General features: G+C 40.0%; 6 protein-coding genes across 13 annotated transcripts; 3 read left to right on the top strand and 3 right to left on the bottom strand.

Annotated features, from left to right (window-relative positions):
* Nucleotides 1-3129: 3129 nt before the first annotated feature.
* On the bottom strand, nt 3130-13646 carry LOC133712568 (probable LRR receptor-like serine/threonine-protein kinase At1g56130). 2 transcript variants are annotated; one of them, XR_009847481.1, is made up of 10 exons: nt 13293-13646; nt 12949-13207; nt 12784-12848; nt 12615-12679; nt 10731-10817; nt 10504-10634; nt 9763-9868; nt 8414-8644; nt 7880-8091; nt 7214-7586 (listed from the first exon to the last, which is right to left on the bottom strand). XR_009847481.1 is itself a non-coding variant. In XM_062138672.1 (9 exons), the coding sequence occupies exons 3-9, from the start codon at nt 6344-6346 to the stop codon at nt 3382-3384; spliced, it is 1239 nt and encodes a 412-aa protein (XP_061994656.1). In that variant the 5' UTR covers nt 6347-6517; nt 7495-7586; nt 7880-8388; the 3' UTR covers nt 3130-3381. The 2 variants fall into 2 exon arrangements, 1 of the variants encoding a protein (XP_061994656.1); XM_062138672.1 differs by lacking the exons at nt 8414-8644; nt 9763-9868; nt 10504-10634; ... (3 more) ...; nt 12949-13207; nt 13293-13646 and adding exons at nt 3130-3699; nt 3778-3928; nt 4591-4822; ... (2 more) ...; nt 5589-5759; nt 6325-6517 and having other exon boundaries at nt 7495-7586; nt 7880-8388.
* A 10784-nt stretch (nt 13647-24430) lies between these two features.
* LOC133710950 (RING-H2 finger protein ATL43-like) lies at nt 24431-27022 on the bottom strand. Its single transcript, XM_062137104.1, has one exon. The coding sequence runs from the start codon at nt 26282-26284 to the stop codon at nt 24869-24871; it is 1416 nt and encodes a 471-aa protein (XP_061993088.1). The 5' UTR covers nt 26285-27022; the 3' UTR covers nt 24431-24868.
* Nucleotides 27023-28500: 1478 nt separating this feature from the next.
* LOC133708642 (pre-mRNA splicing factor SR-like 1) lies at nt 28501-33559 on the top strand. 5 transcript variants are annotated; one of them, XR_009845933.1, is made up of 6 exons: nt 28504-28642; nt 28753-29109; nt 29207-29287; nt 30828-30899; nt 32007-32112; nt 32392-32530. XR_009845933.1 is itself a non-coding variant. In XM_062134115.1 (5 exons), the coding sequence occupies exons 2-5, from the start codon at nt 28822-28824 to the stop codon at nt 33205-33207; spliced, it is 1257 nt and encodes a 418-aa protein (XP_061990099.1). In that variant the 5' UTR covers nt 28501-28642; nt 28795-28821; the 3' UTR covers nt 33208-33559. The 5 variants fall into 5 exon arrangements, 4 of the variants coding, with proteins under 4 accessions (XP_061990099.1, XP_061990101.1, XP_061990097.1 ...); XM_062134115.1 differs by lacking the exon at nt 32007-32112 and having other exon boundaries at nt 28501-28642; nt 28795-29109; nt 32392-33559; XM_062134113.1 differs by lacking the exon at nt 32007-32112 and having other exon boundaries at nt 28505-28642; nt 32392-33559.
* A 724-nt stretch (nt 33560-34283) lies between these two features.
* LOC133712815 (ABC transporter I family member 17) lies at nt 34284-37052 on the top strand. Of its 2 annotated transcripts, none has more exons than XM_062138922.1 (4): nt 34284-34463; nt 34702-35040; nt 36082-36269; nt 36603-37052. In XM_062138922.1, exons 1-4 carry the CDS (start codon nt 34349-34351, stop codon nt 36855-36857), a joined length of 897 nt encoding a protein of 298 aa, XP_061994906.1. In that variant the 5' UTR covers nt 34284-34348; the 3' UTR covers nt 36858-37052. The 2 variants fall into 2 exon arrangements, with proteins under 2 accessions (XP_061994906.1, XP_061994905.1); XM_062138921.1 differs by having other exon boundaries at nt 34286-34463; nt 34699-35040.
* Nucleotides 37053-37093: 41 nt separating this feature from the next.
* LOC133712816 (uncharacterized) lies at nt 37094-37915 on the bottom strand. Its single transcript, XM_062138923.1, has 2 exons — nt 37514-37915; nt 37094-37384 (listed from the first exon to the last, which is right to left on the bottom strand). The coding sequence occupies exons 1-2, from the start codon at nt 37584-37586 to the stop codon at nt 37098-37100; spliced, it is 360 nt and encodes a 119-aa protein (XP_061994907.1). The 5' UTR covers nt 37587-37915; the 3' UTR covers nt 37094-37097.
* An 8117-nt stretch (nt 37916-46032) lies between these two features.
* On the top strand, nt 46033-49493 carry LOC133709800 (uncharacterized). 2 transcript variants are annotated; one of them, XM_062135685.1, is made up of 2 exons: nt 46033-47777; nt 48991-49493. In XM_062135685.1, exon 1 carries the CDS (start codon nt 46119-46121, stop codon nt 47772-47774), a length of 1656 nt encoding a protein of 551 aa, XP_061991669.1. In that variant the 5' UTR covers nt 46033-46118; the 3' UTR covers nt 47775-47777; nt 48991-49493. The 2 variants fall into 2 exon arrangements, with proteins under 2 accessions (XP_061991669.1, XP_061991668.1); XM_062135684.1 differs by having other exon boundaries at nt 48985-49493.
* The last annotated feature ends 20951 nt before the right edge of the window (nt 49494-70444 follow it).

The following is a 70444-nucleotide window of genomic DNA, read 5'->3' as shown; positions in this document are numbered from 1 at the left end:
GTGATGTAGAATGGGGCGTATTTATACTGACCATGCCTGGTGAAAACCCTAGGAGGCGCGTAATCCTAATGGGCTTGCCGTGTAGTCCAAGTTTGAAAATTCTGGAGTGAGATAAGATCTTAAAAAAATCGGATCCTTTTGGAGATTTAGCCACAATAGAGGTTTAGGCGAGATTCCCTTGCTTGCTTGGTTGAGCAGACTTAGTGTGTAAGTCACCACATACTCAGGCTCATTGTGGAGTTTACTAGTCCGGATTGGACTGACTCGAATAAGATTGACTTATTCTGCATTGAGTTTTGGGCCTTAGCACTGGGCTTAGGTTATTCAGAATGTGGCGTGGTTCGTATGTTGGACCTGGACCATATCCATTGCGGATTGGGCGCGCTTGAGCCAGAGCTCATGTCTCGTGGAGATTGTTTTGGGGTGCTTCCCTGATTATCCGGACCTAACTTGGTTCCTGGTTTGGTGTGAGTTTGGCTCGTTCCCTTTTAAGGGTAGTTTGATCTTTTTGGAGCCTAGAGTCGATCGTTCCGGAGCCGTGTTATTTTTAGCCTCCACAGATCAATGTTTGTTTACTGGATGAACTCGGAGTCGAGCGACGTGGTTGATCACTTGCAAAATGATATTAGTGGTTGTTTCTAGGCTAGTTTTGACCAAGTGATGGATTCAGGCACTAGTGGTTATTTGTGGGCTATTGTCGAGTCAAGCTTTACGACTCTTAACTCGGGCTTGACCCTAGCTTGGACCTTTTTTTTTATCATGGGTTCTATAATTGAGTGTATTGGCAATTGGAGTTTCAAATAATTGGATGTGGATTTGGTAGTTGTTCTTAAGATATGTATTGTAACCACTACAGGTGGTCAAGTTGGTAAGATGATCCAAGTGTGGAACCTCCACAACCAGGTTCTAATCTCGCCAACGCTAATCGAAGTTTAAATCTCAATATATTCTTAGAGGAAGGCAAGAGGGGATGAAGCGTTTACATGACCCCCACACCCCCCCCCCCTTCCCGGGACACATATTAATCTATGGGCCTAGAAAACCTTTGAGGATACTGTGTGATCTTGATCAAAAGAAGAAAAAAAAAATTGTAAGCTTATTGAATATAAACGAGCCAATTGGTCCCTAATGAGTAATACTTGTTAATGTAAATTTACATGAATGCTTGACCATCAAAATTCAAGTTCACAGTGACTTAGCGCTCTGCTAGGGTTTATCGTCGACCTTCCACCTTCGACAAATCTCTCAAAATTTTCCAAATCTTAATGGTCATGGCCATTGTTAGTCTGGTGGCTAATCGTTTCTTTCTTCTTGTTGATTTTGTTCTGTCGCTTGGAGTGTCGCCCTGGATTGGGATCCTTGTGGTACATGGATGTCTGGGACGACAGTTCTGATGTTTTGGTGGCTGATCTGAGGCCGAGCTCTGACGGCGTGGATCTGGTTTGGTCTACATTGGATTGGCGTGACTGGACTTTGGATCGAGGTCGTCCGACTATTGACTATGGTGGGGGCTGCATAAACGCCGTTGATGGTGTTTGGGAGCAAAAGGATATATGCGCCTGCTTTGATTTTGGTGGCTTGATCGGTGGCTCTAGTTTTGACTGTATTGGATGTGATGGTGACTATGCAATCACTGGTTTTGTTCCCGCGCCTCCGCTCTGGGGTTGGCTTGAGAGTGGTGGAGGTCGACTTGATTTGGGGCGGCTGGAGATGAGGACTGATCTGATTTCCTTGGGCCCGAACCCTCCGATGTTAGGCGGCGGTTTACGGATTTGGGATTTGGACTTGGGAATATCTTGGTCTTGTTGCAAAGGGTCATTCTCCCGGGTGGACACCGGCGGAGGTGAGGTTGTTGTTGGTGGTGGAGTCTGCTGGAGCGGCGGTGTGTGGATCGGTGATGTTGGTGGACTGGAACAGGGCAGGGTGCCCTTAACTATCCCCGCTTGGGCCATCTGGGCTTCGCTCTGGCCTGTGGGCTGGGATCTGAGTTTTGGGTCCTGAGCCTCCTTCACCAGGGGAGTGGAGGATGGTTTGTCATCCTCTAATCCAAAAAATTAAACAATTTTATTTGGATCGCAAAACCTAGTGCTCGGTTGACATTTTATTTAAACTGCTTCTGAGTACTTAGGTTTTGTTAGAATAAGGGTGCGTGGACTTCCTAAAAGGTGGGTGTACTCAGGGTATGCAGGATTCTATTTTTTTAGAATATGATGTTTGTATGTCCTAAAGGACGGCTCTTTCTGTCGACTCCACTGGGGTGTATCGTCTTTTGTACTGCTTGCTGAATTATAAAATCTGGTTGACCTCTTTGATTCAAAAAAAATCAAAATTCAAGTTCAAAAATATGATAAGCAATGAAATTATTTTATTCTCAAAAAAAAAAAAAGTTTGCCGTTGCTTCAAGAAAATAAACAAAGCAGATCATAATCAAGTCTAAAAATTCATGCCATTCAACATCATTATGCTGCAAATTATAAAACCTAATTTTGACACGATAAATACATTTATCTAAATTATTGTTCCATCCTATCGATTTGAACTGAAGTCTAAGTTGAGATGCTTAATTTACATGAAATTTAGAATATAACAAGTTCGATAAGTGGGTGCTGATCGAGTTATTCAGCACAATTAATTAAATGTTTCGACCTAGGGTTTGTTATGGTTTAAGCGTCAGTGTGTCACCATAAAAACACTAACTGTTCTCTCTAACTTCTAACAAAATTTAGAGAAGTAGAATGTGCAGGAGGTTCCCTTTGTTTGAAACTTTGAATTCACCGTCATGAATTCTCCGTAGCTAGCTAGAGTTTCTATTTGGCTACCATGTGTGGTCTGTAGAGAGAAAAGAGACGCCTGGTCAGATTGTTGGGTCTTTCTGCTGAATGTCAGACTACTGTTGCTTACACGAAGCTTTGTAATGCTTTCTTTTCAGTCCAGAAATGTCTGACCCTCAATTACTAATCTTGGTGCGACGTACAAGAAAAGCTGCTATTGGCTTCAATTTTAACTTTTACTTTCAATCTTTCTTAGGTAGAATCATTCAATAACAGATTTATTGTTACGAATTTCAATTAAAGACAAACTTGAGGAAACTCCATGAGAAAGGAAGCTGAAACACCTGTGAGATCGATATAACAATACAAATCATACCCAGTTCTATGCTCCTCAACAGTAAGCCTTGACTAGTATCATATCATGTGCAAGTAACAAAATTCTACCACCAAGTAAGTACCTCTACCAAAAATGAAGAAATAAACAATTATATATGTGACATATATGTGAAGCTACATTTGAAAATATTCTCAAGACATTCCTGGAAGACCCTCGTACCATTTCATTTTCCTTTGAAAGACAGGATCATGAAGTTGCAATCAAGTTTGTTGTTTAATTAGGTAATGAGGGAGATTCACTCTGAATGGGAGAAGGGAAAACATCGGACATTGTATCCCACGAAAGGTTTTCATTCTTGGTGCGTCTTCTGTCCAAAAAGGCCGGTTTTATAGGTAGTGTTCCGGTCATCTGAACTTTGCATGTTAACATTGCTACAATGTCTGACATGGGGGGTCTCAGATTTGCATGAGGCTGAAGGCATAAGAATGCCACATTGATTGCTTGCATAACATCCTTTTCCTCAAATCCTTCTTGTTGCAGTTTTGGATCAAGCAGATCCATCACCTTTGATCTCTCGTATAACTTCCACGCCTGAAATTTTAAGTGAAAATCAGTGCCAAGATTTCAAACATTTCTAAGGGAATAATTGCTGAAAGGGTAAAAGCTTACGTATTCAGGCAGGTACTGCATTTCTGATGCTAGACTAAGATCTGTGTTTTTCCTGCCACTAATTATTTCAAGCACAAGAACTCCAAAACTATATATATCCGCCTTTTCGGACAATTCTCCTCTAATAGCATATTCAGGTGCTGTATATCCTCTGAGGAAACAGATAAAAACAGTTACTTAAAAGAGAAAAAACAAAATTTCTGTAAAGAATTAATACTCTCAAGGCCACTTTTTAGTGCTATGTCCTTTACTAATTCTTTTTATTTCATGCTTCCAACAGTTGATGGGTTACAACCAAATTCTGCAATTCGTCACCTAATCTGATACGTCAGATGACTTGCTGAGGATGCTAAATTAGGTTTGCATGACCAAATCTAGACTTATCAGATAAACCCTTTATTTTCTAGTGAAGACTAGAAATAATTTGAATTCATATATAACAGAAGTTCAACCGGTTTACTTAAATCTATGGTATTAATAGTAACAGATATTAAGTTCAAACAAATATAGGGAAGAAATATAGTTGATATTGCAGTCTTTGGTTGGTAAAGAAACTAAGTCTGCAGCAGAAACTTCAGAGCTGTAGAGACAGAAGTGGAAGCATTCTTGATCCTTGATCATTGTGATGCTTGTAGCACAATTTTGTACTGTTCTTTTCTAAATGACTATTCTATTTTCATCTCTCTTTTCTTCCCTTCCTGGTTTTTTCTTTCCGACAAATGGGCTATATACACTACCAAATCTTTAACAATTGCATAACATATGTCATCTAATCATTGACTTAAGAAAGTTTAAGTTAGCTGAAGGACTTACAGAGTTCCCGCAAATGTTGTACTGAGATAGGCTTGATCTTCAGGGAAGAACCTAGCCAGCCCAAAATCTCCAATCCTTGGTTGAAATTTTTCATCGAGAAGAATGTTGCTCGCCTTGATATCTCTGTGTATAATTCTTAGGGGGGAATCCTCATGTAGATATTGTAACCCTCTAGCGATTCCAACAATTATCTGGAACCTAGTGCCCCAGTTCAGGAACTGATCACTTTTTCCTGTTTTTCAATAAAAAGAAGAATCGTAAGCAATAGTCAAACAGAAATGATAGATTTGTACTTTGGTTAAGTGTTAAGTGGACACAACTAAGATATTAAGATGGATAGAAGGAAAGGTAGCCAAGAAATAATACCATATATTATATGGTCCAAGCTCTTGTTTTTCATGTATTCATATACAAGGAGTCGCTGAGGCCCGTGTGAGCAACATCCAACAAGTTGAACCAAGTTCCTGTGTTGGACGCTAGTGATCAACCTTACTTCTGCAAGAAACTCTGTTTCTCCTTGTTGGGATTTATCAAGAGATAACCTCTTAACAGCAATCAACCTCCCATCTCTTAATTTTCCCTAAGAAAAAGATAAACTGCATGTTAGAGAAAAAGGGCACTCGAATATGTGTCTCAAGACCCCTACAATATCAGTTGACCAAAGTTGCCTCTGGAAACTTGTGATCTACATATGTCTTACTCTGAACCCTTGGAGGTTCATGGAAAGTATATATATGTAAAAAACTACTACCAAAATAGGTTCCATAGGTTCAGAAATAGTACCCTATAGACAGGGCCGAATCCACCTTTTCCAAGTAGATTTCCCTGATGAAAGTTTTTGGTTGCCTTCTTCAATGTTGCGAAGTCAAAATAGCTTATTGTTCTAAGGATTCCACTAAAAGCGTCTGTCGATGCTGCATTGAAACAGAAAAGTATTAACAATGAGGTTATGATCAAGATTTTGGTTGTTATTTTTTGGAATCAATCAATAGTACAACCTGGCCGCTTTCTGACTCTTGCTACCAACTTCTTGATCTCTTCTGGTTTGATCTTTTTCCGAAAGATATATACAATTATAAGCAGAATGATGAGCATAACTATCCCTCCAAGAAAAAAGAATAAGGCTGTAGACCGTGACTTAGATATGGAATGTTCTGCTGGAGACATCACTACAACCAAAGAAATTGTATGCCTGTATTAATAGTTTGGATTGAATTGAAATTAATAAGATATACTCGAAAGAAAGGAGAGCAGGGCAATGAGATTATTGAATAGTTCTAATGCATGGATTTGTGAATATGATGTGAACACAAGCCATTAGATGCACCATCCTTCATAACTCTTTATCAGTATCCAATAAGACCCTTACAGGACAATGACATAAAGCATTCAGATTAAGGACCCTAGCTATAACCCTTCTAGTTTCGGCCAGCTAAACTTATCCCGAAACCCTTGATATTGTTTTTGTGTAAAATCTGCTTGATCGATCACAAATATTTAGCAAATTTGATGATTGATCCTCTACTCTACAATACTATCAACTATAGTGTGTTTTATGAATGATTGAGGATGTAAAAACCAAACCCTAAAAAATCTCTAATAGATAACAAAACTGAAAATAAGGCTCTTCAAACTTGGTGCCGAAGTATGATCACTATGACAATTTTACCAACATGATGATATGCAAGGCTGAAGAGCAATGTTTTTGCAGTGAACTAGTGAAGCAATCGTTACCTTCCAGTAAGCGGCGAGTCATGGTAAGGCAATAGTTCTGTGCTGCAGCAGAAAATATGTATCTAAATGCGGAGATTGGTGTTACTGCTATTGCACTACTAGAGCTTAACAACAGCAGCAGCAGCAGAAACTGCCAGATTCATCCATTGTTGTTGGGTTTTTCTTGCATTGGTAAAGACTTGGGGGGGAGAGACTGAGAGAGACATAGAGGATTAGCATAGAAGTAATCGAGGGAAAGGAATATCGGGCATTACAATATGTGGGTTTTGGCCACTAATGGGAATGAAGTTGTTTCCATTACTCAAAGACAAGCTTAATGATTTGAATGACGTAGGTGAGTATCAGTAATAGTACATGACATATATATATTTCTGGAAACTCCGAGATGCATATAATTGCATTCAACTATGGATTGCCTTACTATTTGTTATGTATCAAACATCAAAATTACACCTCTTGGTGGAGTTAGTATAATTAGTAATTAATTTTCAATTCTTCTAGCTACCAGTAAATTTCGTTTAATCTGTCATCGGCTCTTTCCCTATTCGACCGAATACCATGCATAGAAATTTACAGTGGTACCTTCTACGGGAAAAATGAAGTTACCTACAATCTACTTCACTAGGCTATCTAATGGGTTACTCTGATACTAACAATGTTTTCACTTCATTTTTTTTTAATTTCATTTTTTTTGTAAGACTTGACGTTCATTTCATTGAAATTTCAAGAAAAGTGATTAAGAGTATTTATTCTTCGACATGAATTCGAGCTCCTTCCAATTAAAAAAAAAAATAGAGAGACCTATGGATAAAGTTTTGACTCACTAATCACAATAACAGTTGTCACATTGTAACTTCATCAATAATTTAATCGAATTAATTATTTACAGAGATAGGAGATTTGTGATGGCAACAGGTTAGAAAAATAGGAGATTATTAAAACTATCCAATGTATTTCTCTAAGCCTTTGGTACCTTGTTTGCTGTTGTGCCAGCAAACTAAACTAGTTCATCTACATAAAAAAAAAACTAAACTAGTTCATAGTTACAATTGCTGCGATTCATATAGAATTTACATGCCAAGCTAGTTTCACAGAATCACACTTTATATGAATTACATAATAAGAACTAAATTCTTAACTTATAGGGAAGTGCTTATTGGCACAACTCACCAATTCATAATCCTCTTTGAATAGGGGCAAGCCTATATATATGATTCACCAATTCGTACTCCATGTGCTACAGGTTTGCATAGCCAGTCCATCTAATGCAAAAGAAACAAGTGTAATGACAAATTGACAATGATAAAACAACATTACAAATAATAATGGCATTTTAAATATTGTTGATTTTGTCCTTGTCCACAAATATATTTGGGAATATTATGTAATGTTTAGATTTTAGAAGAGAATTTCTATGTATCCTAGGAGACATTGGACAACAGTTGATGGTTATCCCAAAGCTTATATAAAATGAGACTTGGAGAAGGAAAATACACATTATTTTTTCCGATTTCCCTCTCTCACTCTTATTTTATAACAAATAAGGGTGCATTACCTCAGTTTGCCTCCAGTGATATGATAGGTTGATAGGTATGTGAACAAACCACATGCATTACCACAACCTTCCTCGACCACCATCCCCAGAATCAAGGCTTACAAACCAAGTGACCATTACCGTTTCCAGCCAGCCCTTCATAACAATTGTCCATGTGCTTGGTTCCTTGAAGCTTGAATCCTGCTACCTGATGACTTGCTTGCTAAAGTTTCCTGGAGCGCCACCCAAATAATAACCATAGTAGTAAACACTTCATATAATTTAAGGCGTAATGGCACAAGGAAACTATTTTTCTTTCTAACAGAAAAGAGAATCAAATTGGACTATGGAATGCAGTTTCTGGACACATGGTATTGCATCATTCATACAGTTTAAGAAGAAAATTGTACACCTTGACACAAGGGTTCCTTCACAGTATCCTTTAACAAACTTCAAATGTGTATGCCGTGCTTTGCAGGTATGTTATTTATATGTATGCTCTGCAACTTTCATTCTTCTCGTATTAAAAAGTACATGCATTTAAAGAATTAATACCTTGTTTGTTGTTTTGAATTTGATGACTTCTAGGAAGAGGATGGAAAGCATGATGGCTCAAGATATGTTCTTTCCATATGAGAGTGGCATATTCTGGATGATCAATGAAAGGATTTCTGTTGTGTTGATAACACTTGCATACTCTGTCATTTCTCAATTTCTCTTCTCTTGAAGGGGGATCAATCTCATTCCACTTTAACAACGTAGAAAGCAGTCCCATCTCACTCTTTGCTACACCAATGCACTCACAAGTTAAAACAATCAAGGTCTAGGCCAATAAAAGAAATGCATTCTTAATTCCCCATCAATAAGAACAGCATATACTTTCAAGATAAAGCAAAATAAAAATAAATAGAATTCATTCCTACACTAACATTGCGCTTCAAGCTTAGTCTCTTAATAATCATTTATGCTTAACTAAACCTCACTGTTGTACATGTCCAGTATTAAAGCAAACCACACAGCTGGTTTAGGTCTTATCACAAGTCCACCTCTTCAAAGGTCGTAGATATGCGCATAAAATTTGGAATGATGTAGGTACAATGACTATTGGTGCTCACTCATGCTCTTTGAGTTTCTGAAGTATGATTTGATGAACAATCCGAAGTCTCCTAGTTCCCTCGTTTGTTTCCAACTTATGGTCAGTTTGATGGAAGTGGAGATGCAGCTCTATCTTTGACACAAAACTCCACCCTCCTGCTTGGCCAATTGTTGTTATTGGTAACTTTTCAGAGAATGGTTAAATGAAAACAAAGTCCATGACTCTAAACAACCTTGACAAAGTGGACACCCCCACCAGCTGATTGGTGTAAGCTTGATGTAGATGGAAGTTGCAGGCCGAATAGTGGTCATATTGGTAATGGTGGTTTACTGAGAAATTCTTATGGTTATTGGATCAAGGGGTTTGCAATGAATCTTGGAGAAGGTATATATATGGAGGCAGAGCTATTTGCCAGAAGAAAATGAGGTAAGAGGCCTTGTATTCACATAAGATTCTAACAAATGATTCAAATCTATTGCGACATGAAAAGACGTATATGGAAAATGTCTTCAGGATGGAGTGAAAGCTACCACCCCCCAGCAAGTCCACAGTGGTTATAACATAGAGGCTGATTTTCTTTTCTTCATTCATAGATGTTGGTTTAGAGAACAAGGAAACACCCAGAAACTTTTCTGATGGATGTGGAATTCTGTCAACATCAGCATGTTTGATGCATTAAACTAAGAATCTTTTATAAAAATTATTAAAGCATGTCCATGTTCACAAGTGGTACTCAAGTCCCCAGGAGGAGCAAGGAGACAATCAGAACTCAAGCTACTCAAAGTTTTTATTAATTATTTTAACTTACAAATTTTTGGAGAATCTGAAAGGTGAAGAACTGGGCCTCCATCTGGTTGACGATATCCATAACATACCGCCATGTACATCAGTGCCCTAGCAATATCTCCTCTATGCTTAAATGGCATGACAAAGAAATCACATAAGAAAATAATAATATATATATATGAAACTGACTGTAAAGAGATTAACATTTAAACTCTGATTTTGGTGGCCAGATAGAACGACAACAACCTCATTAGTGATTCTGGTAGAACTTTTTTTAAGAGGGTTATGATACCATAATAAATTCAACCCTGTTAGCATGAATACGCATTCTATTATAGCCTAAACTGGCAGGGAGCGCATGGGGAATACATGGTTGCCATGTTGTTAGAGATCAACTACCCTGTTTGGCAAAAACTGAATCTGGTTTTGCTTCTGAAATAACCCACAGAACATTTGGTAAAATTTAATTTTAGTTTTTGCTTTCGCTCCTGTTAAGCTTCTTATAAGAAGCTGTACATGATTGCTTCCAACATAGATGTTGGTTAGGGACTTGTTTGTACAGAAGCATGCAGATCTTTAAATTCTGCCACATCATCAATCTCCTCTTCTCGTTAGTTTCTCTAATCTATACCTCTCAGATTTCCAGTATTTAGTAATAAGCAATATATTGTAACATTTTCCATAACATTTCTAACATATTACTCATTAACGAGAAAACCATGCTATTCACATTAAATTAATTAAGATATGCACAGTGAAAAACCTGTTTAGGTGGTGCCCATCTATCCTTGTCAGTTTCTGTGTCCAAAGCAGCTTCTTTATTTGCTGGCTTCAAACATTTAGCCGAATTAACACTGCATTCTCCGTAGTATTTGTTCCCCCTGGAGGAATTGACTGCAAGAAAGTCCAAAATTTTCTTCTGTCCCTCAGAAATTTCAAAATATTGAGAGATCCACTTCTTACTTGCAAAAAGGGGAATACTCATCTTACCATTCACATCTGCAGGGCGAATGTTGTGTATATCAGTCAGGGATGGACCATTTTTCAAACCATAAGAACGAGGCCATAAGTGCTCTCCTAAAAAAGCAGCAGATAATGAAGATCTCAGAGATTGTTGTATATTTCTGAGTAAAAGAAAGCAGCAAGGATAAAAAATAAAGAAAAAAAAATAATAATAATAATAAAATAGGAACTGCACAACCAACTAAACTCAAAATTTTTCTTTTGGTTACAGGGATGCCAAAGGGATACAGGGGATTCGAATTCTAAATTTGGCTTTGGAAGTATATGCTAATCCACTGGAGCTACAAGCCCCCCTCGATCTCTTCTTTGTCTTCTCAAGCTGCATCACATTAAATTAACATTGCACAAATAGCAACTCAGGTGCCTTAATTATCCCTTTCACAAGCCAGAAAGTACCCTATCACCCTGTCCACTATAAAACTCCCTAGTTTTAAGCCTTCAGGTATTCATTAGCTTTCAGAAAACCTCTAAATAAAGCCTGCACATCCTGCATCAAACACTTCCAACAAACATACAACTACCTTTTCGCAGAACTCAGTAGCCAGCTAAGTCAATACGGAAACCTAAATGTTGGCTCCGCTCTTCCACCATGCAACTTTTAGATGATCCTCAGTTCGCTTATTTGGCCAGCAATCTAGCACAGCACATGGCAGAAACTCATAGTTTCCAACCTCATGTTGCATTGTAACTTAGCTTAGTGTCAAACCAACATTTAGTTTGAGAGTAAGATATGAGTCAATATCCAACAGTTATAGCTGCTTTTTCTATTTCATAGCCAAAGTGAATATTTAGACAACTTTTACTTTCTTTTATACAGTTGCTCTCCTTGTTCTTGCAGTAGAATGAGTTCCTTTGATCATATGTTATGAGAGTTATAGGTAGCTTCCACATCAAAACTGCTAGTCCTAGGACAAGGAAAGATCTCAAGAGTCTATCTCTATCTTCCACTATACAGACCAAAAGATATCATATTATGGCTAACAAAATATAAGAATTTTCTCATAACAAATCATCTCTCTGTGTCTAGTAAAGTTTAATATCTGTCCTTCTCTCTGTTTTTCTGTGTTCACACTGTGAACCTGTGAGCAGCTCTCAGTTTGCTTATTTAAGCAGAACCAGCTTTTCAAAAGCTCCTACAGGGCATCAACTTCAAGAGAACATTAAGTCACTTAACTACATTTCTCAGAGCCCCCTAAAATTGGGAATATTTTAGCTATTATGTGCACTTATCCTTAGCAGTAAAGCAATTTACAGACTTTGGAGACAAACTTCTGGTAAATATCAACTTCTGCTCTACCCAAAGATGTGGTATTAATTCAAGCCTCACAACATGACTATCCCACTTTTGACTCATGTAGATAATAAAATAGATGTAATTCAAAGAGTTGTTCTTCATTATGATTTTACTATTCTGAACTGGAACAGATGCCATAGTACTGTATCATCTAATGTGAAATGTGAACTGTGAAATTATCATGTACTGTGACTGTAAGAAACACATGAATCTAAACTGAGATTGAAGCTACAATTATGTCACTTGATAGTTGATACTTCATTTAGTTCAACCAATCAGTCAGGGTTATTTCCTTTCTTATCAACAAAATTCCTACACTCTTCTTGGACTCAGATACTAATGCTCTTTAATTCAAGTTTCAACATTCCAAAACAATAATATTTAGGTTTTAAAGTATATTCACTTTGGATATGCAAAATCAATCATGAACTAATAAACGTATAAGCGAAAAAGTTATATCATGAACTTTTTCTTTGGCCTGAAATCAAAGTACAACATAATAAGAAACCTACATCAAAATCAGAGAAACTGCAGAAAAATTTTAGTAATTGACTCACTATTCCATCCTTCAGGCTTTCCAGCTAATGACTTTGGTACAACCTTCACGGAGTAAATTTCAACTCTGCATACGAAAAATGTAGGTAAGTTGGTAACAAGCACAGGGTAAATGTAACAATTACCAATACAAACTGCAGCAAGCTGTTTTGAGGTTTGATTAGCCCTTACATCCCTGATGAAGCTTCTGGGTTGTCAACATCCGAAGCATCTAGAATCTTGAGAGCATTCCACACCTATTTCCATAAACCATTGATGTCATACTTCTTGAAACAAAGCACCAAAACAGACTGAAACTGCACTAAACATAGGAGCAGCAGTAAAAATATTAACTACCTCTCTGTAAGATAAAGATTGATGCTTGCCAATGATGGAATTCAGTTTCTTCTTGAGTGATTTACCCTCTAAATGCTCCACATTGGCATAGTAATTGTTAACATCTTCACAAGCATAAACAGAAGAAGAAGAAGAAGGAGATGGGTAATCATAGGCCTGAGCATCAGCAACAATATTGAGAAAAAGCAAGTAAACAGAGAGAATCTGCGAAACCCATCTCCATGAGATATTGATGCACTTTGTGAAATCCCATATGCCCCTATAAACAATGCAACAATTAGTCCAGTACAATTTTGAGTGCACGTGGAAGAAGGTGAAGGTCTTAAATACAGTGACTGACAGACCTTGTAGAAATGGTGGAGGTGATTGGACTGACCAAAATATGATCCGGGTTTCGATTAAAAGGCTTGAGTTTGAAGTTCTCGGGGCCCCGGAAAAAGTTGGGTCTCTGCTTACAGACAACGACGGGTTTTGTGCAATGGAATTTGGTGGCCATTACTGGAGAAGACTGCATTCTCTTGGACACCCCAAGTTCTCTGGGATTAAGGTAGGGCCAACTGAAGGGGAAAGGAGAGCCGCACGATTTAACTACCGGTTCGGATGGCGACCGGTTTATTTACACGTAACAAAAATTGCACCATTCTTCGATTAATCATCAGTTTGAAGGTCAAAATGCGTACAAGTGATCCTTGTCCATCCTCACAGTAAACGAAAAGGAAGGGTTTTTCAGTTCACGTGCCAGAGAAAATGATCTCTGCTTCGCTGCATATCCTTTCGCCATGCATAAGGAGCATTTCTGCTGGTTCATAACTCCACGAGTAACCAATTGGTTTAGATAAGGGAATCCCAATCCGTTTAGGACTTCACTCGTAATATTGATTGGAAGCCGAGTGTGCATCTTTTTTGCTCGTGACCTTGTAGTCCTGTATCATTCTTGTGATCGAGAGTCTTCCCTATGTTAGTCCTTCACATGCATTTAACATGACAATCAGGGAGAATGAGAAACATTTGAGTCATTGCTATTAATATATGGGATGGTTAAATGATTACCAACTGCTGCATTGTTTTACCCTTCACTCGTTGGTTGACCTTTTTTCTGCAAGGAACATGAATTATTGGATGGATTTATCTTTTATATGTATATATTTTGATAGGAAACATTAAAGGTTCTTTCTTTTTCTTTTTTTCCTTCACTCTAGACGACGGTGTAACTCTCCACCCCACCCCTGATGTCAGTGAGATTTTAGCTCATGACCTCCACGGTGTTAGTTACACTAGCTAACCAACAGACCACGACTCACCGACATAAGAAATATTAAAGGAAATATTGGAGGAAACTTAAAAATTCTTTGGTAAATTATAAGTCTTTAAAATATACACTAGTTATTATGCGTAATATTATGAAAGTACTCTCGAAATACAAATTCAGACTGCATAGTTTTTTTTTTTATCAAATTCAGACTGCATAGTTGATGAGCTAGATAAGTCATGTTTCTTGTTTCTGCTCTATTAATTTATTTAAAGGTTGGAATGGATATTCACTACGTTTTGAACCTTAAATAAGATATGATTTTTGGATTGTTTAATATTACATGAATTATATTACTCTTGCCCTTAAAAGCTGCCAAAAGCTAATTAATGGTAGCAACATTATTTGCTAGTGACTAGTCGTTTCATGTGATAGGTTTGACTATTCGCCATCTATGTTTTTCGAACTAGTATTTATCATCAAATCATTTAGCATACATTTGAAGTTTTGAACAAAAAATAGTATTTGCAGTTTGGAGGGATACACAAAATTAACCTCATGGTTTAAAAATATTTAATTTTACTTCTGTGATTTGCAAAATTAATCAAATTCGATAACAAATTTGTCTCTCGATATGTATAATTGAACGAGATGATGAAATTGAGATCAAAATTGAATATTTTGAACATTAGTTTTTAACTCGTAGAACTTGATATTCATGTAGTACATCTTGATTAGCAAATTTGAATCTCCTTCAACCTAAAACAACTTAAGATTAAGCCTAGCAACAACTCAAACCCGAGCAATTAAACTTTAGCCACGAGAATTTCTATTTACAAACTCTGCAACATTTTAGACCCAAATTTATTCTTAAATTTTTTATTTTATTTTATTTTTCTCAATTCTATTTTCAAATGATTTAGCACAAACATACAAAGAGCATATATAGTAGATGAATAGTGGGTGAAGGTTGAATAGTGTCCAAACTCGAGAGGATGGAGCACTTTGATTGATGGTAGAATCCAGCAACATCCTCATGGTCTCATAGCACTCTTGTGATAAAGAAGTACGAACATAGGCTGTGCATGATTGTTTGTGCACATACGGTTAAACCTGTCAATCAGCATGAGAAACTCTTGATTTGAAGCCATTTAAGGCGATGGGTCAGGGGTATATGATTGTCACAATTTCCTTTCTACTGTTCTTTTGGCCAGAGTGCCAGACTAAATATCGGTTAGCAAAAATAAATTGATAGTATAATTTTTCATCAGTTTACTATGAGTTAAAGTGTAATTCATATGAGACATTGGAAGAGATTAAATACTTTATACAAAATCTGGAGTCACACATTTTTCCCTCAAATCATCCAAATGATAACCTAAAAATCAGTAAGAAACTCATAAATCACTAGGCACCATTGACAATGCTCTTCCTGATTTGTTATTTCTTAGAAGAAGCATTTGGCCAAAGCAATCTCAAACCTGCTAAACTTTCATTAGATTTACTAGGTTGATCATCTGCGCCGTTAACGTCGACTTGAATAAAATTGTATTAATTTAAAGTCAAATTGGCATTAGTGACCCTATTCATCCTACCATGTATTTTATGTTAAAAAAAAAATTATATATATATATATATATATATATATATATATATATATATATATATATATATAAAGTCAAATTGGCAATTAAATAAATAAAAAATTTTGAAAGAATAATAATTTCATTACTTATCCGTTACCAGAAGGCATGTACATTAATTGTTGTCTTGTACTAGAATCTGTTAAGGCACAAGCTGCCAAACAAATTTCTCAATTTTGAGTTAATTAAAATTACCAAACTGCAGTAAGAGAATTACAGACATCTATTAATTTCTATGACCTAGATTTAGTATATTTCAAAATTAATTGTGAAGAGGATAGCATATAATCAATATTAGGGCTGGCTCGGTACCGGTAACCGAGATTTTTGGGCCAACACAGTTACCGAATTGAGATTCATCGGTTTGCCAATTTTACAACAGCCGCCGATACCGATAAATCGGTTACCGATGAATCGGTACACCGATGTTGCGGCTCGGTTTCGGTTTGTCGACCGTCGACTATTTCAACAGCGGCGACAGCTAGCAAGAACGGTGGCTAAAACGGTGGCACGGCGGCCCTCCTCATTCAAGATCAAGAAATTTAGTTGTAGATTTGATTTTTGATTCAAATCTAAGGAAGAAATGGAAGAATGAATAAGGAAAACGATGAGAAAATGGAGGAAGAAGCAATAGAATGGAAGAAGAATAGAAGTTAGAAATGAAGAACAGAGAGTCGTTTCTAGAAGATATAGAATGTGATAACCTTTTTCAATTAAGTATACATGTATGTTTTTGCATAACTTATCACAATTGAGCTTGTGGCCTAGTGGTAAGTGGCTTGAGTTCGCATTGAAGTTCGTAAGGGTTTGATGCTTGGCAGACCTAAAAGGGTAGGAGTTTTTGGAATTAAACTAAAAACTTTTATCTAGGACGATTCGGTAATACTGAACCTATACAAAATGTTGTACCACTCCCGAGTCGAGTACCTTACTTCGGTACGGTACTACCGGTACCAATCCATTGGTTACCGTGTTTGTCGACGCCGACACCACCGGTTCGGCCGGTTTCCAGTCGGTTGCGGTAGGTTCGGCAATTAGAGCCAGCCCTAATCAATATCCACAGCGAAAATAAAGAACTCAAACTCATGCGATTTGTTGACGCAGTAAAATCCTTAAATTGAGGTAAACAACTGCGGGGCTTAACTCCTGAAGGCCAAATGAAAAGCGATGCACTAAGTGAATATGAACAAGCACATATAGACTTACAACCAATGCGAATAGCTCTGACCTCGGCTATCTGACTAGACTCATCTAAACGGTTGCACAAACACCACCTTGTTGTTCTCCACCTTCAAAGCTACTTCCACTCGTGTCTCTAACTTGGACACACGAACTATGCACGCCACTTCCTCCCAATTGACCTCGTGGGGTTCTCGGACATGCAAATGATATGAATGACATGAAGGTGTTTGTGATACCTCGAAAATTCGTATTTATTTTTCGAGGATTTTTCGGAATCTAATTTATGGTTATTGGACGGTTTCGTGGCTCGTGGACGGAGCGGATGTGTTTCGGACGAATTTTTATTCGAAAAGTGTGGATTTAGGGGGGGTTCAAGGTTGACTTTTGATACGTTGAGATTCTCCGAAAACTTCTTTCACAAAAGTTGTAGAGCGCGTCGATACGAGTTCGTGGACATGCGGAACGCATCAATCGGAGTTCGTATGAGGAAGTTATGGCTTTCGGAAAAAGTTTCAGTTTTAGTATAAATAGAGAAATTCCGAAAATATTTTCATAAATCCCATTTGCCATTTCCGGAAACTCTCTTCCTCTCTCTTCTCTCTCGACTGATACCTTCAGTATCGAAGATATCCGGCCGACCCGACCCGACTTTTCCGGCAATCTCCGGCAGTGAAACTCTCCAAATTAGTTCGTCTCCTTGCTTCGGTCGTCCCTGTGGTGGCCTCTAACGGCGATTCTCCTCCACAGCGGCGCTGCAAGGCGGCACAGATTGAGGTATTCGGACCCGGTCGGAAAACGCAGTTCCGGCGACGTCGTGGCTTCATGCTTCTTGTTGTGAGTTCGTAGGAGCCTCATGGATCGATCTGTGGTGGTTGTTTGGATCGATTCACGTGAAACTTGGTTCAACTCGGATTGAACAGTAATCCACGACTTGCGAGGTAGTTTTCGACCCTTTATGCTTCAATTTTGACTTCGTGCTAGTTATGAAAATGGATAAGCATGCTGAGATAAACATTTTTGATGTTGGAAGTTTTGGGAAATATTGAGTTTTGGCCGGCGGCGTTCCGGCCATGTAAAGGACTATTTTCTGGTATTATATATCTTCTACTCGTCGAGACGAGAGTTTCGATATATAATACGCAATTTTTGGAGTTCGTATGAAATTGTTATGATTTTTACGGTTTCGGACCGTTTGATTTATTCGATCCGTGAAGATTCGAGCGTCCGATCGACTTGTGGTTTGGACATATCGATCGTGGAAGTATTCCGGAGACTTTGGGAGGTCTCGGAGGTGGTTTTGCCTCGATTGGCGCCACCTTGGGGATTTTAGTTCAAAACAGGGGTTTCGAACTTAAATCGTTTGTGAATCGTTACTAAGTTGAAACCGTATGTGATTAGGTACTTGACGAAGTATTCTTGGACGTTGTTTTGTGGTTTGGCTGCTTTGTTCTATATTGAAGACGCAGCGGAAATTTGGAGGTGAGTAATCTCACAAGGTTCATTTACGAACGGAGTTACCATTATTGTTTTGGCGTTATTGATTTAACTACAAACTATAGTTGGTATTAGTAGGCATTCCTGAGCGAATGACTACGTATATATATATTTACGTGAAATATATATATATATATATATATATATATATTCTTGTGGGTGATGTGTGATGAATAATATGCATGATTGTGTTCATATTATTGTTGAATGCGACTTTTCAGGAAACAATATTGTGGAAAAAGATGTTTTCTATTGTTTGAAAAGTAGTGCGTTGGATGTCACATTTTTTAGTCAAGCGTGACTTATTTTAAATGTATTGGTCCTTAAACCAAGAGTCACATATGGTGACAGGTCGTAGATGGCATGGTTACCAATGGTTGATCTGAGATCAGATGAGGTCTGAAGATCATATGTCACAGATGGTGACAGGTCGCAGATGGTGACCAATGGTTGATCTGGTCTGTCGCAGATGGTGACCAATGGTTGATCTGAGACCAGATGGGGTCTGAAGATCATATGTCACAAAAGGTGACAGGTCGCAGATGGTGACCAATGGTTGATCTGAGACCATATGGGGTTTGAAAATCATATGTCACAGATGGTGACAGGTCGCAGATGGTGACCAACTGTTGATTCCAAGACTAGACGGGGTCTGAAGATCATATGTCACAGATGGTGACGGGTCGCAGATAGTGACCAAGGCGAGTGGTTACGATCAGCTAGAGCGCTAGTCTGTCTGCCATTATAGCTTATGGGGGTAACGGTCGAGGTTGCTGGAGACTCATAAGTATGTAGTTTAAAGGAGAGTTCCGAGAGTATTCTTCTTTTATTGTCTAAATGAGACTTGAATTGCTTCTTGATGGTTAAGTTAGCAAATAGAACATTGTCACAGTGGTGACTTAAGTTGTCCCTTCGGGGGAAAGGACATAGAATGTTTGAAGGAATCATGGTTGCATTGTTTCCTTAAGTTGATTTGTGTGAGTTGTTGATTGATGTTCATGAGTTACTCATACGAGCTTTCACAAGCTTACCGAGTTTGTTGTGTGGCAAACCGGTGCACTATTCAATGGTGTAGGAGTTAGTCCTGCAGGTCAGGGTAATCGTGGCTGAAGCTGAGGTAGCTTGTTGGCAGCAGAACGGGTAGGAAGCAGATTTTGTTGGCTTTGCCATGTTTATGACTTCCTCTATGTAGTGAGCTCTGAGGAGCATTTACATTTTATTTTGTTGTTGACAATTTAATTCGTAAGCTTGTGTAATATATAACTCTTTGGAGCGAGTGTATATTGACATAGTGAGTTCAGTGCATCAGTATATACTTGGTTGATAGGGAAAAAGATTTCCAGGTATTTTGTATTGATGACTGAACGATCACGCATGTATAATTATGAGATTATATATCGATTTTTATTTGTGATAAAAAAAAAATCAGGGGCGTGACAGTGTTCGATTGAATTATCAATTCACTTCAACATGGAACAAGTGAACTAATAATTCTCAATGAAGCTCATGAGTTTTTCTATGAATGAAAAAATACTCTCTCAACTAACAATGGACGCACAATGTATTCTCTAGAAGCGTAGTAGAAAGAAAATATTTGGGTCCTTGCCCAAAAGCACCAAAATGAGCCAAACTTTTCCCACTTACCCCAACAAAAGATTTTTGTTCCCACATACACAATTTTTGAATTTCACACTAAATGACCATTTTGCCCTCAATTCAATTAAACAATTACTTCAACTGCCACTCTCTCTCTCTCTCTCTCTCTCTCTCTCTCTCTCTCTCCAGACGCCGGCGACAACTTAAACCCGACACCTCCGAGCCCGGGTTGCTCCACGACTGAGTCTCCGATGCCGGAGGGTACCAGAATGGCCGGAAAATTACTGCATAACCTGGAGGCGATTCTCGAGTCGCTCTCGGCCTCTGCTCTGATCGTTTTACAGAACCACCAGTCGTCATTGCTGCTCCGATAGGCCTCGTCGGCGATGCAGAATCACCAGCATCCATCGTTTTGCAGAACCCGATTCGGCGAGGACCCGATCCGGCAGAGTATTAACACACCTCGATCTCTGTCCTCTCTCTCTGTCACCACCGTGGTCGCCGACATTCAAGGTCGGTTTTCCGACGGCAAGGTGTTCACTGAGCACTAGGCTGTAGAATCAACGGCACAGACATCATCCACGACCCCAGCCTCGCCGAAAGTAGTCGGGTCTGCAACCGGAAAGAAGGGAGAAGAGGACTTGGGTGCCCAAATAAGATTTTTTTTTTTTTTTTTTTTTTTAAGTAATGGGGTAGAAGGAAAGGAAAAAAAAATTTGAATGTCTATTGGGGGGTAATAGATGTCTATTGGAGGGCAATAGACGTTTTGAATTGATATAATATCTTCATTTTTTTTCTTTAATCAAAGTTTTATTTGTCTAATTTTAAAAATATTAGTTCTAATTCCGGCGACCGAAAGTTATATTGGGGGCAATAAATGTCTATTAGGGGCAATACATGACTGATAGTCGTCTATTGGGGGGCAATAGATGTCTATTAGGGGCCAATAGACGTGTATTAGGGGGCAATAGACGTCTATTGGAGGGCAATAGACGTCTATTGCCCCTCTATTGGGGGGCAATAACCCTTTCCGGTGAGATTTTCAGAAAATTCCGGTGGGAGGCAGCCTGTGACCGGATTCCGGCAGTCGGCGACCGGTGACCGGGCTCCGGTGAAGTCTCTTATGGTTTCTCTCTCTTCCATTTTCTCTTTCTCTCTCTCTCTCTCTCTAAGTAATAAAGGGTTGAGGGTAAAATGGTATTAAATATATATATATATATATAAAAAAAATTTAATGGGGTATTAGGGAAGACCTCCTTAGAGTGTTTTGGGTAAGAGAGAATTAAAAAAACTTAATGGGATAAGTGGGAAAAAAATCTCTAGAAATGGGGTAAATGGACAAAAACCCAAAATATTTTTCTCCTATATGTATGCACAGTCAACACCCTAAAACATCTAGGGAATTTAAAACTCTAGATCTAATTGACTTCTATTAGGAAAGTAATATTCCTAAAAATATTTAGGTAATAAAAACTGATTTTTATCCCTAAATAAAATGATATGCATAATTAACCAAATCAATCAAATCAAATGCAATCCTATAAATCAGATATACGAATGAATTCAATTGAAACTCGTCTATATTGGCAAACTAAAATTAAAATCAGATATATGAATGGATTCAATTGAAACTCATCTATATTGGCAAACTAACATTAATCACGCACAGATCTTTTCAGACCACTTCGGGATTGAAACACAGTCTTCAATCCCTTCATGCAATCACACAAGAAACAAATATGCTATGAGACGCAGTGAATTCAGAGCTTCACTAAGTTCAACTGGGGGTCTTCATCATCTGTTCCAATAGCTTTCCTCTTCACCTCAAACACTGACATGGTTCTAAGCTAGGCTTAACACTTATTGTTTTGTATACGGAATGCCAACACATAAAATTCTTATACTAACAACTACTCTCCCTGTGGCGGAGACACTAGGTGTAGCAAAGATTCAAATTGTTAATACCTGGGTCCCAAACCCAGATCTTCCACAGGTCTCATGAATTCACCACTTTAAGCCCATCAATTGGGCTCAAAACCAGGCCAAACACATCACTTACCACACTGATCTGGACACCCAAGATCAGGGCACCCAAACACAGCGCTTGGCCACTATCGTCACCAACATCCACTGTGACCCCTACCATTGTAAACATCGAGGCTTTGGGACCTTCCCGGCAATATCGTCGCCACCGACAGAAGATGACAATCGATCTGCCGCCAGACCTCGCCATCAGCATCAGCTAGAGAAGCAACACTGCCATCAAAGGTCAGCCAAGCCCGACGATTAAGCAATGCCTTCCACACAGCAAACCTCTAAGAAAAGGAAATCGAAAATATCAAAAGAACAGCAAGCGTCCTAAAGATTAACGTCAAGTATCGAATAAATCACGAATGATGTCCACTATAGATCGGTGAGAAACACCATTAGGGGGAGGGCGGCCAGAGCCGCATAGGGTTTGGTATTGCTATCGTTTTATTGGCCATTAAATAGTTGATCATGACTCTTCTGGTTTATATTGTACCCAATATTTTATTTGTGACATTTGTATCACACTGATATTAAATATAATTATAAATCAAAATGCCAACAAGTAGATTAAGAACATATTTTTCTTCAAAAAATAAATAAATTAAGAACATATTAAACATTGAAAATGAACGATCATATGCGGAAAACTAGGGAAAAAACCCTAAGGCGCCGCTCTGACGCCCAAAACCCTAAACTCTATCCTTCTCCTCGTTTCACCTCTCTATGGCAACGATTGATGAGGTTGCAGCAAGCTTTGCATCGTCGCTGGCTCTGCTAGGTGACGATGTCGTGGATCTCTCCAAGATGCCGGGTGCGGATACCAGGCGTGAATCTCAGGCCTATCTCCTTGCAAGGCCTCTCACATCGAAGCCGTTTACGGCACCAGATCTGCAGCGCTACTTCAAGCGCGTATGGGTTCTCAATGCTGCTTTCACTGTCCAAGAAAGGGCTCAGAAACTCTTTGTGATAGCGTTCGATCTGCGCAAGGATAGGAACAAGGTACTGAAGGGAGATCCTTGGTATTTCCAGCGTGCTCCAGTTGTCATCCATGATTATGATGGCTTGAAATCCCCCACTGCAATCCAGATGGATGAGCTGTTCCTGTGGGTGAAGATTCGTAACATACCACCGGCCTTGGAGGTAAAGCATACCATCATGAATATTGCTTCGGTTGCTGGCAGGTTTCTGGAATGGGATGACAAGCTATTCAAGGCGTCTGGGGCTGTTAGGGTTCACGTGGCGCATCAGATCGCTAAACCTTTCTTCCTGACAAAAACTCTCAAACTAGCACCGGGAGTGATTGAGGAAATATCATTTTTCTTTGAAAACCTTATGGGCCGCTGTCATGATTGTGGTCTTATTGTTCATGAGCATGGGACTTGCCAACTTGCAGGAAAGAACGTGCACCAGAACTCTGATCCAAGGCCGGCAGTGAATCGAGTGGAACTGCCGAGTTCCTTCGCCGGTTTTGCGCAATGCAATTTCACTGGAGGTGCATTCCGCTTTCAGGGTGTCCAAACACCTATTCTCCCTCCTGTGGCTCGCAGTTTGTTTGGCTCTGGTCCCTCCACCAAACTGCGTAAACCTATGGTGCTTCGCCATACAAACCTGCAGACATCTGAGGCAGCGAAGAAGCAACTCGCTTTAATACCTCCTACTGAACAATCTCCTCTGAAGCGAGGCAGACCTCGTTCTCCCTTTGCCTCTCCGAAGAAGATCAAGCTCATGCTTGACGAGCTTATTGTTGGCAGTAAGGACGCACCGGCACCTGCAAAGAAGGTTAAACGTCTGGCCACAACAATTCAATTTTCTGTTAAGTCACTGGGACTTGTGGAGAAGCCGGGAGGGATGCTAGTCCCTGCAGAAGGAATGATGCCTAAGGAACATGTCTCCACGGGCCCAACCACTCAGAAGAAAAGAGGAAGGCCTCTAGGGTCCAGAAACAAGAATCCTCTGAAGCCAAAGAAATCAGTCTCTGCTGAAGATGTGCTTTCCTACCTCCACTCGGGAAAGACTGCTAGCCCTAGCTTGAAGGGCAAGGAAAAGATGTAGCCGTTTAGGATATGTTGCCTATTACTATGCTTGGTTCATAGTAAATAGGCTCACTAGAATAAGTGAGCATGACTTGTTTAATGAATGATCTAGCCTATGTATCACCGTGGTGTTTACATCACAACTTCTTGACTATCTGTACATGGTAGCGGAAGGATATGTAATGGTCATTCTGGCCTTACCGTATTAATGAAATCTATATGATTATTTGTCAAAAAAATATGCGGAAAACTAGGATGATAACGTACTCAAATTTTCAATAACCAAAATCAAAACCCTCTGATGTAAATATCTAATCAAATAAGATTAGCTAATTAAATCTAAATTATTCTAGAAGAATAAGAATATGTACACAAACGCTACAGCAGAACAAAGTACAAATCTGATTTCCGTATCAGAAAATCCACGTGCCATTTCGGCATCCGTGGTTGTGTCTGGAATATCTATCCCCCTCTGTCTGTGTATCTATTCTAACTCTAGCGCACCTCCCTTCCGTCTATTTCAAACAAACACTGCCGCTACGAAAATTGTGCCCAACTTGTTTTTCCCAGAACAAAAAGAAAACCAAAAATCGTTTGGAACGTACTGGGTTTTGGTCCTTCTGTCTAAGCCTTCCGTCGTCTTGTGTATAACTAAATAAAGGGCAAAGGAAAAAAGAGAGAGAGAGAGAGAATCAAGCAGTGGCCACAGTGGGTAAAGGCGGTGGTGGTGGTGTAGTCTGTGGAGTGGTGGGGGAAGAAGCACCAGTGGTACGATCAGGCCGTACAGCTGGGCGTGACTGGGACGAAATCCAAGCGACCCACCTGGATACGAGCCTGAGCTGTCGCTGTTGGTAACGCTGCTGATGGTTTTGGTGGTGCTGATTGCTCCTCTCATTACTGCTCCCTCTGTTCGAAAACCTGCTCAACCCCGTGATTTCCGACACGCTTCGCTCGTTTATTACGCCTCTGCCACTGCCACTCCCTCCATTACTCTCCCCAGCTGGAACGGCCCCATTGCCACAGCGCAACGGTACCTCCTCCTGGTCCTGCCCCTGACGTGTCAGTCCGTTATCGCTTATGATCATCTCCGAGCGAAGGTAGAGAAGATCGGACGGCTGTACGTCGCTCCATCGTTGGTGGAACCCACCGCCGCCGGTGTTGCTTGATCTGGGGGAGGAGACGATGATTCGGTGCTCCAGCCTCGTTTTGTCGTGGCTTAAAAGGAGGCCGTCTTTTCTCGGACGTTCTTGGCTTCCGGCGGCGGCCGCGGGTTCGGTTTTTTTCCGGAACCAGGTCCAGCTGTCGAGGGACCTCCGGAACGACGACGTATTGTCGTGAGAGGAGGAGCCGGGTCGCTGCTCCAAGGCGGAGGAGTGGCGCCCCGACACGCGGCGGATTCCCGGGTCGGTTTCGATGTTGATGACGACGTCGTTTTGGTGGGGAGTCTGGGGCTGGCTGTTCTGGTGGTGCAGGATTCTGGCGTCTTCGATTAGGAGGATGTCTTCCGGGTCGACCCGGTAGCGGCAGAGCGGGCAGGTGGAGTGGGCGTCGAGCCACGTGTCGACGCACTCGACGTGGAAGGCGTGCTTGCATTTCGGGAGGAGGCGGAGGACCTCGGTGGGCTCGAACCGGGTGAGGCAGACGGCGCATTCGAGGCCGTCCTTGTGTCCCCGGAGCGACCTGAACCGGAAAACCGGGAGGGACTCGACGACGGCCCGGTCGATTCCGGAGTTTTTACGGAGACCCGCCCCGGCGGGAGGTCCGGAGTCGGCGGCGGTTCCTCCGATGACGACGAAGCTGCCGCGCTTGCAGTGCTTGGCGTAGAGGAGGAGAAGAAACGTGAAGGAGAACAGAGTCGTCAGAACTCCGACCATGATGGCCATGCTGGGCCGGAACGACTTGGGTTTCTCGGCGGTGTCCACATTATTAAGTACAGGTGGCGGCGGTGAAGCAGACGTTGTGGCAATGTCGCCGATTTTCGGGTCGGGGTCGGGGTCGGCATTGGAGGGTGTAGAGAGAGAAGAGAGGAGGGTGATTAGAAGAACGAAGAAGGCGGCGGCGGCGGTGGTGGTGGTGGGCTTGAGAGAGAGAAAGAGAAGGCAGCCCATGTTGTTTGTGATGGAGAAATGAACAAGTAGGAAGTTGTTAGCGGGTGTGAGGGTTTGTAGAGTTTGATGGCGGAAAATGAGGGGCCTTAGATTCTTGTCCAAACATACAAACAAAACCAGACAAAGGCATTAATACCCTATCCCCCCCCCATCTTATAATAATTTCTTTTGGTAGAATTAAAATTATCACTTGCATTATTGGAGAAGCCCTACTGTGGCCTAACACAGACAGTAACAGAACCAGAAAGGCTCATTTTAATGAAGGAGATCAACTGAACACGCGATCGATGGGACGTCGACCGGTGATCTGAGCGTTATGGTAGCAGAACACGTGACGCATGTTTGTGCTTGAAGCACAACAACGAACACTGCCACAAGGATGGTCCCTATACTGGTTTACCTTTTTGGTTGAGGCTGGGGATTTCTTCTTGTCTGGGATGGGATTGGGTACGCCGGTACGGTTTCATCTGCAGCTCTATGTTGCCTAGTATCAGCTTCAGTTATATATAGGGTTACCTATGGAAGCTAAGTAAGTAGATCTAACGTGATGGCTTTCAATGACTTCTACGAACTTGACCCAAACTTTCAATTTCAGTTTGACTGAATCTTTGAATTCAGAAAATGCAAACTTGAATTTGATAACGGTTATGTAGAGATTCTACAACTTAGGGTGGATTAAAAAAAAAAAAATACTATGTATCCAACTATATGCCTAAACCCACAAAAAATACTATAGTTTTATACATGTTCAGTTAAATTTTTTAAAGTGTTGAAACAATAGTGATAAAAGTCAATCTAATAGTTGGGTCTACATTTGTTTGTATTTATTCGTAAGCTATTAACGTCATTCATGTACGATGCTTGAATATGAAATAAACACTGATATGTAATAGTTGAATACTGTTAGATAATCTTACTTCTTATGTATATCTTGGGTAAAAGTACTACAGAAATAGTATAGAGCAAAGAGTGGTACCACTAGATGTTTGTATTGATTCGTAAACTATCAACGTCATTTATGTACAATGCCTAACTGATAATTGAATACCGTTGGATAATCTTACTTTTTATGTATATCCAGAGTAAAAATACTATAAAAATAGTATAGAGCAAGAGTGGTACCACACTACCACCAGATGTTGAGGATGTGACTCATATTACACTTCCAAGTAATTATGTTTGTGAGGTTAGATGCCACATGAATCATCAAGGAGACTCTTATGACCACTATACAATTACTAGTAACATATGACCAACAAATGCCAACTCCCATTTCTGACTTGATATAGTACCGATTGTTATCAATGAGCACACGATGTCATTTGTCCACCTCGTTAAGTTGATCCAAGTAGTCTCAGTTGAGCTTTCAGAAAGAAAAAAAAACTTTGGTTGCATGATGACTACTTTTTGGTTATGAGTTTGGTCCCCACAAATGGTGTCAAATATTTTCATGGAATTTTGAAACATAAAAGTGTGTGAAGTTGTGAACTACTAATTAGATCTTGATAACATTTGCGTCCACCCCATTTTGAACTATTAATTGGTATGATCAAAATACTTATTTTTCACCTTTACACTATTATTTTTTTTTATCACAAAGACCGACAATGCCCAGGATATTAATAAACTTTCAAAGGAATATCACTATGAATAAGGCCTAACATTCAAATGCTCAAAAAGATAATTGTTACGTTAGAAGATCACTAATAAAAAATGAAATTTTAGCTCGGGGATAAACTTCCGGTCATCGTGTCATCGGCAAGGTGCTCCATTGAAACTATTGAGTTTGGTCACCACGCAAAAGCCTACAAACCAACAAATCTAAATTCCCCTAAGGCCCCGTTTGTTAACCAGGAAATCAAATCTAGAATGTGAAATAGTTTCCCATTCCATTAAATTGTCGTGTTTGGTTAAGTCATAAGTCTGGAAAGGAAAGTAAAATAAATGATTTGACTGGAGTTCAATTCCATAAAAGAGGCGGAATAGAAGATGGTATGTGGTATTTCAATTCCATTGAGTCCCCGAGTCACGATAAGAATTCTTTTCTTTTTTTGACCCCCTCCTTCATCACTTCATGTATAGCAGCCCATTCTCAAATCTGAGCCCAATGGAAACAAAACCCATCCGATATTTGTGAGTTTGAACCAACCCAAAGAAAGAATGGTCCAAAATACATGGGTTGCCTTTTAATTATTATCAAATGGGTTGCCTTTTAATGTAAATTATTATCAAATAGGAACGGAAGGGATAAATATAAGAAGAAAATCCGAACCCTCGGTCAGGAAGAAGAAAGAAAGCAAAAGAGGCGAAGAGGGTTTCAACTTCGAATCGCAGCTGATCCGCATTCCGTTCCATTAGGTACTCAATTTCCCCTTTTCCCTCTCCAAATCTCTACTTGCATGTTCTGCTCTTCAAAACCCTAACCCTAGAAATTTCCAATAACCCTAGATTTTCTGCTCTCAAATTAGGGCTTCTTCTAATCTTTCGCATCCGCTAATCATCGATTGAAGGTTTGAATTGCGGAAGAGTGGGTGGGAATGGAGATACAGACGAGCGGGAAACCAATTGACTCGTTATTGGAGAAGGTGCTATGTATGAACATTCTGTCTTCCGATTACTTCAAGGAGCTTTACCGGTTGAAGACGTATCACGAAGTTGTGGATGAGATTTACAATCAAGTAGACCACGTCGAGCCGTGGATGACTGGGAATTGCCGAGGTCCTTCTACTGCATTTTGCTTACTCTACAAGTTCTTCACCATGAAACTCACCGTCAAGCAAATGCACGGCCTCTTGAAGCACAAGGACTCTCCCTACATTCGAGCGGTACGCACGCCGTTATATATACATATATAGATATCATTTCAATTTAGTTCAGTTTCGCCGACTTCGTCGTGTTAATTTTTCTAATTTTGTTGTGCAGGTTGGGTTCCTCTACTTGAGATATGCTGCGGACCCGAAGACCATTTGGAATTGGGTTGAGCCCTATATTACAGATGACGAGGTAAAATACATTATGTTTGATACTTTAGTTGCATAGAGAGTGAAATACATTATGCAGTCTGCTGCTAATTTGTGTTTAACTTCCTTATGGAAAGTTTGTTGGCGGTCATCTGAATCGTTAGTGTGATTGGTGAGTGGTTAATCTGGTGCATTTCGTTAGTATTTATCAATATTTTATGAACTTACCTGAAATCCTCATCAAAGTCCTTCGATTTAAAAAACTATCCCAGTCATTCATCCAGATATTTGTGTGTTTGATCTCTCTAGAATTTAACGGTTGTTGTAGACCCAATCATTGTGTTTCTATAAAACATGCTAACCATTTATCTGTCTCAATTTGCATCATTTGAAGTCGTTGTAGTGGCAGAGTTGCTTAACCTTGATAGAAGATAACAATTAATGGATTAATCCTCGTAAAAGTTCGCCATAGGATGAGCTGTTGGGTGCATCTTGGAGTCGGAATCTCAAAACTACAACTAGTGAGTTTTGGTTGACTTAATTCGACTTGATTGAGTCACAAGATTGTTTTCCTAAAGTTGTGTTCATCTTTTATTATTATTTTCTTATCGTGGCTGATTATAGGTTTTTTTCTTCTCCTTTTTTGTCTCCCATGTTTTTGGAGATAATTGAAAAGTCACCTCCTATTAGACAGCATTTGACAGTTGAAGTTCTCCATTTCTCCCCTATTCTCTTGTAATGTTAAAAGATTCTCAAAGAGGGGAAGAAAAAAGAATGTCAAAATGTTGAAAAGCTTTTAAGATTTTTTTAAAAAATATCAGTAACAAGTGACTGGCTTTCCTCCTTAACTTCTCCAATTGATTGCCCTCTGTCTTTTCTCAAAGAAGCAGGACCCTTTAACTTATTGAATAGATTCCAGCCTTATGGATGTCTATACTCGATGAACTTAGAAACTGCTCAATCCTTTAATTTAAGTTTAACCCATAAAATCTTGTTTCTTATCTTTTAGAGTGAAAGTATATATATTATTTTCATAGTTTTAAGTCCATTTGGACTCAGCTTGGAACTGCGAGGAGAACTTTTCTTAAGTAAGAATATAATCTGAACCATTGAGTTTTGATACAAATTTAATTAAGTAGGTTGTTTCATGTTCAGTGCAGTCAATGAGCTGTTCATGGTTGCCTGCGCTGAATCAATTATGTTCCTGAAGGGGTGTGTTTTTGTTGGTAGTGAGCTTCTCTTTTCTAGACTGGAGGTGCCACCCTCTTTGGAAACTGCCCTCCAGTTACTCCAGTTCTGTGTTTATATTTCTAACATACTTAACATCAAAGATCATCTTGACTACGTGGATGTGATTGAAAATTTGAAATTTGGTTTCTTTAGCTTTTTATGATTCTCTTATGTCGTTTATGGCTTCCAATGGCTGAACACTATTTGCCTAGTAAATATCATCGCTTTCCACTTTATCTGCATGTTTCTATAGTTCTATAGTTCTCTCTGTGTGTGTTAACCTTACATTTGTGGTCATATTAGCATATTGTTTTATTCTTCCGGAGCTTAATATTTGTGGGTTTCATTTTCAGAAATTCTCTCCAGGTTCCAATGGACGAATGACCACTATGGGTGTATATGTGCGTGATTTGCTACTTGGGCAGGTTAGTTTCCTTCCATAATGCTTAACATGTGAAATGAAATGATGTCGAAATAATTATACCGTGTATCTCTCCCCTCTCTTTATTGCTCTCTCTCTCTCTCTCTCTCTCTCTTCCGTGAGTCAAGTTACAAAGCCTTTGTAAGTGTGTATAAATTTACAATTGTAATATATCTTGACAATTAGAAGATATCTTACTACATAAATTTCTAAATTATATACTTTAGGACTAGAGTATAGTCCTTCTGCTGGCCGACTTGGAGATCTTTGTTCTCAAAGATTTTTGGCCTATTAGGAAAAGCTTTTTTCGGCCTATTATTTCTCATTTCTCATGATAAGCTGGATATGATCTATGGACTTTTAAAGTTTTAAGTGATGGAACTATCTTAAGAATTATTATTAAAGTCAGGAAATTGCATGAAAATAAGAATAAAACAACCTACCTCCAACTGAGACTAACCTGTTTCCAAATTTTAGGTTGGATATATATTAGTAGATTGTGTTCAGACCAAAAAAGAGAATTACAACATTATGAACTCAATAATTTATGATGGATATGGTACCCATTTCTTTGTTTTTTTGGAGAAACAGTTCTGTGACATTTTATAATGTGGTTTATGTAACGAGGCCTTCAAGCCAACCATAAAAATTGTATGGTAGATATCCTGCTGTTGATGCTCTATATTTTACATGTAAAGCAAGCTTTGTAGCATATACCTGAGGCAAGCTTCTGTTCTATACCCATTATCAAATTACTTGCTTTTTTTTTTTCATTTGCAAATGTTGTTGACAAACTGCCATTATTCACAAATCTTGTTGACAAACTTGTGTAGCATGAGGCTCTCTCTATGCCCACATTTTCTTTCAAGAGTTTTGCTTGTTGAGAATATCTAGTACTAATGAGGATCTGAGACAATTACCTACCAGCTGAAGTTGTATGGAGTACTAGAAAATATTGGTTGGTTTTCAGCTGATTAGCAAGAAGAAAGCACTCTCCCTGTGTTAATACACTTACAACCTCACACACACACATCGAACATTGTGTATAGTTCTTGTTAATGCTTCTGGGCTAGTACCTTGAAATCTTCTACCTAATGTTCCACCGGTGCAGTCCCTTGCAATCACAGATGCTGCGTTTGAGATTACAGTGGATTGAGATCTGAATACATGTTCTCCTTGGAGCTGTCAAGCATTGTCTCAGCATGCTACTGTTTAAGGTCCAAATTCAACACGTGAAAAAGCAATAGGATTTCAACAGTGTTATTGATTTGTAAATTTGTTGTGTTCAAAGCCGCAATTAGATCATGATAACATATATGATAATTTTTGTAACTGATCATGGCCGATAATTTTTTGTGTCTGCTGCATGGGGTGCACTTTATTTAGGAAACATCAAGCTTTAACATTCTGCGCTTTATAAAACTGTTGTGTTACCCGCATAAATTATTAATACTTTTAATATACTGACATTGTATATGTATATTGTGCTATTGCAGTACTACTTTGATACACTTTTCCCTCGCATACCTGTTCCTGTGTTGCGGCAGATTACAGCTAATCTTGAGAAGATGAAACTCCCAACAAAACTCTCTGGTGTTACTGGGGAGGCTACCCGTCATGGATCTGATGACACTGCCCGTCGCCCACCTTCTGTGAAAGCGGCACTTTCAGTCTCCTTTGGTCAACGTGCCCCACACCGTGCTTCGACGAGGGACTCATCACCTGTTCGTCGAACTTTACCGCCACCGCCACCTTATGAAAAAGCTAGCACTGATGATTTACGGAGCCGTCGTAGCCAGAGCCGTGAGTATTCTGACAGAGACTATTCGGACAGGGACAGGGACAGGGGAAGGGACCGGGATCGGAATCGGGAAAGAGACAGGGATAGTGATCGTGATCGTGAACGAGAAAGGTACAAGGAACGGGAGAGGGGTCGAGATAGAGACAGATCAAGGGATAGAGAACGAAGTTCTGATTATGATAGGAGGTCAAGATATGCAGAGAGAGAAAGCCGGAGGGACTATTATGAGAGTAGCCGTGATGGTGGTAGACATTCCCGTAGGAGTAGGAGTCGAAGCCGCAGTAGAAGCAGGAGTAGGAGTCGGAGCTTGCAAGCTGGCACTGGTCCTCATGTAAGCCCGCCGAGAGATGTAAACAAGGATAGAACATCTGTATCTAGCAATCTGGCAAAACTTAGGGATCTTTATGGTGATGTGAGTGTCCAAAAAGGGGATACTAGTATGGATAGGATTCCGAGGAGCGATAACGGTGCTGAAGAGGTGATTAGGCTTGGTGGTCACCGATGGAAATAGTACGAGGAGGTTTGTTTATCTGTTATCAGATGTCTCATTTGAGTCTTCTGGCCATATACTCCTGTGACCGGGGAAAGAATGGAGCAAATCTTCTCTCATGTTTTATGTCTGTCTGCAAAAGACATTGAAATGTATTGATGGATGATATCCATTGCATCACCTTCATGTCGCAGTGCTGCTGCCTGTATACTAGACCTTATTCAGAATTTCAGTTTTGAAATCTATTCATGCCTCATTATGGGGCATATGTCAAAGTTTGTAACATTAAGATAAATGATTGCTTAATTTTCAGCTCTCTATCATCTGAATTTTTCAAATTGTTTCTGCTAAATATCAAATGTTTCATGGACTAGCGAGTGGTATTTGCGACTGCTACTTTGGATTGCAGATATATTATTGACTTACTGTTCTAATCATTAACTGATGCAACTTGAGGTGTATTGAAAGCTAGGACAAGTTCTCGTTGATCTCTGTGTTTCCAAATTTGAATTGTTCATTTTCTACATAAAGATTGGATTTTGTTTATTTATCTAATTGTATCAAATAATTGGATGATAAACACTAAATGTGTTTATGAATCGTCAATTTATCCTATGCAAATTGAATAATTGGGCTTTGCGGATAAGATCTTGAGGTTCTCACAGCCTTAATTTTGTCGGCTGGAACCGGTGTGCTTGACAGGGTTATGTGTAGAAATCCACCTAAAAATGTTGTGAAAGCAACCTGAATATAAAAAAAAAAACAGATAATTCATCAATCACCTTAGCAAGGTTTGGGTTAGATATATACACGTCTGCGTCACAAAAAATTAAAATACCGAAAATAAAAACAAAAGGTTTTGACATTACACGGAATTGTATTCTTAATTGGGTTTATAGTATAGTCATTTATGCTGTGGAACTTGCCTGATGTTGAAGATCGAGACAGGCACTATCTAGGTATAGATATGTGATATCCTCCCTCCACGGTCCGTACCATCTCGTGAAGTTGACAATTGCCAAAATGGCTGAGTTGGAGCAAATTACTTTAATCATTTAGAAGATACCTTACAAATGAGGTTGCATTCAGGAATAAATGGATACTTGTCCACACACTATAACAGGTGCTGCTGGAGTATTGGTTTCTAGGGAAGGCTTTATCTATGTACTCTGTACAATTGTACTCTCCAAACCTCTTCCATAATACAATACCCTTTCTCCTTCCCGTCTCTTCAAAACTTTCCACCATGACTTCTCAGGCACACATCACTCTTTCAGGTTAGTGTTCGTAATGTTAGATATTTGACGTGTTATGTTGCGAGTTTATATTGCCAGTGAATGTACACCATGCATTTTAACAGAAGTAGAATAAAACAGTGGTCTAGATTCTGGATTGATAGTCTGTTGGTTATAGAGCATAACACATGCATGCGGCGGTGACAGACATCATAGAAATTTGCCACTAAATATCAGCTGAAATTTTCTGGTTACAATATATATTTTTTTTTTGCAGCAGAGGAGAATGAAGAAGAAGAAGCAGTACTGGTAATCAATGATGGAGAAGCTGATGGCAACGTGAAGTTTCGGATACGAAATCTGACCAGAAGATCAGAAAGTACAGGAGGAGGAGCTATCATACTGAATAAGCTGAGCGTGGACATCCCAAAAGGAGTGATCGTCGGAATCATAGGCCCAAGTGGCAGCGGCAAATCCACGCTTCTCCGAGCACTCAACCGCCTCTGGGAGCCGCCGGCCGGCACTGTCTTCTTGGACGGCCATGATATTAAAGAACTCGATGTTCTCAGTCTCCGGAGGAAGGTCGGAATGCTCTTCCAGCTTCCTGTTCTTTTTGAAGGTACCCGTTTTCATAGATCAATCATTTACCAACTAACAGTCACCAATGTCTCTTTAAAGCTTCAAAAGCCACACCCAACTTCTCTGTTCTCACATGTTCACCATCACAATCTGTTAATGGCAAATTATTTTATTTGATAACTTGTGAGTTGTGAGTTCTGAGTTTATGTCATTGCTTAATTTATACACATATCAGATTTAGTTTTTAGTTTTTTTGTTGCTTTTGTTTTTGCTGACATAGAAATGGCTTTATAGATTATTGGGATGGTTAGCTATGGTTACACACAAGCTCTGATTACAACCATTCCACCTTGCGTCTGTTTCTGTTTTTTGGGCACTCAGAGTTTTAGGTGATCGATCATTATGACAGTGATAGGAGAGCTATAAAACCATTTAATGAACCTTTGTTCAGAGTGGTGTTAGCAATCCAATTTAGTTTTCTATTTAGCATATTGAGATTTTTCTTCTTTGTGGGTTGGGGGTGGGGCTTGGGATCTATAGAACTGCTTGATTTGGTGCATATAATACCCTATGAGTACTTCTTTTAAGTATTTCCAGCCAGGACCGAAGTTTATTTTAACATGAACTCCATCATAAAGGGGATCCCCACAACCAGCTGTTATATTTCAATAATAGTAGTGGTTAAACCTAATTGTCCTACTACTTGGATGGTATTGAGATTTCATATACAAAAGCCTGAACTATGAAAATGGGTTCAAGATGACTGTTAATGGATTGAATTATGCAGTCTGATGTATTCTGATGTATTATGCATTGCGATGACTGCACATAGCAAATGCTGTTCGATAGTTGTATTGCATTTTCTGGTGTAGATGCTCCAAAAAGTCACTCTAAACTGGACATAAGTTGAGTATCTTATATACCATGATCCAAAGTGTATTGGGTCTAAATTCTCTTAACTTACTCTTGTACTTAGTTGAAGATCTGGAAGGAGAACATATCTATATGAATGTATATGTGCTTTAACAACACTACAGATCTGTCTTCATTGTCTAACTAACCATTGGAGTCAACTTCTCAGGTACTGTTGCAGACAACGTTCGTTATGGTCCTCAGTTGAGTGGGAAGAAGCTGACTGATCAAGATGTTCATAAGCTACTGACCCTTGCAGGCCTTGATTCATCTTTTTTCAGTAAAACAGGTTCTGAAATATCTGTAGGCCAAGCCCAAAGAGTTGCACTTGCTAGGACCCTAGCCAATTCACCTGAGGTGAACACCTGACTAAAACACGAAAGTTCATGACCTTAAGTTTAGTACTAATTTTCTGACATCCATTGTGCTTACATATGTTGAGTCATCTTTTCTCGTTGTGTATCTAAGTGTCATATTGAGTTATCTGAATGTTATATATGTTGTCGAACTATCAAACTGTCTAGCAAGAAAATGTTGTTGTTTTTGATGATGCATGTGTTTGTTTTACGTGGTAGGGTCTGCTGTTAGACATGTCATATTGAGTTATCTGAATGTTATGTTGTCAAACTATCAAACTGTCTAGCAAGAGAATGTTGTTGTTTTTGATGATGTGTTTGTTTTACGTGGCAGGTTTTGCTGTTAGACGAGCCTACTAGCGCCTTGGATCCAATATCAACAGAGCACATAGAAGGTGTTTTAGAAAAGCTGAAGAAGAAACGGGGCATGACAATCATAATGGTCTCACACAGCATCAAACAAATCCAGAGAATTGCTGATGTAGTGTGTCTCCTTGTGAATGGTGAGGTTGTTGAAGTTTTAAAACCAGATAAACTCTCAGAAGCCAAGCACCCTATGGCCTTGAGGTTTCTTGAACTCAGCTCTTAGCTCTTAATCATCTCCCAATGTATCTCTCTTTCTGTCCGAAATCGGGTTTGCATAATTGTTCTGTAGCCAACATTTAAAGCATTTCCTGATATTTGTACTATGTACTGGTTAAGTGGTGATCATACTTTTGGCCAGTTTTGGGAAGCTAACAACTTCTTACAAGAACTGTATATTACTCGATCTTTTACTCCCTCATACCTTTTATATCCCTGTATATACATTTGACTACTTTTGCATTCCTCAACTCAAGATTGAAGAAGCATTGGATTCTAGTCTAACCAAGACGCAGCTCTGTGTGGCTGGTCCAAAGAAAGTCCTGAAAGAACATGATGATCGTTGTCGTCTTCGTTGCTTCTGATTCGGCTTGGTAGGTGACTGAGTTTTTGCCATGATCTGAATCTCCTCCTGTTGAGCTTTGCTCAACATGTTCCACATAATGTGTACATCTTGGTACCCACACATTTGCACATCATCTTGAAGCTTTAGCAGACCACCTACTCCACCACACAGATCACCACCAGCACCACCTACATGGGTTCCACAGTGCTTAGAAAAATTGCCCCAAAAAAGTCTTACACTGAATTTTTTCATAAAATCCAAATGCCATATACGCTAAAGAATAACAAGTTATAGATGAAGCAAGAACCAAATATTACCTACAGATTTTCGATGCTTGAGTCTGGCAGAGAAGGCAAGCAAAGCTCTCCTTAACTTAAGCAACCAATCCATAATCTAGAAGAGCCAGGAACAGCAGCCTGAGGCTACTGAACCAGAGCTAAACTAGGGAAAACAATGTAGATTGTAGAAGATGGACAGTTGGGTTTTGGAATTTATAATTTTATATACCAAAATGGAGGAGGAGAAGAAGAGAGAGAGAAAATGGCAGGCACTTGGCAAGAGGGGCACTGAATCCCCATAACACGTTTCTTGATGGGTGTGCCAGGCGTCCATCATCGAAACCCTTCCACCAGCCACGAGGGCATCTTCTTTCATTGTCTTCTTCTTCTTCTTCTTCTTCTCTCACTGGTTTATCTCTAAACCAATTTTCAAGTTCTCGACCTTCGGTTACTTTGTCTTGAACTTGGCTTTGGATAGAAGTCCCTCTCTTGTATGCTTTTCTGTTGCTGTATAGTAATGCACATTTGTATAGTAATGCACATTAAATACCAATGTACCGTTATATTCGGCTACCTCAGTGTTCGAGTCAGAAGCTTACAAGCTTTTCTTTTTTGAGTCTCGAGAGTAACGAAGAAAAGCTTACCGTCATCAATCACTTTCGTAATTTCTCAATAAGAAAAAAAACGCGACAAGGAAAGCGCACCAAAAAAAAAAAAAAAAAAGAAAGTACCATCTATCCATGGTGTGTAAGAGTGTCCCATTATAATTCGCGACCTAGAGTCACGCATGTCGGGGCATCACATGTCATTTTCATATTTAGTAGTTATGTTGTCCCGTAGGGACGCCCCTCTAACCTTCAGGGCCGGGCCTAAAGTCTTGCATATGTTGATATCCAATCCCGATTACCTGGTCAGCAGCTGACCATGGGTGATTTGGTCACTCACCGTCCGATTGAAATCGGACGGTTGACAGCTAAGTGATCAGATCTGAGATGAGAGCTGTCAACCGTCCGATTGAAATCGGACGGTGAGTGACCAAATCACCCATGGTCAGCTGCTGACCAGGTGATCGCTGCTGTGTTGATATCGGCGTATCACATCATTAATTTCTTACTTGGTTGTGCTTTCTACCCATCGTGGGTAGCAGCGTCCCTCTAACCTTCGGAGCTTAGGGTCTTGCATGTATGCATGTATCAAAACGCCCATTTAATCTTCGGGTTTCAATGTATAACTGTATACAATGGGTCAATGGTGGTTGTGCTACCTACCCATCGCGGTAGAGACGCCCCTCTAGCCTTCAGGGCTTAGTGTCTTAAATGTGTGCATGTATTCGATGTGTCACTATTCATTTGTGGTTGTATAAGACTTGTCAATCCTAAGTTTGATGTAATTCATTATAATCACTATAATCATTATAATAAGGGTCCTTGACTAAAAACCCCAAAATGAGCCAAAGTTATCCCACTTACCCCAGCAAGAGATTTTTATTCCCACTTACCCAATTTGAAGTAAAATGACAATTTTGCCCTTAATCAAATTAATAAACCCCTTGATCTAGGGGTGGGTTCGGTTCCGATCGGTTCGGTTTTAGGCCGAAACCGAAAACCGAACCGAATTGTCGGTTCGGTTCGGTTCGGTTTGTGTATTTTTTGGTTCGGTTCGGTTCGGTTTTTTTTTTCTTTCAATAAAACAGTTTTTTTTTTTCAATAAAACAATTTTTTTTTGTTTTTTGGCAAGACAATAATCTTGCTTCGTAGTTCATAATCAAATTTCAAAGCTTCATTATATGAAATGGTTGGCTTAATGGCTTTGGTTCTTGTTTCGAATTCGATCAACTAGGTCAAACTTAGTTACTCTTATAAACCTATATTTATATATCATACACTCCAAAGAGAAACCTCTATAAATTCAAAGAAAATAAATAAACCGACCGTTGGATGCAATTATTACAATAAATTATGCGTGTGGTTAAAAATTTAGCAAATTTCACAATAGTTTCGAACCCAATCGGATTGGTCAACCGTAGTCACTTGTATGTTTTCTTTGTTGACCAATAAAGTGACGACCACGAAACGTGCTTATTTTTTTACATCATGTTTGTAAATATTTCATTGATGGATGTGCGTTGACATAAGATAAAAATTTCAATTTTAATTACCAATACATTGGCCTATACCAATTTGTCTCCTAAAGTAGTATGACTTATATATTGTATTTAAATTATTGAGGTTCATTCTAAAGCAACCATGAAGAGAAAAATGAATTTGGAGAAACCAACCACTCGATGGAGAGATTGTAATGTTTTATGGTGGTTGTAAAAAATATGGCCAATTTGGTTCTCGTTTCGAATTCGATCAACTAGGTCAAACTTAGTTACTCTTATAAACCTATATTTATATATCATACACTCCAAAGAGAAACCTCTATAAATTCAAAGAAAATAAAAAAACTGACCGTTGGATGCGATGATTACAATAAATTATGCGTGTGGTAAAAAATTTAGCAAATTTCACAATAGTTTCGAACCCGATCGGATTGGTAAACCGTGGTCATAAAATTTCACAATATTTCGGTTCGGTTCGGTTCGGTTTTCACCTAGCCGAAACCGAAAACCGAACCGAACATAATCGGTTCGGCTCGGTTTTTTTGTTTCGGTTCGGTTTTTTTCGGCTACGGTTCAGTTTTCGGTGCGGTTTTTTTTTCGGTTTTCGGTTTCGTTTGGCCACCCCTACTTGATCTCTCTCCTCTCTCACGTCCCTCTCCGATTTCTTTCAGATCGCTCTCTTTCTCTCTCCGCCCTGCAAAGCGCCATCGCCAACTCCGCGACTGGCTCGCCTAGGCCGTCGTGGGCCGAAACCCCGACGAACAGGGGCCGGCTGCTGCTGCCGTCGACTGCATCTCTCTCTCTCCCCCCTCTCGCCACCGTCGTTATGTGGTCTTAGTTTCAGCAACAGCATCCTCGGGTTTTCCAGAAACAGTTATGGATCTTCTTTTGCCTTTTGCTTGTTCTTCGTGCTCGTTGCTTCTACCTAGCTCCCTGGTGTCTCTTTACAGAGAGAGAGAGCTTCGAATTACAGTTAGCCACGGGAAGTTGGCGCATCCATTGATGCCCGGATCTGGTCAAAATTGCAGGTTTGATTATTTTAGTTTTGATGCCCAGATCTGGTCAAAATTGCAGGTTTACGGTGCCAAAGTGGACCGTGAATTCCAAAAGAAACTTGCAGCGAGCAGTGGAAATTTTGGGGCTAATGTGAAGCACCTTGGAGTGGAAATTGAGGAAAAGATCAATTACCTCTCGATAGAGGGTTCAATATATAGGTGGTGATGTCCAGATGCTTCTAAAGCATGTGACGATAGTGAGAAATTAATTCCATAGATGGTATAGTTGTAATTTTAGAACTCCCTCAAGTATTGTATTCTTTTGCTTGCACTGGTCCTTAGACTTATGGAGCTAATATCCATCCTCCCATCTTCTTATTCACTATTTGATATATGGTGGCGTATTTTGTTGAGCAATTGCTTTAATTATGTATTCTGTCAAAAAAGAATAATGTTGTAGAGATTGTTCCATTTCGGTTGAACTTTGTACCACTTTCATCATTTTTTTTCCCAATGACAGAGAGAAAATGGAGGTAGAAAGAAGAAAAAAGAAAAAAAAAAGTGTATTGGAGGGCAATAGACATCTATTATGGGGCAATACATGGTTGATAAACGTCTATTGGGGGACAACAGACGTCTATTGGGGGGCAATAGACCAAAGTTCTATTAGGGGCAATAGACCAAAGTTCTATTGGGGGGCAATACATGGCTGATAGAAGTCTATTAGGGGTAATAGACGTCTATTGCCCCTCTATTGGGGGGCAATAGATGTCTATAGGCGTCTATTGGGGGGCAATAGACGTCTATTAGGGGGCAATAGACGTTTTGAATTGATGTAATCTCCTCGTTTTTTTTTCTTTAATCAAAGTTTTATTTGTGTAGTTTTAGGAAGATTAATTACCATTTTGGTAATCTAAACGTCTATTGGGGGGCAATAGACGTCTACTGGGGGGGAATACATGGCTGATAGTCGTCTATTGGGGGGAAATACATGGCTGATAGTCGTCTATTGGGGGCCAATAGACGTCTATTGCCCCTCAATAGACGTCTATTAGGAGGCAATAACATCTATTGGGGGCAAAAAAACTTTCCGGTGAGATTTTCAGCAAATTCCGGAATCCGGCGACCGATGACCGGTTTCCGGCGAAAGTTGGACGGATTCCGGCGAAAGTTGGACGGATTCCGGCGAAAGTTGACCGGATTCCTGCGGCCGGTGACCGGCTTCCGGCGGCCGGTTACCGGATTCCGGCGGCCGGTGACGGGCTCCGGCGAAGTCTCCTATGGTTTCTCTCTCTTCCATTTTCTCTATCTCTCTCTCTAAGTAACAAAGGGGTGATAAGTAACAAAGGGGTGAGGGGTAAAATGGTATTAAAAAAAAATTAAAAAAAAAAAAAAAAAATCTTAATGGGGTATTAGGGAAGACTCCCTTAGAGTGTATTGGGTAAGAGAGAATTAAAAAAACTTAATGGGGTAAGTGGGAAAAAAATCCCTAAAAATGAGGTAAATGGACAAAACCCTTTATAATGACTACAATTTTCAATGCGGGATATTTGTACTCTTAAGACCTGGTTACCTCACCAACTCAATTTTGTTTGACCTTTTTTTCTTTAGTTCTTTTTAAATTCATATTCCTATTCATTTATCGCACAGGACTGTTCATCAAGAAAGATAAAAGCATAAACCAGGTCGATGTGTATCGCAATGACAGAAGAATCAAATTCCGCTCATGCATGTGCCTTCGATCAACTGCTAGTTGTCCAAGGAACTGATGAAAAGCACCAAACCCATTCGAACTTTGAAGACACAACGCAATGTATAATCAAATTCAAGGGTTGCCATATCAATCTTTATTCTCTAGTGATAAGAGTGTGCTCAGTGGACATTCCCACACTGATTAGCTCCAAGCCTCCAAGCACGTTTCTTTTTTCGTCAAATTTGAATTCCGAACAACTTACAAAGAAGATTTATACAATATGGTATCAAATAAAAGCACTTTATTCATCCAAATTTTATTTTGGAGAAGTTGATCGATGTCCATAACTAGCGAGCTTGTCCTTCCACCTTGTGTGTTTTTGGAAAACATTATCAAAATTGATTGCAAAAAAGTTGAACTGGGATGCTTGATGTCTTGGATTAGTAGAAATTCCCTGTCCACGGCACTTGATAGGATACTTTCCCCATCTTGATTAGAAGCTATGAATTTCCTTCAACTTACAGAGTGTTAAGGCCAAAAATATGAACCCAAAGAAGACGAAATCACGTATCATAAGCTTCCATTTGGAGATTTCCTTCCCAGTTCGATTAACCTATTGTTCCCAGTCGGTCCACATTTAATAGGCCGGATGAATTTTTTTTTTTTTTGCAGTTTTTGCAGTGACCCACAATAAATTTTCTATGTTTCCATGTATGAAGTGATGTATTGACTCACATTATAATAATTATTGGCCCGCATTAAAGAACAGACGAGAAAACTCAAGATTTGCCAAAACTAGGAAATAAAAAAAAAACTCATAGGGATAAAATATAGCTCCTGAAAATTCGGAGCTCCGTATACCGAAATCTAGGGTTTCGTGCAGAAGAGCGGCGGCGTCGTGTTCGATCCTGCTTGCAAGAGAACGTCTTACGGTGTCGTTCTCGTCTAGTACGTGGACAGCGGCAGAGATTTTGATCCGGTGTTAGGTTTGAAGGCAAGGGTGACGTGAGGTCTGGTTTGCGACGTAGGTTGCTGTAATCGGAGGGTATCGAGTTGCAGGACGGCGGTGCGTGAGGCAGAGGCAACCTGGTTTTTCTGTGGAGGCGTGAGTGCTTGTCGGGTCTTCGCCGGAGGCTTTGTTAGGATCTCCTCTTCCTTCGATTGCAGGTGAACCCAATCCAAGGAGGTCTCTTTCCGGCAATCTTGATGGGGGAAGGCCGTGGACGGCCACCGGAGCAGTGATGGGCGGAGGCCGCCTCTTCTGCAAGGTCAGAACCGGTCGATCTGGGGGTGGGAGACGAAGGGTTTGGGTAGTGGGCTTTTGGGCCTCTACCGATCTGGGCTACAGATGCAGGCTGGTGAACTGGGCCTAGTTGGTTCAGTTCCCCTTTCCCCCAACACTTGGGTTGGGCTTGGTTTTGAGATTTCTGGGAGGTGGCCTATCCTGCTCTTTACCCTGTATTGTTCCTCGAATGTTGTTGTGGCTGTGTTGAGGGTTGCGACGTACACCATGAAGGTCTTAGGCGTCAAGATGTTCAATCCAGTGGTTCCATTTTAGGGCTGTGTAGGGTTAGGGAGTTTTTAATTCCTGCATTTTGTTTCTGCAGTTCCTTCAGGATTTTAGTTTTTTTGGAGTTTCAGTTTTGGATTTTAGTCCTTTTATGCGAGCATTGATTTGTAAATGGGACATAAATGTTCTCATTGATAATTATTTTAGGGATCTTGACAATTTACAGCATTCACTTATTTTTTTTTCCTACTTACCCATAATGACTTTAATAAGTTGTTCCCTAATACCCAATTAAGTTTTTTTTTTAGACTATTTTGACCTCACCCCTTTGCCAAATAGAGAGAGAAAATGGAAAAGAGAGAAGCCAGAGATTTCTTTGATTTCGGTCGCCAGAGTCAGGTCACCGATTGTCGGACTTCTCTGAAAACCTCGTCGGAGGTCCTCAAAAAGGTAGTCGGAGATCTCATAGGTCACTGAAAAGGCTTATTGCCCCCTACTAAACATTTGTTGCCCCTCCAATAAACGTTTATTGGGGGCAATAAAAGTTTATGAAACCTCGCCGGAGGTCCTCAAAGAGGTCGTCGGAGATCTCATAGGTCGCCGGGGAGTTTCATTGCCCCCCAATAAACCTTTATGTTGCTGAAATGGACACTAATCTCCCTAAAATTAGACAAATAAAACTTTGATTAAAGAAAAAGATGAGGAGATTAAATCAAGTCAAAACTTTTCTTGGGGGCAATAAATGTTGGAGAATGTTTTATTGCACCCCAATAAATGAGAAGATTACTCTTTTATGTTGTTCTACTACTCGATTACTTTTTTGTCTTGTATAACAAATATGGATATTAATCAAACCTGCAATATTTGACCCAAAAAGATTGATTTGGGCACCCAGAAAATGCTCTGGGCTCCCAAGTCTTCTCCTTTCTTCACCGGTTGCAAACCTGGAATGTGAGAGTCCAGTGGCCGTATAAAAGGCAGTTGCTGTCAGGGTGAGTCGTCGTGGGTTTCAGCTTTGTCACGATCTAATCCAGTGAAATGTGAAGAGCTGGATGCCTCAACCTCGCACGTGTAGCTCCAAATTTGAAATCCTAACCTTAGCTCCTGTACACTGCCGCGGCAGCCGATCACTCTGCCCTCCCATATCTGCTCTCAAACTCATAGACCCAGTCCCATCTCAAACAACGAAAACTGCTCGAAATCGAAGAAGCTCTTCATTGCATAGGTTCGATCTGTACTGTTTTTGCAATTACACCGGCAATTGTAATCACTGAAACTTAGGCCCTTTCTGATTATGTCAGATAACGACGTAATTTCTGGCATGTTGCAGGCACTGGTAGAGAGCGCTGACCTGAAGTTCGTTCGGGTTTGCGACGTGTTGGCATACATTTCTCCAGCAAATCGATCCAAGCGAAACCCTAGAATAACTCCTCCGCTGCGACATCGAGGCACCGTTGGAGCTAATCGGGAGCCAGGGCAGCTGTGTTGTAGAGGACTAACCTCCATGGCAGTTGAAGAATGGAGAGAGAGGGAGAGAGAGAGAGGGTTGAGAGAGTTCATTAATCAGGTTGAGAGCAAAATAGTCATTTTATTTTAAGAGATTAATTCATTTTACTGCCTTGAACTTTATGTCTAAAATCGTCTGTGCCTCCGAACTTTTAATTTAATCACATATGTCCTTATACTCTCTAATATGATCAATCATAATCATTAGTAAACTAATTCCTTAATTTATTCATAAATTAGTGACAATGCATGCCCACTTATTGTCAATTTTTACCCTTGATCATGTAAATAGTATGTTTCTTGCATGATTAAAGGCTAAAAACTAGTTCGAGTGGACAACAATATATAAATAAATTGATAGATTAGTGAAGGATTGGCCATAATTGATCAAATTAGAGAGTATAAGGGCACATACGATCAAATTAAAAGTTTGAGGCTACAACTGATTTTGAGTGTAAAGCTCATGGTGGTAAAATGATATTAAATTGGATTAGTGAGAATAAAAATTTGTTGTTGGAGTAAGTGAGATAATTTTGGCTCATTTTGGTACTTCGGGTCAACGACCTATTATTTTATTTATTTTTTCGTTTCTGTCTATTTTATTTGGTCCGTTTGCCAAATTTCTAATTTTTTTATTTTTTTTTTTCAGGTTTTCAAAATTCCTTTACTGAGTGGGCCTAGAAATTAGACGAAACCCAGTCAGCAGGTATGGCAGGTATCGGCCCATCCCCTAATCTTCGTTTTTCCGAAAGAGTCTAGGGTTCCCTTACCAAAACCAAAAGCCACTCTCTCCTTCTTCTAATCCCAACCATCTCCCAGAAACCCTCAACAAAACCATGGACGCCGAAACGGCATCGGAATCCGGCCTAACCCTGATAAAGCAGCTCGCATCTTGCAACAATGGCAGCCGCGGCCGGGCCCTTAGGGTTCTCCTCAAGACCTGGCTCCCCACCCAGCTCAACCTCTCCGACGACCACATGAAGAAGCTCTGGAAAGGCCTCTTCTACTGCATGTGGCACGCCGACAAGGCCCCGGCCCAGGCCCAACTGATCGACCGCCTCTCCTCCCTCGTCCCCAGCCTCCACCTCCCTCTCGCCATCGACTACTTCTCGGCGTTCCTCCTCACCATGCGCCGCGAATGGTCCGGCATCGACGCCCTGAGGTTAGACAAGTTCTACCTTTTGATTCGTAGATTCATGGCTAGCTTCTTTGCTTTGATGAGGAATAATTCTTGGGATTTGGAGCTTGTGAAAAAATTGATGGGGGTTTTAATGGAGGGGGCTTTTTTCGCCGAGGATAAGTTTCCGGCGAAAGGGGTTAATTACCATATTGCCTCTGTGTTTCTTGAGGAATTGAGGCCGTTTATGCCGGTGAGGAAGGAAGTGGTTGAGGTGGTTTTAGTGGGGTTTGTTAGGGTTATGGCGAAAGCGAATGACAAGGTGTTGGTGGGGAAGATTAAGGGGAGTATGTTTGATGTGTTGCTTGGGATGGGGAGGAGGCTGTTGGAGGTTAGGAAGTTGGGGGAGGATGTGGATTCGGGGGATGATGTGGTGGTGTTTGGGTCGGTTGCGCTGTGCTTGGGGTTTTCGAGCAGGTTTCATGAAATGGGGGAGGCGGAGGAGTGCTGTCAGGGGAATAGGAAGGTGTTGTTTGGGTTGGATGAGGAGTTTTTGAAGTTGGAGAAGGAGTTGGCGGCTTCTGGGATTGAGGTTTTGATTCCTGATGCTGTGAGGAATGATGATGATGAGGAAGTGCCGAGTTTGATTCCTATTGTGGGTGAGGGGATGGAGGTTGACGGCTCGGAACCTGGTGAGGTTGCCAATGGGTCTGCTGGGAAGCCTTTGAAGAAGTGCAAGAAGCGAGAGAAGGACCCTGGTGGTGCTGATGTTAAGGCAGAGAAGAAGAAGAAGAAAAAGAAGAAGGACAAGAAGCAGAATGGGATTTTGGATTCTGACCCTGAGAAGAGCCATTCGGATAGGGAGAATGAGAATGTGGATGCAAATGGTGAGAACCCAGATAATGAACAGGTTACTGATGGTGATGAGATAAAACTCGATGATTATGCGATCTCGAACCTCCAGATGCAGTTTGAGAAGATTGCTGCTGAAGCAGGCTTGGATCATGATCTTCCAAGTGCCTGTGAATTGCCGGCAGCTACAGCTAATGGTACTGTCTCTAAGAAGAGAAAGAGAGTGAAGAAAGCTGATGAAGTTGTGGAGGATGGCACCAAGGCAAAGAGTGGGGAGAAGAGTGCAAAGAAGGTAAAGTTTTCCATGAAAAACAACTTGGTGTGGAAGCCGCAAAGCCCTTTACCCCCTCAAAATCTAAGATTGCCCCCGTCCGCTACACCTAGAGGAAGTGCACTCAAGCAAGGAGTACCTCCAGGTCCCGTCAGGGAAATGCCTCCCCCAACCAAAAAAGTGAAAAGAGTTGTGAAGAAGACTCGGAAAGTTGTCAAACGCGTAAAGAAGTTGAAATCTCGTTCTCCTTAGTAGGTATTGTTTTACATGGTCATTTTAGCTGAAAAATTTGTTCTATGTTTAGTTGTCACTTGACATACACATATAACGATTTCCTCTTTTGTGATCTTCCTTGTTGCCCCTCCTTATGTTGGGTTTTTGATATTCAACATTGGTATTCTCTTATTCATGAAATTGAATGAAATTATGCATTCTTGACAGATTCCTTTTATATGATGCTACCTTACTAATTCATATTGAGAATGCACTTCTTTCTGTGATGGTTAACTTCCAATGATAAGAAAAAAAAAAAAAAAAAGGGAACTGATCTTTTGTTTCTTGACATCTTAATTAAATTAGATGTTTGTGGTCTTTTGTTGTTGTTTTGCCAGTTTACTTGGCTCAATAGTCTGGTAAGCTTGTATAGGGTAGCTGATAAAACAAATATCAGCTGCTAGAATACTTCTCCTTTCTGTTTGATTTGCTGCATATGCAGCATTCCACTAAGTTGTCGATTATGTTGATAGAAGGTCTCATTGCACTTATCACAGATTATCGTCATTAAATATCACATTGTGCTTGTAGGAGAATGTTTAGATTGGTCAAAATTCCTAAGTTCCTTATGAAGTAACTTTAACAGCTTTGCCTTTGTTTATTTAAATTCAAGAGGATTTAAATGGGTTTCGGGGTTATGAAACACAAGTTAGGTAGTGTAACTAGTTAGTACAACTATTCAAGTCTTTCCTCTTCACTATGATCATAGATCATACTGCATATATCTTTTGAAATGCAGTTATACAGTGCTTTGTTTTGAACTACAAGCCTGGTATCCTTGGAAAGCTAAATTTCTGCTCTTTTGCCACCTCTGTGCATCTACTCTGAATTCAATCATCCACCCTCTTTGTTTTTTAATCTGATCATTCTACATCTAGGAAGTTATGACTTGGTATCTATATTGAGTTCTGGAAGCTTCCCGGGTACAATAAATATGATTGACAATTCTTCCTTGGATTTACAGCATTTTTAGACTTTTGATCATCATATGACTGCCTGGTTTCTATTTTTTTTTTCTTTTTGAAACAAGCAAAGATATCCATGACTGGATTCTCTGCCTGCTTTCTGATAGATATGTATTGCTGGGGTGATTATGTTGATTTACGATCATCATTATGCTTGACATGTGACATTTATATGGTCCAAATTTGGAAGTACAATCCTCATTGTTTTTACTGTGTTTCTGAAGTATCAGGACTTATATGATTGTTGAGAGGTCGTTAGTAAACGTCCTGGAACTTGGATGGCAGCAGACAGAATCCTATGTTGTTTCAGTCCTTTTAGGTGATATAGACCCTAATTTCAGTATTTGATCAGTATTTGATCCACTGTTAATTTGACTATGATTCTGGTGGCAGGCGTGTGCACCTTGCTAAAATCTTAGTCCTTGGTAGGATTTACTGTCTTTGAAGTTTTTTGTATTTAGTTTTTTTTTTTTCTCGTTTTAATTGGTGGTGCGTTGTGGTTGTGGTTTGATTCTATTGAATAGCATGCTCGAGTGCATGCTCGAGGGCTGGGCACGGGCCGGGACGGGCCAGTTACTGACTGATACCGAACCCGATACCGAAAATATTATTCGGGACGGGCTGGGACGGGACTTCGTTTTTTCAAAGGTAGTACCGAAGGTACCGAAACCGATCGGGATCGGGTCGGGCCCGGGCCCAATTCGGGATACCCGACCCTCTTTTTTTTTTTTTTTTTTCCTCTCCCTATACTCAAAGTACACTTATAGGTATCCAAAATTTCCAGCATTTGAGACAAAAAGGGAGAAGCGGATCAAAGCTGCTCATGATGAGGCAATGTTCGGTGCATCAGATAATCAACCATCCATAATGATAGACAGTGAGGTTGAGGCAGAGAATGATAATAAGGACTGCAAAGAAAGTGAGCCTCCAAGCCTCTTGAGTGCACAAAAAAAAAAAATCCAGATTAGTCAGACTGAGATTACCAGAACTTGCAACTTAAATAGTCTTTCTCATGGAAACATTCCTGCAATCAATCAAAAACTCATGAACTTTGGCATCTCAATCACCTATTCTTGTCATCAAAAAGAGACTATTCTAAGTTCTAACCTCCAATTGCGATAAAGAAGAGACTATTCAAATGAAATCAAACTGACAATTTGTTCTAAGATGGTATCATCCAAAACATCCAACGCTCACAGTTTTGAGGCACAGAACATCATCTAGAGCCATATCAAACATGGGAAATGCACAAAAACACAACTCAAAACAAGAATTACCACACAATTAGAACAAGCCCAGTAAGTCAGTAACCCTCTACGGTTCTCCGGCGAGCTCCACTTGTAGATTGTCATATGGGTACACTTTCGGTGCAAACGGAATCTTGGACACCTTGTCGTTCCAGACGGCCAACAAGCCCAGCCCAACGAAGCAGCTCAGCCCTCCAGTCTGCCAAGCCAAAGCTTCGTACTTTCCGACGGTGTGGGCGATGCGATCGTTACAGGGCTCGGGAAACGGCGTGCCGTAGTCCGAGACGAGCTCGTCATTGACGGGGAGGGGATCTGAGATTTAGATGAAGAAGAAGAACAGAAGAAAATCTGGAGAGTGGAGAAGAGAGTGAATTGGGGATCGACTCGAGGTCTTCCGTCTAAGTGAATTTGGGTTAAAAGGTAAGTGATCAGGTGTTCAGTACTCTGTGTTCCCATCTAAACTATCCAATCAAACTCAGCCAAATAATATAAAAAATTAAAGATTTAATTTAATTAAATTAAACGGGACGGGACGGGACCAATCGGTATCTATTGGGCTGGTACCGGTACCGGGACCGTTTTCTAGGGACGGGACGGGACAGGCCTAAACAGTGAATTTCAGATTTTGATACCGACCCGTACCGGCGATTTTCGGGACGGTTTCGGGACGGGACCGGGCCTTCGGTTTTGGATGCCCAGCCCTATCATATATAACTGCATTACTCACATGCTAGTTGAACCCCGAACAAGTACTGATTCTAGTACTTGAACCCCGACCTCGAAGTTGAGGGGGAGGGTACTTAATACTAATTCTTTTAATCTCAATGCTTGATATAAAATCTAAACTCTGTGTACAAACTGAAGTCTGTATACAAAAATTTGATATTTATTATTATATTAATCATACTGCAACATCAAGATTCAGAAAAAAAAAAAGAAAAAAAAGAATCATAGCCAAGTCCTCTTAATTTACAGCTAATTCAACTATTCTTAGTAATGTCGTTGAAGAATGTTTCATTTACTCTCGCACAAGAGGCTGGGTCGACGGCGGTAGGTCATCTTGGATCAGGTTCATAGGCAATTTTGATTCCCTCACCGATCTTGGTGGTGCAGTGTTTTTGGTAGGCCTGGGCTCGGGTCGGGCCGGGCCCAAAATTTGGTGAGACCGAGACCGAGACCGAAACAATCGGTCCGGGCCGGTTCGGGTTTTTTCAAAAATGAAAACCGATAGAAACCGACCCCAAACGGGCCGGTTCGGTCTTCTAGCTTTTCGGGCCCAAATCCAGTTTCCCAGCTTTATGCAAAATACACACAAAATTGGGTGAGAGGCGGGATTTGAACCCCCGACCTCTACACGAAAGCCTTGCTCCAAACCATTGGAGCACGAGAAGCTCTCGGCATAATTTGTCCAAAGTTATATTTATTTGATCCTAAGTGGGAGAAATGAAACAAAACAAAACCTAAAAGTGCAGAACCCTCTTTCACTTTCTTCTCTCTCTCTTTTCTAGCCGTATTCTTCTTCTTCTTCGTTTTTTTTTTGTCCCCCTTTTTTTCTTCCTCCCCAATCCCCATTAATCCATTATGCAGTTTTCTCTTTACCATATCTTCTTCTTCTTTTTCTTCTTCTTCTTCTTGTTTTTTTTTTTTTTTTCTCTTTTCTTCCTCCCCAATCCCCATTATGCAGTTCTCTATTTACCATATCTTCTTCTTCTTCTTTGGCAACTTCAATCTACTCCGCTCCGAGCTTCAAGCTCAGGAGGCCATCAAGAAAAGAGTTTTTGCAGGTGAAGGAGTTTCTCGGCTTCACTGGTTCCCAAGGTAAGATTACTCAAAGCAACAACTTTCTCTGTGTTCCCATGTCCTATGCTCAAATTTTAATAGTTTGTTTCATATAGGTTCTGGGTTCTTCTGAAATTCTGTACATTTGAGTATGGAGAAGGAGGAGGAGGAGCTGGCTTGGGAGGAGAATCTCGAGAGGTTGAGATGGAGGAGATATTGGTTCGGGTCGGTCTTTCGGTCCCAGAAAATATCAAGCCCGACACCGACCCGATAAACTGTAATTCGGGTCGGGCTTTGCACCGAACCGACATTTTCCAACACAAAACCGAACCGAATCGGGCTTTTTTGCTCGGTTAGGGTCGGGTTGTTGGGTTCAGACGCCCAGCCCTAGTTTTTGGCCTCTAGCGGCAGTGGGCTACAAATTTGATATACCCTATCAACATGATAGGGGTTGGTTTGACTACTGACAGTGATTCTCCCACGGCTGGTGGTTGGAGGCTCGAGTCTGGCGCCGTCGTTGGTGCTGAGAACTTCCAATGGTGGTGGTGGTTAGGAGACGATTTGCTTTAGGGTTTCCTTGTTAGGCTTGGATGTTAACTTGGCTATTAGGGTTGGGCCGATGATGTTTTATATTAATTTTATTATAGTCAAAATGGATGAGGAATCTGCGACCTCTCCTACTATATAAAGGGGATGTCGCAGATTTCCCCTCAACTCTCATGTCTATTTGCAGTCTTTCACGGGAGTTGTAAGGGTTTTTCGGTCAGGCTTAATGGCCTAAAAATGTGGGTTTACTTCTGACAACCTTATTAAGGTAGGTTCAGTCTGTTTGGAGGAGTATAATGGTATCACACCTCACTCTGACAACCTCATTAAGGTACGTTTAGTCTGTTTGGAGGAGTATAATGGTATTACACCTCACTCTGAAATACAGATGAAATATGTGAGATTCTGGGTTATGGTCTTTGAAATTTCTCCAACATTTGAGGTGCCTGAGAAATTCACACTGATCAGGAATGTTTTGGGAGGTATCCTAGATTATGACAAGACCATGTTCAGAAAGGGAGTGGTTTGTATTCTCTTCTGCCTTGATATCTCTAAACCTAGGGTTGGCAATTTGGGCCGAACGGGCTGAACCAATCGCATTTTGAACCGGCCCGAATCGCTATGAGCTGAAATATCGGCCTACCGACAATTCGGCTCTGCTGAGCCGTACTGAAGCTGCCTCTTCGGCTCGGCTACGGTATGGATATATGCATATACCGTCGGTACCGAATATATATACAAAAATGAATGAAACTTTTTAAGAGGTAAGGTTCGAATCTTAAACCTCTTACATACAACTTCTGCTCCCAACCACCAGAGCACGAACAGCTCCTACTATAATATATGCAATTTTTATATTTATAGGGTCTTAGAGCATCTCCAACAGTGATACTTATATTCATAGCTAAAAGTATCTAAAAGTGAAATATAACTAGCTAGTTAGCTATTGAGTTAGAGCATCTTTAGCAGACTCTCTATTTTTGCTCCTTAGCTATTTTGGAGAGCATATTTAGCTTTTTATATATTTTAGCTGCTGCACCAGACTCCTAAGTGACTCTCTAATATAACTTTTAGCTATCTCACTCCTAAATATAGAGAGCGAGATGAGGCTCTCTATAATTTAAAACATTCCTATTGAGTTATTTTATATAACATATAAATATATTTAAACTATTTAATCTTCATTTAAAAAATAATATAAATTCAAAACTAGCTAGAATAGAGAGCACTGATGCAGACGTATTTTTAAAATGGCTAGCCAAAATGACTTTTTAGCTACTTTAGCAAAAATTTAACTCAAAAATAGCTAGCATTGCTAAAGATGCTCTTAAGCTCCAGCAGCATACCTAAATCCCAAGTTAAATTTAGGTTTTAGTTAAATTCTCTCTCATCTCTAGCTAAATATAGCTAGAGAATTTAGCAAAAGTTATATTTAACTTTTGTTTAGGTATCTGCTGGAATAGAATTTTAGCCTAAAATTAGCTAAATATTACATTTATTTTGAACTAAGTAGTCTGTTGGAGATGCCCTTAGTTCCTACTATCTAATTAAAGACATTTTACTCATTGTTTCTCTTCTTACGAGAAACCATCTTCTTTCTTCCTCCTCATTCTGTGATTGCAGAATACTCTCCTTCTCTTTCTTCTTCTTCTTCTCTCTTCGTCTTCTTTCTTCTAGGACTTGGATATATTAAGTGAACTGTTGAAATGGTAGACTTCTATGAGGTTTCGTTCTTCATCTTCCTCCTCTCCCTCTTCTTCTACAACTGGTTTTGGATTTGAAATCCCAAAATCCCTAATTCCCAAAATCCAAGAAGTCAAAATCTTGAGTTGTTCTTCCACAGAAGACCATACAGGTCCTGCGAATTTCTAATCTTTACAAAATACCATCTAGTTCTATAAATTTTGAATCTTTACATGCAAATCTGGAAGAAAGAACCATATTAGATTTGTGTCTTCTACATCCAATTCCAGATCCTGCTATGCTTCAGTATACCGATCTCGAGCCGAAATTCTGATATACCAATACATCAGTAACTGATGCTGGCGGTTCGGTTCCGGTTGCAAATTTGGGAAACCGACCTCTAATAGGTCGGTAGCCGGTTGATTAGAATCATGCTCAGTTTTCAACCGAATCCAGCCCTAAATTAAACCTATTTTGTTGGATTGAAAAGTTTTTCTTGCAGCAGGTGTTAAGCCTATTCTGGAAATTAGATATGAGCATCTGCTTGGTAGATGCCCGCAATGCGGCTTGATAACGCATGCAGTTGTGAAGTGCACAGTTACGGCGGTGCAGCCGGCTAGTACATTAATGTTTTCGACGAGGACTGCTCCAGTTCAACATGGAGGCTCTTTATTTGTTATTTTTTTTGCTCAGATCCCACGCAACCTCTATTTTTCTTTGTTTGCGTATGTGCAGATGACCTTTACTTCTAAAAGGAAGATATTTGTTTCAATTTGGCGTTTGGTAGGAAGATAGGATGACACTGCTCTTGTACTAGCGGTGGAGGGAGCAACACTGGTGGAGGAGGCATAGGCAATTCTAGTTGAAGAGGTAGCAACACCTGCTCCAAAGAAGAGAGGCCGCAACAGTAGAGGTACTCTATCACCCAAGAAATTAAAGTCCATACTGGGAGGAAGGTGCCCTACTAGGGAACCTGATGCACTGGGGCTTGAGGAATCTGGGGGTTCATTTGAGCAAGGGGTGCTTCTGAAAAGAAAGGTCGGGAGACCTCTTGGTAGTAAGAGCAAGAATGCTAGGGTCTCAAAGAAAAAAGGCGCTATACCTCTGTGTCTCACCTATCCTTATGCTGATGGTCGTATAGATTGCCCTAGCTCTAAGGGCAAGGAAAAAGTTTAATTTTCTAAGTTTTGTTTTGCCTATTGAATGGACTAACCATTTGATTACTTGATTCTTAGTTTTTCCAATTGTACAACAATTGAGTTCTCTAGGCAATTGAAATTGCTGTTTAGAGAGTAAGGTTAATAAGGTTTTAATCTTTTGATAGGCTTGTTTGTTAGAATAAACGAGCGAAACCTGTTTATGAGTGGTACTTGTCAGTTTTGATTGTTACCTTGGTCCAAAACAAAAATTGATGTATGTGCTTTTCTGGCTATGATAGGCAATGAAATTATCTGCTTCTTCTAAAAAAAAAAAAAAGTAGAGAGAGAGAATTATAAACTAGTGAGGAAGCCCGTGCATTGCTACGAGTTTGTTATCTGTCTGAATTTTATCACTAATAATGAACTCATTTATTCTTTGATCTGAGGGGTTGTGCAATGTATGAAATGTAAGTGAAAGACATTGGATAATAACAAATATGCCAAATACAACATTATAAGAAGAGTAAAAAACAAATGAATGATGAAATAGCAGATGCAAAGTCTAATGTCTGGATAAGACTTGACGCCTAATTGCCAAAAAAAAAAACAGTAATTGTTGTAGGAGAATATGATTTGAGAGAAATTGTGTGTTGTATTATTGATAATACGAGCCCTTTATATAGGGGATTACAAGGTACATACGAGGTAATAGAATCTGAATATAACTAGGAAATCTAGAACCTTCTCCTATTACAACTCTAGAAAATAAACCCTAGTTTGAAGAGGCACATTAGATTACAACATCCTTCAACACTCCCACTTGTGCCGCTCAAACTTGGTGATGACGCTTTGATCGTTTCCTCACTAAAAACCTTGCCAGGTAACAAAAACCCAGTGGGACAAAAATAACCCTGGTCGAAGGACAAAAAGAGCACAACACGTCCTTCACTCTTCGAGATTGAACATGTAGACATCATCCTCCCCTTGATTGCTACAATCATGGGAGTTTGGATAACTTTCTCAATCTGATACTCTTTACATGTTTCTCGAAGGTGGATTTAGGTAACGACTTAGTAAATAAATCCGCTACATTATCCTCTGATCGGATTTGATTTACTTCAATCTTTAGAAGTGATTGTTGTTGCTGATTGTAAAAAAAACTTAGGCGATATATGCTTGGTGTTGTCGCCCTTAATGAAACCTAATTTCATTTGCTCAATACAAGCTGCATTATCTTCATAAATGCATGTAGGTTCATCTGTGGTAGACTTCAAACCACAAGTTCCTCGAATGTGTCTAATTACAGACCTTAGCCATATGCATTCACGCACGGCTTCATGTAGAGCAATAATCTCCGCATGATTTGAGGAAGTAGCAACAATGGTCTGTTTTGTAGACCTCCAAGATATCGCAGTGCTTCCCATGGTAAAGACATAACCCGTTTGGGAGCGACCTTTGTGAGAGTCAGAGAGATACCCTGCATCAACAAAACTCATCAAGACATTGTTGTCATTTTGATGGAGGGGAGGAGGAGCAGGATGCCGGCCACTATGGGCAGTAGCGCCGACGGCTACATCACGGAAATTGTCATTTTGCCTTATGGGGTCCGATCCCAAACTTCAGTCATTTCTTTTCTCTCTGTAGGGATAAAATAGGCCCATATCAATCGTACCCTTTAAGTATCGAAAGATTGTCTTTACACCAATCCAATGGCGGCGTGTTGGCGTAGAACTATGTCGAGCTAACAAGTTCATTGCAAATGAGATGTCCGGTCTTGTGCATTGAGCTAAGTACAATAATGCGCCTATTGCACTTAGGTATGGCACTTCTGCCTCTAACAATTCTTCGTCCTCATCCTTTGGACGAAACGGATCTTTTCCGGGCTCAAGACTTCGGCCAATCATGGGAGTACTCACAGGCTTTGCTTTATCTTCATTAAAGCGCCTTAGTAATTTCTGAGTATATGCTGACTGATGGATCATAATCCCATCACTACGGTGCTCGAGTTCTAATCCGAGACAAAACCGTGTTTTCCCAAGATCTTTCATCTCAAATTCGGATTTCAAGTACTTAGCAGTTTCCCTTAACTCATCTAGAGTTCCAATTAGGTTCATGTCATCGATATAAAATGCTACAATTGCAAATCCGGAACTTGTCCTTTTAATAAACACGCATGGGCATATTTCATTGTTGACATATCCCTTCCCAATCAAGTAGTCACTTAGACAGTTATACCACATCCGTCCGGATTGTTCTAATCCATATAGTGAGCGTTTCAATCTTATAGAAAACGCGCTCCGTGGTTTAGAGCCACTTGATTTGGGTAATTGAAGTCCATCTAGGACCTTCATATATATCTCTGAATCTAGATCCCCATAGAGAAATGCTGTAACCACATCCATAAGCTGCATGTCAAGTTTTTTGGAAACTACCAAACTGACAAGGTAGCGGAACGTTATAACGTCCATTACCGGAGAATATGTCTCCTCGTAATCGATCCCAGGGTGTTGTGAGAAACCTTGGGCCACAAGGCGGGTTTTGTATCTAACAACCTCATTTTTCTCATTACGCTTTCTAATAAAGACCCATTTATGGCCAACAGGCTTTATACTTGGGGGTGTCAGCGTTATAGGCCCAAATACCTGTCTCTTTGTTAGTGAATCCAATTCAGCCTAGATCGCATCTTTCCATTTAGGCCAATCCGCTATTCGTTGACATTTTTCAACAGAGCGAGGTTCGATATCATCATGTTCTATGATTCATTGAGCAATAGAATATGCAAACGCATCATCAAGGATAATAGAGTTTCTCTTCAACGTCTCATGTACACTAGTGTAATTCATGGAGATCTCTCTATTCTCTAGAATTGGTTCTGTCATCGGAGCGTCCCCCAATGACCCCAATGATGTCTCTTGGACATAACCATAATCTGGAATATCTTCATGAGACGGATTATCTATATCGATGATTGATGGATCTTTTTGTGCCAAACTCGCTTTCTTTCTTGGGCGAGAATCCATCGAACCTTTGGGCCTCCCTCGTTTTCTTGCAGGGAGGTTGGCCTTAGCCACAGTGCCATCTCCACTAGGGACGGTGGCGCCATATCCTCCATTTTTGGGGAAATCAATCCTTGCAGGCACGTTTGCAGCAGGTATATGTGATCTCGTCACTTTCGCGATATCAGAAAACGCATCAGGCATCGATTCTGCTACGTTCTGAAGATCGAGTATTCTCCGCACTTTAATTTTGGACTGTGCGGTTCGGGGTTCAAGATAAGACAAAGTGGGGACAGACCACGACAATTCCTGTCGTTCCTGTTGAACATTAGTGTTCTTATCTCCCCCTAACGACGGGAAGGCTGTCTCATCAAAGTGACAATCCGCAAATCTAGCGGTAAAGAGATCGCCTGTCAAGGGTTCTAAATAGCGGATGATTGTTGGAGAATCATATCCAACATAAATGCCTAATCGTCTTTGAGGTCCAATTTTGGTGCGCTGTGGCAACGCTATTGGCACATAAACTGCACACCCAAATATGCGTAAGTGTGAGACATCAGGCTCATATCCAGTAACCAGCTGAGACGCAGAAAAAGGTTTAGTGGCAGTAGGCCTCAGACGAATAAGCACGGCTGCATGCAATATTGCATAACCCCAAGCAGACACAGGGAGATTGGTGCGCATAACCAATGCTCTAGCAACCATTTGAAGTCTTTTAATGGCGGCTTCTGCGAGGCCATTTTTGGTGTGAACATGAGGAACAAGATGTTCAACCTCAATCCCAATGGACATGCAATAATCATCAAAAGTTTTTGATGTAAACTCCCCAGCATTGTCAAGACGTATTGACTTAATAGGATGATCAGTGTGGTGAGCCCGTAATTTAATAATTTGTGCTAGGAGTTTAGCAAATGCAGCATTTCTTGTGGACAAAAGCATGACATGTGATCAGCGTGTCGATGCATCAACCAACACCATAAAATATCTAAATGGTCCGCACGATGGTTGAATAGGTCCACAAATATCACCTTGGATTCTTTGTAAGAATGGGATATTTTCTTTGGAGTCCTTTGCATAGGATGGTTTAGATCCTAACTTTGCTAAAGAGCAGGCTTTGCAAAACAAAAGATAAGCTTTAGAAGCAGAAAATTGGGTCAAGGGGGCAGTGTTGGCATTAATGCCAACTTTGGGCCGCAGGGGGTAGGCGGCTTCGGCCAATGACGGTCGGTTTTGCATAGGAATGGCGCCATGTGGCGCCAGTGCCCTTCCTTGGACCGAATTTCGGGTTTGACTTCTTTTCGTTTTGAAAAATGGATGTCCGTGTGAAATCTTTAGTATACGGATCATCATATCACGACCTGGGTGTCCCAAACGGTCATGCCAAAGCCTATATGTGTCAGAATCCCATAAGTCATCTCTCATGACATGATTGGATTCAATGATTCGGATAGTGGTTGCATACAACCCACTAGAGCGACACATAAGTTTCTCTAATACTCGTTTATGTCCGTAGTCATTAGAGGTGATGCAAAGGAACTCTTGTCCATTCTCACAATGTGTTTCCACATGAAAACCATTGGCTCTTATATCTTTGAAGCTCAATAGGGTTCTTCCGGCCCTAGGAGCATATAAAGCTTCGGTGACATTAATATTTGTATCATTTGGCAACATAAATTGGGCTGGTCCTCTACCATGAATCAATTTAGATGATCCAGCCATTGTAGTCACAAAAGATCGAGTAGGCGTCATCCATAGAAAAAGTTGCCTATTTCAAAGAATAGTATGTGTGGTTGCACTATCCACTAGGCATTCTAGCTCTCCGGGAAACATACTGAAAATAATAAAGTTCGGAATTAAAATATGTCCAAGACATTAAATAATAAAACAATACTTTATTAATAAGAATAGCCAATGATTACATCAATGTTTCTTAACCAAAGTCTAATCCAAAATAGAAATCAAACTTAGACAAATTGTAGTCACTCAATCCTTTTGGTAACTCCAATTAGACATGACCAGGAAAGTAAAAAGAGATGTCGGTGGAGCAGAGCTCGCTTAAGTACCACTAATCTCTACTTAGTTTCCTAGACATTATATTTAATTGGGTGAGCCTAGTGAGAAAGAGTTAAAACAATATGTCATTTATTGACTAAGGCATAATTGCCATTACATAATGCTTGGAAAGTAAAAGGACTATTCTAATCAAAGTATGCAGCATCCTTGTGCACTGCATCTCCAGCTTTGAAGTCCTCTATGGTGAGATTGACATCTTCACCATCTTCTTCTTCGGCAAGATAGACTTCTTGCTCCCTCAGGTCCCTATACTCCTTGTAGCGTGCAGCTAGTTGATTGCTTGCTTTGCATTGCTTGAACCAATGCTCACTTGATCCACATCGATGACACACGTCATTATGGTTGCCTCCCTTTAATTGAGGTGCACGTTGTGGACGTCCCCTAGGGGGGTTGACTCCACCACCACGGCCGGCGGAGCCACGCCACCTCTCCCACATGTGGCGTTGCCACCATGTGTATCCGCTCCAAATTGGCGGTTTCCTTCCTTGTTAGGGCGGTTATATGGACCCACACGTCCATCGTGTCCCTTATTCTTAAGGTTCCGCTCTTTGCGCCCTCCTTTGGGTGCATTATAATTCGCCTCATGAACGCTCTTAGTTCCAACGGGCCTTGAATTATAATTCTTCACGACTTTGTTATCATGTCTCTCAGCTACAGACATAACATTGATAAGCTTATTAAACCTCGTGATCCGTCCAGCATTGCATTCGTTTCGATATTGCTTTGACACCAAGATTGCTGAGACGGGGAAGGTGGAGAGAGTTTTCTCAATTAGCTCTTGCTCTATGACAGGCTGTCTACAAAACCTCAACATGGATTTGAGGCGAAGAGTTTCTGAATTATATTCAGCAATAGTTTTGAAGTCCGCAACAAGCAGATTGCTCCATACCTTCAAATCAGGGAGGAGGGAATCTTGGACATTGCCAAAACGCTCTTCTAGCGCTACCCATAATTCTCTTGCATCTCTGATTGACATGTACTCCAAACGAACTGATTTATCCATGTGTCGTCGCATCAGGATGACTGCTCGAGCATGCTTAGTGGCTGTAGGCTCGAAAACGAGTTCCGGATTTGGTGGCCGGATTATGGGTAATATTCCCAAAGAAGTGAGGTGGTTCTCAACGTCGGTCACCCAGCTATGGTATTCCGAACCCGTTGAGTCAAGCATGGGAAAGTCGAGTCTTGGTTCATTCGACATCCTGAAAATAAGAAGAAGAAAAAGATTAGTATCGGAGTAAAAACTTCCACAATCACTAATAATAAGATTTCCGAGCTATGCTACCAAGAAATCAATTTCCAAGTTTATTTGGATTAGACCGAAACAATGATGTTTAATATGGTCAAAGATCGATGCTTTAGGACGCTCTAGTCCTACGATCACGAACGTTCTTAGTTCGTATATAGCGTGAATCCCCACAATTCCGCTTATTAAATAATCGAACCCACGTTATAGAAAGGTGGGATGGAAGAGAAAAGAGGCTGCAAATCCCCGAATAAAATAAAGAAATTTAAAAGATAAGAAAGCAGGAACCTTAATCTTAAAGACTTACTTGTTGATTCGGGGCTTGAGAACACACACGTATTGATGCGGCGGCAATAGGGCAGCAGCAAAACAGCAACAGCAACAGCAGCAAATCAGCAGCAACAACAGCGGCAGAAAATAGCAGCAGTAGTAGTAGGAAACTGCAGCAGCAGCAAGCAGCGGCGGCAGCACACGGGTGCGCAGGGGCTACAGGGGCAGCACCCTGTATGGCTAGCTAGGGCTAGGAACTTGCGGCAGTTTGTGGTTAGGGTTTGAGGCAGATTTTTGGCGAGGAGAGTTTTAGGGTTTTGGTTTTTAGGGCTAGGGTTAGGGCTCGTGTTGATAACGTGTTGTAGGAGAATATGATTTGAGAGAAATTTAGTGTTGTATTATTGATAATAGGAGCCCTTTATATAGGGGATTACAAGGTACATATAAGGTAATAGAATCTGAATATAATTAGGAAATCTAGAACCTTCTCCTATTACAACTCTAGAAAATAAACCCTAGTTTGAAGAGGCACATTAGATTACAACATCCTTCAACATTAATGATGTTTTAACTTCTGAGGCGTTAGCCTTGAGAGTTAGTTTTCATGCTACTGTCATCCATGGTTTTACAAGTCTGAAAGTTGAAGGAGACTCACAAGTTTTAATTGACAGATTTCATGGTGCTATCTCCCCTCAAGAGTCAAGACATCATTTGTGAATATCTCGGACCTGAGCAACAGGTTCCTAGGTCCTCCAATTTGAACAGAATTTCAGTACATTCATATCAAAATAATATGGTCATTTGAAAAACTTGAGTGTATTCTGGACCTAAGGGCAATATATGTATTGTGTCGATCCCTTACGCTCTGTTCTGTTTTGGTATCCACTTTATCTACTTTGATCACTAAATCAAGGCATGCTGAGATATATATCCGATTTCCAACTCGACGAAAAGATGAAGCGACGCAGGCATGCTTGCTATAATGAAGGCCAGTAGCTCCTGGAGATCAAAGACCACATCTTCTTGATCATTTAGTGATACTAAATGAAATAAGATACAAGTTGAAATTATATGTAGATAGTAAGCGTTCATAGAGTTGAATCCCAATCCATCATGTTGAAGACAGATAAATTTTCTTTCGAGAAGGTGTCTCATTTTCCACATAATAATTAGCTTTAATTGAACAATAACAAACCTAATAAACCAAGAGATTTACCTTCCAAACATTTGCAGGGTAATATTAGTACTTTGTCCACCACCAGAGGAAGTGAACACCAAAGTTAGGTCACTTTCATTGAATGTGGGGATTTAATAGAGTTTGTACGTGTTTAACGTCCCGTATTATGTCCACGTTAGCTAACTTTCAAGTAAAGTACGTTGATTATTAATTAAGCTATGACATAGTTTAATATGAGTCATAATAATTGAAGGGAAGATTCAGAGCACTGACTTGCACTTGGACCAACATTACAATGAAACTTTTTGGACCACATTAGAGCTTGTACATCTATATTAACTAAATTTTTTGAATTCATGACCTCTCATCATGCTAGTTAGATTACGAGTCTTCCTTAGCTAGTTTTTGAGTGAATATTTGATTTTCTTTTTGTTTTTAGTTTCCAATTGAATAATTTGCAGATTGGGAATTCCAATCTGTCATCAAATCTACCATATGAATTTCATGTCCTGTTGAATGGTTACGAGTATAGCAACAAATCTACCATATGAATTTCATGTCCTGTTGAATGGTTACGAGTATAGCAACCGAGAACAAACCTAGCTAGCTACTTTGGCCCAATCAAATCATCTCAAGGTCAGAAGTCTCTAGACACTTGTTTCAATCAGGATAGTGATAGAACATGTGGGACATGTATTTTTAGACCACATTAGTGACACGCGTTACGGGTCAAGTTGTTCTCAGTTCATTTATCCCTGCATGCTTCCCATAAGCTAGCTGGAATGACATAGTAACAATTGGAAGCCACAGGTTGGTAAAATCATGTTGTTTTAATTTTTTTCCCTTGTTTTTTTTTTGTTAGATAATTTACCAATTACGTGCAAAGTGTATATTTCATCCATCTATAGGAGGTAATATTTTTTTGAATCAAGGCAAAAAGCCACTATATTGATCACAAGCCAGAATGACCATTACATACCCTCCTGCTACCAATTAGAGGCAGCCAAGACGTTGTACTAGTACACATAGTGGTACATAGAAACTAGGGCACTCATTTGACATTAAATACATTCGAAATTGCATGAATCTTCCTTCGGTACTACTCCAGAAGATCCGCTAGAAGCACAAAAAGTGCATTGGTCCCTAAAAAACTTAGGGAATAATTGGAAGTAAACTAAGCTACTAACATAATGCAAGCCTAAATCAACCAGGCCCAATTTAATCATGCCCAAAAGGGAACAGCCCAAGGACAGCATCATCCAAGCCATAGCAAACCAAACCAAACTAGCCCAAGTCGTCATCTTCTGCACGTGCCGCCGCCCCTCACCATCTCGTCTGGCGCCGCCGTCACCGCTGCTACCCGAAGCCCCGTCACATCAATTCTGACCACCGTGAACCCCAGACGCTTGAAAACCAAGCAAACCCGAGATGCCACGCCCTGAGATTACGCAGAAACCAGATCGATGCAGTTCACCTAGAGCCACACCACCACGAACACAGAGATGCCGCACCTGCAGCCGAGGCAAAATCTGCCAAAACTTCAAGCACGCCATCCAACAGAACTGCCGCCTTAGAGCCCGCCCTTAGATCACCTGTCCGGCAACAGCACAAAGAAGCCAGCAGAGCCCGGAGGCCCACTCGACATCGCGCACCGCCAAACGAGCGCAAATTTGCAGAAGGAGTCCGTCACAGAACGAAAAGCTCTCCGCCGCTCTCTCTCTAGGGTTTTAATCTTTTTTTAGATTACAGCCACATATAGTTAACCAACATGGTGAGAAAAATGGAACATGTTTAATATAGGAGGTAATATAGTTCGTCGTCTATCATATATAATGAATTTGGTCTTATTAATTACCATACGTGTATAGAGGAGGATTTGATCCTCCGATCCCTTTATAGCCATAGTATTCCATACACGGTAACTAAATTAAAAGCATGTCAATTTTGTCAAAAATATATGGAATAGAGTTTCGAAGCGTTCATAAATCTGACCAATGAATCCCATAAGGAAAATACGAGAAAAATATTCGTGTGATGTCTATAGAACCATAGGTTCCAAGACTACTCGGTCAGTGGACTTGAGTCTTGACAAATGGAACATGTAGTTCTCATTGTAGTATATGAAAAATAAGTTTTCAACAACTATACATTCAACCATTATATGATCGCATAAATAAAATTGATATTCATCTATAGAGAAAAAAAGAAACTCATAGATCATTTGCCTTGGTATAAGCAACTATGTTGCACCATAAGACTTGCGGATCATCATAGAGTTCAAAGAAGAAGAAAAAAACTAAGAGCAAATGCGTGCTGATAACGTGTTATAAACTAGAAACTTACGTTGGTAGGAATCAGAGAATATAGAGAGATAGTACGGAGGAAATGTAGATGTGTGTGTCTTATTCATTCTCATGGACCCCTTTATATAGGAGTTAAGTATACATCCTAAGGACATGAAATATGAGAATTTACTTGGACAGCCACATATTTATTATATTTACAACAATTTTGAACTATATCCTTATTATTCAGACCAAAAAAAAAAGAGAACTATATCCTTATTATTATTCACTTCCTTTTTTTTTCCATGATAAGTTCTTGACTATTACTTTTATGACTTTATTGATTTAGAATACCGTTTAATGTGATGGAAATGAACCGTACATTTATCAAGGTTCTAAAAAACGCTAGGCGCTAGTCGGGCGGTGATCCGGGGACTAGGCGGTTTTTATTTTTAAATTTTTTTATAATTATTTTATGACATAAAATTAATAAATAATGAATTATTAATTACCTAATATTATGCATGCTTATTAATAATGCATAACTTATTCTAATATATTAATTGATAATGATTTTCTCAAAAAAAAAAAAAAGGTTAATTGATAAATGATAATGATAGTTGCCATTTGCCAATCACTACACGTCTACACCACTTCTTTCTCAAAGAGAAAAGAACAAAAAAAAAAAAAAAAAAACCCAAACCACTTATCTTCCTCATCTATCACGTAGACTCTTCAATAAAAAAAAAAAAAAGAATCTATCACGTGGACTCATCTTCCTCAATCCTCATCTGTCTTCTTCCTCATCATCTATCTTATTCCTCATCTATTTTCTCTCATCTTCTTCTACAGTCCACAAATATAACACGCCCAAGGGCCAAGGTGAATGGTGATTTGGTGAATGCGTTCGAAGACCTGTTGTCTCTGTTTAAACCCAGAAATTCAACTTACCAATTCTGCAATTCAACGATTTCAACCCAGAAATTCATGAGAGAGAGAGAGAGTGTCAGTCAAGGTCCTCAAGGAGAGAGGTTGTGCGGCTTTGCCGGAGAGAGGGAGAGAGGCTGTGCCGAAGAGAGAGAGAGAGATAGAGAGAGAGGAGAGACGGCGACAGAGTTTAGGTTTCGACTTGGACTGTTTGAGACTTTGAGTTCGATCGGTGTTTTACCCCATTTGAGTTTGAGAAAAAAAAAAAAAAAAAAGGCAGTAACGCCTAATCGCACGGCACCCAGGATGACCCGCCTAGTCGGGCTAGGCGGCCGACTTTCAACCCAGCATCCAGCTCGATCGATTAGCCTAAAATCCTAACGGTATGGAGGCGCCCAGCGCCTAGGCGGCCGCCTAGCCCGATTTTTAGAACCTTGACATTTATTCAACATACGTGAGTGAGAACAAAAATTTCCGTTTGATACGTTGGAATGTGAACAATGAATTACGAAAATCTAAAATAAAATTCTGCATGCGCGTTTGAATACCACAAAGAGCAGAAAAAAAGTGTGCGGCCCCAAAAGTTGATCCGGAAGTGGAATTTCAACTCCTCATTGACAGCAAGACTGCGAACTGATAGCGCTAAAAGTAGCGCGCAATTTAACCCTGCAAAATGTAGTTGTCAGTATAGAATAAGTAGGGATCGTTCTAGCCGGGGATTGAGGGTACACATGTAATTGCAAAAACAAGTAAATAATTAATAAAAAGTAAAAAAGTATTATTTACAAAAATAAAACAAATACAATTAACGAAATAAAAGGGGGGGGGGGGTTTAAGATTAGGATTTTGAAAATTAAAATAAATAAAAGAAAGAAAATATAAAAACACATGTACAAGAATGAAACGTAAGAAACAAAGATCAAAACCAATTCCATGTAATCAAATAAGCAAATTAGAATCACAATCATAGAATGCGAAAACTTTATTTAAACATAGAAATTGGGCTTAAACTTTGCCCTAAACGTTATTGTTAACTAGAAACAAATTCCTATGAAATCAAACAAGGAAATCAAAATATTACAAGGAAAAAGAATGAATTACACCGTGAGTGGAGATGGAGATGGAGATGGAGAGCTTGATGGTTGGATCTTGAATCTTGGAAGCAAGTCTTCAAGGTGGATGATGGAGGTAGATCTTCACGGCTCCTCCTTCTTCTTCCTCTCCTTGCTTGAAGACGCAGAACTTTGCAACTAGAGAATGGAGAGGGAGGGAGAGCTTATGATGTTATGGAGGATTTTCTGAATGAAAGTGTGTGTTGAAACGTCAAGCATAGGGGGGTTTATATAGGGGGACGGCCAAGCTTCATGATCCTTCTTTTAATTTCCCAAGGAATTAATCTGATAATGCCACACAGCTTCGACCAATCACGTAGCGCCACGTCAACTCTGTTGTGTCATCCAACCAATCAAAAAGGTCCAAAATAAATCCCTAATATATTGTTGCCAAATTTTTAAGGATTATTTCTGATTTTATTCATAAATTTCGGCCAAATATCTAGGTATGAACCTAGACAATGTATCTGGACGCATTTTGGACCTTTTCTCCCTTAAATCTCTCCATGGCTTTATCCTTAATGTCCTCCCCTTGATTTTCTCTTGATTTTCACATTAATACTGCAGATTTTAATTCCTTAATTTCGGCCAACATATCTTGAGGGAATTGAGGAACGAATCTGGACTTGTTTTGAGCCTTTTCTTGTTGCACAATCCCTTGAAACTCTCCCAAGATATTCTCAACGTAATCTCTTTGATTCTCTCCTTGATTTTCACATTATCTCCATCATTTCCCATGGCAAAATCAGATTTAATCTCCCAAAATATCTCCAACGTCATCTTCAAGCCATGTGGTCTCCTAATGCCTTCAGGTTTCCTAGCCTCATCAGGATTCCTGCGTTGACTGGGATTCCTAGTCGGACCAGGAAAACTCCATTTCTTCATTTCAGCTCATTTCTGCATCCCTTGTGCCATGCCTTTGTCATCTCCAATGTCTCACATCCTTCATGTGTCTTTAAGCTCATTTCCTTGTCATTTATTCCAATGTACCTAGAAAATAGAAACTAAATTAAAAATGATTAAGTAAATGAAATAACTAAGAAAAATATGAGGAAATAATTATTAAAACGTCGCATAAAAATGCTCCTATCACGAACACCAAGATCATAATTTTTAGATTGACAATGAAAAACCTTTCTCCGTTGTTCATATTGTTGACGATGTATATAAATTTCTTTTTTCCAGGCTAGTTTATCCACCATGCACTACTTGAACCGAAGGCTAGAGCAAGAAGTAAAAAGACAATGCAGTCCCAGCTTCATTTTCAAAATTTTAACTGAAATGACTAATAAGGATGATAATTGATGACGTCAAAATTTCATCGAATTGCAAATGGCATGGCCATCCATGATGGCAATTGGGAAAGATGGTATCTTCTTCTTCGATTAAGTCGGCCATGATCGAGGTATATATCAGAAGCTACGTAGCTAAAGCCTTGGAGACCTTCCATTCCTAATACACCCTACTTCACAGCTGTAGAATCCTTTTTGGTTCGCTGTTCTAACATCAATTAAGTCTTGGATCACTCTAAATCATCACTTGCCCTCACAAGAAAGCAATGTTAAGCTCCTTGGACTTATCCCATCACGTCTTTTCATAGACTGCCACCAAGCCAAGACAGTTAAAATTTTGAATGGGATGGCCTAGACAAATATGAAAATACAAGGACAGAATGTGTTTTCTGGAAAATGGGGATTGCAGTGCACTGATCAATCCCTACTGGGCAGCAGAAACCAAAATAACAAATAGAACACCGGAATTTGGTTACGCAGTGAAAACCTCAAATATGAGATTAAAAACACTGCGGGGTTCTTACTCTTGAGAACCCAAAATAAAGATCATCGTATTAAAAATGATATGTTCTTTTACAAACTTGAATAGCACTAGCTCGGCTACAATGTTTAGACAAAAGCTAATCACGAAGTTTGTCTTCCTTCAAGAACTCCTTCACTTGAATGATCACGAAATCTCACTCTTCTTTATTCACCGTCTCTCTACTGATCTTAAGAGAGCTTTTATGCATATGAAGACTCAATCAATAACACTTATACATGGACCAAGTGTTTCTATTCCTTGTGATGACTCAATCTCAAGAAAACATGCAAGACTATATCAATATTCTTGCGTCCCTGGTTACCTCCCTCTGACCATGTGTGTTACTCAATATATGATAAACTGACGGCAACCAACTCTACCCTAATTCTACTTTAATTAGGAAAGAAACTTCCCTTATATGAACTCCAACAAATCTTAAGGGAAATCAATTAGGAATAGACACGTCCTAAAAACCGTAGGACATCAATACTACGATTTTAACAATCAGAAGACTCTTTAAAAACGTAAATACATAAAACCAAAAACCTACTTTCCAAAATCGGACTCCACATAAAACTGACTGCTGACTCGGGGATTGCAACAGATGTTGCAATCCCATGCTTATGCAAATGCATTTACCTGATTCTCCGAGATCAGTAAAGAGTCTTTGAACTTTGTATGGGAATGCCAATACGACATGTACAAGAATTGTACCTACAAAATATATATTATCTCTAAAATTGTATAATATTGAGGTAAATGATAAACAAAAATGAATTGATGCGGGTTGCTAGGGTTTGATGCATAGTGGATGCATGTTACCTAAATTTACAATAAATTCACAATAAGTAGAATTTAGGTCGTATCTTTCTTTTGTTCAGAACTGCTGGACTATAGCCATGAATATTACACATGCATAGCTTGTTAAGTCATTCAAGAATTGAATATTTTCTAAAGCAACGATTAGAGTAATACATCATAGTGTAATATGTGACACTTTTTTAGTGAAATGATAATACTAGGTGACCAGCGAATTAAACTAGTTTCGATCAAATTTATTGGAGTTGCTAGGTGACAACCAACAGTGTTAAGATTCTTCTTTTGGATTGATTAAAATACTGAAGATGATTATAGGGGTTAATGAAATGGTTACTCGGTGGCTAGCCAAAGGGTTTCCTTCAATGATTGTTGGCGGGCATTGTTTTTGAAGGTGTATAGTATGCAGGAAGGTCTAGGACGTGACGTTGCTTTAGTTTGTGAATTACAGCGAAGGATGGTGTGCTAGTGTCGATGTCAGTTTCGCCAAACCGCAGTCGTCTAGTCTTGCGTTGCTTTCGTACGTGCAGAGCTGGTTCTTTGGGGCGTGCACCAGATACATTCCTTTGTTTTTAT

This window comes from Rosa rugosa, chromosome 5 (assembly GCF_958449725.1).
Source record: "Rosa rugosa chromosome 5, drRosRugo1.1, whole genome shotgun sequence".
In the NCBI taxonomy this organism is placed as follows: domain Eukaryota; kingdom Viridiplantae; phylum Streptophyta; class Magnoliopsida; order Rosales; family Rosaceae; genus Rosa; species Rosa rugosa.
This window is presented reverse-complemented; position numbering and strand designations above follow the sequence as displayed.

Bases quoted from the DNA above. Each gene is read 5' to 3' on its own strand.
- LOC133712568 (XM_062138672.1), bottom strand. From the start codon at position 6,346: ATGACTCGCCGCTTACTGGAAG. The intron at 5,505-5,588 runs GTTGTACTATTG...GTTTCAATGCAG, and splicing joins AAGAGTCAGAAAGCGGCCAG to CATCGACAGACGCTTTTAGT. The intron at 5,171-5,373 runs GTACTATTTCTG...TCTTTTTCTTAG, and splicing joins GATTCGGCCCTGTCTATAGG to GGAAAATTAAGAGATGGGAG.
- LOC133710950 (XM_062137104.1), bottom strand. From the start codon at position 26,284: ATGGGCTGCCTTCTCTTTCTCTCTCTCAAGCCCACCACCACCACCGCC.
- LOC133708642 (XM_062134115.1), top strand. From the start codon at position 28,822: ATGGAGATACAGACGAGCGGGAAACCAATTGACTCGTTATTGGAGAAG. The intron at 29,110-29,206 runs GTACGCACGCCG...TTTGTTGTGCAG, and splicing joins ACTCTCCCTACATTCGAGCG to GTTGGGTTCCTCTACTTGAG. The intron at 30,900-32,391 runs GTTAGTTTCCTT...GTGCTATTGCAG, and splicing joins GTGATTTGCTACTTGGGCAG to TACTACTTTGATACACTTTT.
- LOC133712815 (XM_062138921.1), top strand. From the start codon at position 34,349: ATGTACTCTGTACAATTGTACTCTCCAAACCTCTTCCATAATACAATA. The intron at 34,464-34,698 runs GTTAGTGTTCGT...TTTTTTTTGCAG, and splicing joins GGCACACATCACTCTTTCAG to CAGAGGAGAATGAAGAAGAA. The intron at 36,270-36,602 runs GTGAACACCTGA...TTTACGTGGCAG, and splicing joins CCCTAGCCAATTCACCTGAG to GTTTTGCTGTTAGACGAGCC.
- LOC133712816 (XM_062138923.1), bottom strand. From the start codon at position 37,586: ATGGATTGGTTGCTTAAGTTAAGGAGAGCTTTGCTTGCCTTCTCTGCC. The intron at 37,385-37,513 runs GTAATATTTGGT...GAACCCATGTAG, and splicing joins CAAGCATCGAAAATCTGTAG to GTGGTGCTGGTGGTGATCTG.
- LOC133709800 (XM_062135685.1), top strand. From the start codon at position 46,119: ATGGACGCCGAAACGGCATCGGAATCCGGCCTAACCCTGATAAAGCAG.